We start from the raw sequence: 72,089 nt of genomic DNA, 5'->3' as shown, positions 1-72,089 counted from the left end.
CATCCAACTTTCAAAATTTACATTTTTGGCCCAGATTTCAAAATTTATCACAAAGTTCGTCTAAAATTTACACTTTTGGCCCAGATTTTAAATTTTTTTACAAATTTGGTCCAAAATTTACCCTTTTTGCCCAAATTTTAGAATTTTATTATGAATTCATCATAACTTTAGTTTTTTTACAACTTTTTTTTCTCAAAAATTAGTTTCTAATATGTTTTTTTCTTTATAAACTCATATTTATACAAAAAAAACATATTTTCACATAAAAATCTTATTTTTTCTATATAAAAACTTTTTTTAAAAGGTTTTTTTGTATATAAAATATCTAGTTATAAAAATAGGTTTGGACTATTTGTGTGATATCTCTTAAAAAATCAATTAAGAAACTAAAAGTAACCCTAAATTATAAAAACATGTTTGGATTATTTGTTCTTTAATCACATTTATATGAAAGTTTAAACTAGTTCCATTATATATGAAAGTTTAAAATATATATATATATATATATATATATATATATATATATATATATATATATATATATATAATATTATATTTTATTCGTAAGAATTTTTTTATGAAAAAAGTTAAAATCATATCTTTGATATATTTTTTTATATCTTTGATATATTTTTTTATAACTTTTTAATAAATATATTATCTAAAAAACATATCCATTCATGGCACGTGTCCGATCTAGGTTGTGATTTTTTATAGCCAATCAACCTTTTCTTACTTGGATTATTTATAATCTTGTATTTCCTTTATTTTTTAATGTCTGTTATATGGAATACCTGTTGCAATTTATTATCGATAAACATGTTTTTAGGGGAGTGAGAAATGAACAAAAATACCATAGCAACATAAATATATTAAATATTATAACTATCAATAACACAATAGAATACTTTAGCTAAAGTTCTAAAGAATTTACATATGAGTTTGGTTAAAAAAAATTACTCAAAGACCTGAAAAATGCTTGAGTTGAGCTTCACAAGGAATTTTTTTAACCAAACTCATGTGTAAATTCTTTTGAACTTTAGTTAAAGTATTCTATTGTGTTATTGATAGTTATAATATTTTATATATTTATGTTGCTATTGTATTTTTGGTCATTTCTTACTCCCCTAAAAACATGTTTATCGATAATAAATTGCAACCGATATTTCATATAACAGACATTAAATAATAAAGGAAATACAAGTTTATAAATAATCCAAATAAGAATAGGTTGATTGGCAATAAAAAATCACAACCTAGATCGGACACATGCCATGAATGAATATGTTTTATTTAGATAATATATTTATTAAAAAGTTATAAAAAAATATATCAAAGATATGATTTTAACTTTTTTCTTAAAAAAATTCTTACGAATAAAATATAATATTATTATATTATATATATATTTTAAACTTTCATATATAATGTAACTAGTTTAAACTTTCATATAAATGTGATTAAAGAACAAATAATCCAAACCTGTTTTTATAATTTAGGGTTACTTTTAGTTTCTTAATTGATTTTTTAAGAGATATCACACAAATAGTCCAAACCTATTTTTATAACTAGATATTTTATATACAAAAAACCTTTTAAAAAAAGTTTTTATATAGAAAAAATAAGATTTTTATGTGAAAATATGTTTTTTTTTTGGATAAATATGAGTTTATAAAGAAAAAACTTATTAGAAACAAATTTTTGAGAAAAAAAGTTGTAAAAAAAAAACTAAAGTTAGGATGAATTCATAATAAAATTTTAAAATTTGGGCAAAAAGGGTAAATTTTGGACCAAATTTATAAAAAAATTTAAAATCTGGGCCAAAAGCGTAAATTTTGGACCAAATTCTTAATAGATTTTGAAATTTGGGCCAAAAATGTAAATTTTGAAAGTTGGATGACCTGTTGACCGGGTCAAATGGTTAAATTGAATACGATTACCGGTATTTGAGACTTAATTGAATAAAAAAAATATATAAGGACTAAATTGATTATAAGACCAATATGTAGGGACTTTATTGCAGTTTTTCCAAAGAAAAAGTAAAAATTGTTTAAATTAGTTTTTGTGGTGACAAAAAGTTATATAATTGAAAAATGACTAAAACAACATGGAAATGGAAAAAAGAATAAAAAGTGAGTGATGAAGTTCATTAAGAAAAGTATTGTAATTTTAAGTTAAAAAATAAACACTTCAAAAAGCAAGATGTTTTAATTTTTTGAAACATCCATTTTAAAACATGTAAAAAAGTCACTTTGAAAAACGATTATGCAATACTCAAACATTTTTTTTTAGACTTAAGTCACTTTTGAAAAGAATCCCAAACACCCTTTTTAAAAGGGTATGCAAGTTAGAAATAAACAAATATACATAAATGGTACATATGGTTTTCTAGAATATCAAGTTAATTTGGTCTTTAATTTTTTCCGGTTTCATTGAAGTGACCAATTGGTTTCAATATCTGTCGTGGTTGGTCTTTTATCCATATAAAAATACTTTTATACCATTTTAATTTATATTATTTATTTCTTGAAATAAAATTATTTAAAAAATGAAATAAATAACACCCTCATCCCACTTCAAGCACATCCGTGGCTAGCAAAATCACCACCGGAAACCACCCAATCTCATCCCCTCCAATAGTAGAGTCGGGTTGCAATTGTCACCGACGGCTCTCGCGGTATCGACAAAGTCATATCCCTCTACCTATCATCCCTTAGCGTAAAGCTCGTCGTCAATTACAGCTCAAATTCCTCTAAAGCAGATTTAGTTGTTACGAAAATTAATTCTAAATTTTAATCTGAATCAGAATCACCACAGATTGTTTCCAATCAATCTGACGTATCAATTCCGATTCAAGTAAAAACCCTCTTTGATGCAGTTGAATCCTCCTTTGATTCCCCATTATATGTTATCGTTAACGTTTATGGAGTCCTTGACTCCTACAATTTGATCCCTAACTCCTCTATTGATGAAAGGCGCTTATGTAACACCTCAAATTTATTTTATTTTCACGCTATGGTTTAAACAACATAAGTTCTCAAAGCAGATCACAAATATCAGATTAAACATAAAACATGGGTTTTCAAAACAAAACCATTGGGTGTTACCAAAACCGAATCAAACAACCATAACTTAATAAATTATGAGTACTATATCGATTCAAAAGTAACTGTTAGGATCTCTACTGACCCAATCATGCTCAACATAGATTAACAACGAGGTTTCATTTTCTAAAACCAATCGGTGATAGAAGGGATTATCCATTTCCTTGTATGCTAGCATATACTTTCTCTTTTTACCGATGTAGGATTGGGTTTGCATCTGTGACATCCCCAAAATCACGGCCAGAAAAGACCGATTTCGTTTATGCTTTATAAAATCAGAGTACTTCTTTTTATAAAAATGTTGCGGAATTTGTTCCCAGAAAAATACGATAAATACGTTATCAAAACATTTTCGAAGAAACGTATTTTATTCATTTTAAAACTTTTGGGATGTCATTGTCAATACAGGAACATAAGCATAAACGAAACTTACATTTATTTACACTAGTGATCTACATCTCTTTAATCTCTCAATGTAATGTGACTTCGTATCAACACCTGTGATATAAATAAACTGAGTGGGTCAGGTTGGGAAACCTGGTGAGTACATAGGGTTTTCAACCCACAATAATATAATTATTATGTTTATACAATCAAACAATCAGCCCAATTACCCATTCCCCATTATCTTCTTTACTCTTAAGGATTTAACCTAAGAGTCATTTATCCTGCATTCATTTATTCCAAAGTCCCTTACTTCTAGGGTCATAGGACTGACACTAAATCCATAGCTGCCAATGTTCGTTCGTAAAGCACTAATTCCATAGCTGCTATAGTCTACTCATCGGGTACTAAATCCATAGCTACCAGTGTTCATCTAATAGGTACTAAGTCCATAGCTACCAATTCCTAACAGGTACTAAATCCATAGCTACCAATTCCTAACAGGTACTAAATCCATAGCTACCGGTGTTTGTCCAATAGGCACTAAGTCTATAGCTGCCAATAATTATAACTTCTATTGCCTCTAAATTGACTAGCCCGGATCTACGGGCGTTACAATTATCTCCCCCTTAGGATGATTACGTCCCGAAGTCATCAACGAAACAGGGTCGTATAATGACTCCATACGTCATCTCTTCATCCTAGGTAATAATTATAACTTCTACATTCCTTCAAGTCTATCTCTTAAACTCATTGGCTGTAAGAGTACTCGATCGTGCACCTGCTCTCTACCTCAGGCTAGACTCCCGATTATGACCTTCAAGTCACAATCTCAATCCTTACTGGATACGAACTTGAGATGATTTCTTTTATTACTACTATGGATCGATGTGTCATATTCTAATGACCTATCATCGTATGTTGCAACACTTAGACTTAGGTCTCTTAGAGTTAACTTCTAAAACAGACTATGCCTTCCTTCATGTTCTAATGTGATATAATCACACTTTAACGTTTGGCATTTCTAGCTACCAACTTCTTTAACAACGAGCACGATATTTCTATTGATCGCTTTGATTTCAATCGTTTGGTTTAAGTCGGACGCTACATCGAACTTGGTTCTCTGAACCACGCAACATACTTATCGTAGTCGGAATCGATTCGATATGACCACTAGGGTCGGAATAACAACAAATTTCTTAGTCATTACCGAAACAATGGTAACGACATACTTGAATAAAACGAAATCAATTACTAGCTTCTTGGTAACCTTGTGACTTTCCTTGATCCAAGCGTGAGTCCTGTGCTTCTGGTCGTATATGCATCTACTACCTTTCACACCTACTCATACTTGTCCCAAGTATTGTCTCGCAGTTTTCCAAGTCACCATACAAGAAAATCACATAACAGTTTAACACATCAGATAACAAAATGAAGGCTTTATTATTTCTTGAAACTATTACATAGATGTTCAAGTTCACCCTAGACCGTGCCTCTATTAGGCTACCCCTACCATACTATGTTTACATTCATAGCTTGATCTCCGGATATCAATCCTCACTTTTGATTACCTTGTCAGCTGCTTCATGTCTCTTCGGGCAGTCCCTACGTAAATGTCCTTCTTTGTTACATCCATAGCACACCTTACTCTTAGACGTGCACTTGCTGGCGTAATGCCCTATCCTTCCACATTTGTAGCAAGTCACCTTCTCATCATATCCCTCATAGTGCTTTAGCAGTACATTTGGCGTTGTTGCTCTTATTGGACAATCTTGCTTGAAGTGTCCCACTCCACTACACTTAAGGCAAACTTCCTCCTTGGTTGAGCATTTATGGGCATTATGACCAATCTTCCCGCATTTGAAGCATGTCACTTCCTTAGGGCATCTCCTGTTACACCATTTTGCTTCACCTCTTCCTCCTCTAGACTGTGAAAATAAGCTTTTCCTGTTGGACCTTAAAGATCTCTCAAATTTCCTCTTCTTGCCAATCTTAACCCTGATGGCTGCCTCAAGAGTAGGTGCCTGGCGTACTGGCACAGTAAGTTCATCCTTACTTTGTTGAATTAAGCACCTTGTTTCTTTCATCTATTGATCCAACATCATCTGCACCATTGCCTGTACTCCTTCCATCGTGATTGGCTCGGGTGCAACTTCTACTTTTCGTGTACGCTCAATCGCTTGAGGCTTAGGCTGCGGGTTACTATCTCCGAATCCGCTTTGAGTGTTCATCATGTCGATCTATACATCGAATTTAGATGTCCGGTGTAGAGTGACGAGAATTTAGATAGAGAAGATTTTATTTACGATCGACGTATAATTCTCCTTATCTCTCCGAAAAATTATATGCCAGTTCTAATATCGTAATTAAACGTTTAGAAATCTGAACACATAAAATTTCCAGATCCGGTCGGCAACAGACCATAGATCCGTTGATATATTTCATATCATAAAATATTTAGCACATAAAAGCATGTTAGGCATTTTCCCTAAATAAGCTAGTGCTCACACCTCACAATCATCGCTTAGCATTCTAAGTTTAAGTCTAGAAATAAATCCATATTCCTAGTTCGCTTAAACTAATGCTCTGATACCAACTGTGACATCCCCAAAATCACGGCCAGAAAAGACCGATTTCGTTTATGTTTTATAAAATCAGAGTACTTCTTTTTATAAAAATGTTGCGGAATTTGTTCCCAGAAAAATACAATAAATACGTTATCAAAACATTTTCGAAGAAACGTATTTTATTCATTTTAAAACTTTTGGGATGTCATTGTCAATACAGGAACATAAGCATCAACGGAACTTACATTTATTTACACTAGTGATCTACATCTCTTTAATCTCTCAGTGTAATGTGACTTCGTATCAACACCTGTGATATAAATAAACTGAGTGGGTCAGGTTGGGAAACCTGGTGAGTACATAGGGTTTTCAACCCACAATAATACAATTATTATGTTTATACAATCAAACAATCAGCCCAATTACCCATTCTCCATTATCTTCTTTACTCTTAAGGATTTAACCTAAGAGTCATCTATCCTGCATTCATTTATTCCAAAGTCCCTTACTTCTAGGGTCATAGGACTGACACTAAATCCATAGCTGCCAATGTTCGTTCGTAAAGCACTAATTCCATAGCTGCTATAGTCTACTCATCGGGTACTAAATCCATAGCTACCAGTGTTCATCTAATAAGTACTAAGTCCATAGCTACCAATTCCTAACAGGTACTAAATCCATAGCTACCAATTCCTAACAGGTACTAAATCCATAACTACCGGTGTTTGTCCAATAGGCACTAAGTCTATAGCTGCCAATGTATACTCTCATCATCTTATATCTCTCATCATTCATCTACCCATTTCATAGCCAACATATTTGTATATATAAAATACGTATACAGTTTAAATCATTTAAAACATGTATAAAACGTTCAACCAGCATAGACAACAAGTATTCAGATAATATGCACACATAGCACGTAGTTTATATAAAATACTTCATATCTATGTGTAAGATGAAAGGGACTATGCACTCACCTGAAAGGTGATGACTCAGCACTCGGACAACGCTTCGATACTCTCAAAACGATTTTCCTTCGATAAAACCTAGTACCAATACCACTAGGGTTTAGTCTAATGATAACCGCAACAAATTAATTAGTCTGACTATTATTAAGCGTTATTAACACTCAATATAAATCATAATAATAGCCCAAATAATTATTTTAAGGACCTAATAACATTCCTATAATTATTTGAACGCTATATTAAAAATTGCGTAAGGGCAGCACACTTACAGCGAATTTTATCGAAAACCGGAACTTATTTGGAGCAGCGTTTCGAAACCGAAAGACACTTTTTCTCGGGACTCCGGGAGCCTCAGGGCTTCCCTCGGGTGCTAGGGAGGTTCCCTAGGGTTTAGGAGTGTTTAGAACACTTAGAGAGAGAAAGAAGTTAGAGAGAGAGTGAAGAAAGGTGTGGAAAATGCGGAACCCTCGTCCTCCTTTTATACCCAGCAAGGCCTCGGATTACGTTGGGCGTAGTCTGGGATAGGATTGCCAGCTTCGCACAGCTGGCTCGCACCTTCTTCGGATGGATAAGACACGAGGGTACGCAGGGCGTACTCACCTCGGACGCGGGGCGTAAAGCGAGGGTGACGCGTCGGTCATCGGATGCGAGACCGTGGGGAGCAAGGGAAGGCTAGGATCGTGCCACGTCATCACCAGCTTCGCAAATTGCACTCTCAACTTCTAAAAATCATAACTTTCACATACGAGCTCCGTTTTCGACGTTCTTTATATCCACGCGAAGGTGGGAACGTACTCTACAACTTTCGTTTAGACTTCGTCGACAAATTTTGAATCGATTTTAAATTTTATATTTTTACAGGCCGGGACATGATTGGTCCATTAAATCCTCATAACTTCTTCATCCGACGTCCGTTTTTGCCCATATTTTTCTCGTTACTCTACTCTTAACGAGATTTTCAATTCTCGTTCAGGTCGTGTCGGCTAAAAACTGCTCGATCTAATATTCGAATTTCGGGCTGTACACTGCTAGTCCGAAACTTCGAAAAATCATAACTTCTTCATACGAAGTCAGATTTGGGCGTTCTTTTTATCGATGTTCTTAGTTTAACATATTCTACGACTTTTGTTTATAACTCTAAGGCTAAATCTCGCTCTATCGTAAATTCACTATTTACGCTTCCCGGTGCCGTGCCGGTTCTGTCGCGAAACTTCGTCGGGTCATAACTTCTTCGTTATAACTCGGATTTCGGCATTCTTTATATGTATGGAAACCTTGTGACATATACTACAACTTGGTTCAAATTATTTGTTCTAAATAATCTTTTGTCGAAAAGTCATTTTTGACCCCTATTGCCTCTAAATTGACTAGCCCGGATCTACGGGTGTTACAGCATCCCAACAATCCTCCCGTCGAACCCAATTCCACTATTGGCCTCCCCTTCAATGATTGTTCATCAAATCCATTCTTTTTTCATACCACCGATACTCTCGGGACATGCTCGCCTAACCTCAGGAAGACTTTTGATACAAGGCTTCAGGATTAACTTCGTTGGACCGGGAATTACACCACTTATGCCGACCACATCATCTGATCTACGACTGTAGATCTAATACCATTTTTTAGGATCGCTAGTATCCCAACTATAACGTCCCAAAAATTATGAAGTGAAAATTTCATTTTTAATTCAAACAAACATTAATTAACTTTAAGTCAAACATGCATTATCCTTTCTCTAAATATTCAAAGGTACTTTATGAGAAAATAGTTATGAGAGTATAATCCCAAAATTATCATAATGTGAAAACCTGGGTGGATGCGCTGCGATCACGCCGTGCCCTTCCCTTTTGAATTAGAAGTAACTGAAACCATAACCATAAACACAAAGCTTAGAAAGTTCCCCAAGATACCACATACCACCTAGCCCTCACGTTGGGCCTAGCTTGCATATTGGGCCAAAACCACCATAATGGGCCTAGCCCTGCCAAATCAATGGGCCTAGCCTGATCGTACAAATACAAAAGTTATGAAGACAGTTAGCAATTACATAACATACAATAGGCCTATCCCTTCCTAATCCATATGTCTAGCCCAACATACAAATAGGCCTAGCCCAACATACTAATGAGCCCAACCCAACATACTAATGGGCCTATCCCAACAAACCATGCAAAAGTAACATATACAACTAGCATAACATATCCTAGTTGGCCGACATTGGTGCCTTCCACCCACAAGTACAGTGAGGAGACTCACCTCTACTGATGATAACTGAAACAACACTCGATCCGCGACGAATACTGCTACTCACGCTAAACCAAAACCAAAACAAACCCAATTAATAAATAAGGTTTAACCCAAACCCATGGTCTAGTCCATTCGTTATTAAGATAAGGGCAAAAGACCATTTTTCCCTTTTTATACAAGCCCAACTAGACTAAGCCCAAGACCCCTAATAGCCCAAGGCCCAAAATTGACCTATTGGGTTCTGTACAGAATGCCTGGCGTGCCTCCTTACGACACCTGGCGTCCAAACGATGTGTGTTCACATGATTGCCTGGCGTTTGCTCACTGTTCACCAACTTCCAAACCAATGACTTAATGGCTTAAGATATCAAGTTCAAACTTCAGATCCATAGCTAATAGAACGTCTAAAGCTATAATGTTGCAAACTTTATGGCCATGCATGGTTACAATGAGCCTAAAAGCTAAAACTCCAACTCCTTAACCCATAAGACACCTCAAAAATTGCATGGAGTGAAAAGAAGGTCCAAGATCACACTTTTATCACTTAATCTATGATAAAACGTCCAAAAAGACAACTCCTTTCATCTAATGTAGCTCCTACCCAAAAGACCAAGAAAATGGGGCTAATAAGCACAAACTTCTAACATAAACAAGATCTAGAGATACGATGATCAAGTTTAGAACTTTATACCACAAAATGATGCTCCAAGATGTCAAGAGTCCAGATCCACAAGCTAGAGAGCAACCACAATACTCCAAAGACCTTCCTTCTCTTATCAAGAACACTAAATGATACCAAAAAGATGAACCAATGCTTCAAACTCTCTTACACACTTAGGGTTATCGAAATGAGGATGGTGGCTGGAGTGGTGAAGGGTTTTAAGGCCATAATGTTCTTTAAATAGGGTGGAAACCCTAAAAAGTTAGGGTTTGGTCTATGCATTTGAACGCCTAGCATTCTATGCCAAACGGCTGGCGTTTGGACCAAAGATCCAAAAATTAACACAACAAAGGTCTAAACTGAAAAGTACTTTGAATCGGGTGTTACAACTCTCACCCACTTAAATTAGATTTCGTCCTCGAAATATTCCTTACCATCCCAGGTACGCCAGACAGCTTGAACAAACCAACCACAACCCCGATGTGGACCGAGTAAGCAACCTCGGGCATACAACAATCTTCCAAAAATGCAACCGACCCAGCCTTAGCAGAGCTCCCAAATCCTGATGATGAACGGATCCTTACTCAACTTAAATTAACTCCTGAAGAATAACCATTTCTACTATGCCTGATATCTGAAATCTTAAAACTTGTCTGACTCCCCGATAGATAGCCCAAACTGAACCACTACTAATTCAACTCCATTTTGTATTCCAAGTTGATCATCCAACTTCTGATTACCTTGTTGTTTCCACTGGTAAACAGAATCACCGACCATTTGCTATTGTTGGAAACTTTTCGCTTGATAAACAGGATTAGATAATCCTTTGAGTAAAAGAATCATCCTGAAGTTAACGATTCCATGAGCATAATGAGCAATAAGAATCAATCTGGGAGTTAAACCTTCTAGCGCTAAACAAGTTACTAATTCCTTAACTGCTGAACCAATACGCTACTGCTATATTTCTGAAACCCCATAAGTTTACATGCCTACACACAGGTATAACCATTCCAAAGCATAATCAAAAAGGGCCTTTTCTACCATTAGAACCGAAAACATCCTTTTTTACCCTGAACCCTTTAGCTGATACCCTTGACATACAGATTCCTTAATTCATATCTTGTTGAAATAAAGATCTTACACATATACACTAAGGATTCCCAACGCGAGTCTCAACTAAAAGCCAACTCGGTACATAACTCATAACCTGAGATCCAAGGACTGCGCTTGCATTTCCCCCTAAATCTTCTGATTCACGACAACCATTCACTAAACTAGGATATAAAAATCACCAAACCACTGCTGAGACTTCTAGTCTCGCACATGGTCCAACCACCAGGTTCCTGAGAGTCCAACTGATAAGGCTACCCTAGCCTATGCATCACTCTATGCCACTCATTGACCACATAATCATCCCACTAAAACCATGATCCAATACTTTGAGCCAAACCGATCTCTACCAGGTCTCACCTGCATCGCCATAATCATACACGCCTCGCCCACGAGTCTTACCCAGTCTATACCAACAAACGAGCCATGCCCACGGGTCTCACCCCATCGAGAGATACACAGGCCTAATCTCGCCTCGGACCCCAATGGTCCTCCTCCTATTACAAAGAGACGCTCTCCGACAATACTGCCTGCCTTGCCCAAGGCACGAACTGAACCTCCTTTATACCAACGACCACCTCAATGATGGTCTATCTCAATCTGGCGAATAATACGATCCCATCGCAGACTTACAACAATTCCCACAACTGCCTGATATCTTGGTGAATGATATGGCCACCCCGCAGTCTTATAACACTTCCATACTATCTACCAACCTAGTGGATGCTACAACCGCCCCGCGGTCTTATGACAAGTCTATTCTGCCATGGTCACCACCCATGGTCTTACCACACCTCTACCATACCGGCCAAAATCAACCTGAGTCGAACCGCATCCAACTATATCCCAACCAGGTGTTCGGGTCATGCTTTGAACCCCCAAAGCCTTCATCAAACAAGAATATGCAGCGAGGCTCTAACATAACCCTCAACCTGGATCCATCCACATGCCTGCTATACATCACAAAGACGACAACAACCAGCTGTTGGAAGTTCCCTGAACTCCCAACTTACAAAACTTCAATCCATACGGCCAATTGAGTCTTCTTCCATCCCGAATGGGTGTGTGACTCACCCTAGTTTCACAATTGATTCAACTCCCGAAATTCTGAACGATTCTCCCTTGCTTGGATTCGTCGAAGCTCTCCCAACCCATAAAATTTGATGAATTCCCAATCCATCTTACCTTTTTATAACTCAAACCGTCGACGACATGAGCTTACCAATAGTAGCCAATATCTATGATCACATAACTCTTAAAATCTAGATAAATACTCTGTGAAATCTCAGCAAGTCTAATAACCCCAATCAATTCCCATGATACATCACAAAATCCGTAAGTCCTTTATGTTGGTGACAAAGACTATGACCCTTGCTCTGAGCTGGCGAATCTTCACTTCAATTTCCCATCGTCAGAAGAATCTCCAAATTCTAACCATATTCAACCCTTGCGCTTATAAAATTCCCCTGGCACTTCCATTGACCAACAAACTCATGCGACTGCCATCACCATCTTCTTGCTATCGCTCCTTCACTAGCAATAGTAGTGGTTGGACCCAAAGGTCCTCCTATAGATGACTGCTGATCCTAACCGAACAAAATCTATCACGACTAAACTCTGACTTCATTTGAGAACTAACCAGCTAATCTGACCATATACCTTCCAAATGATTCCCTTGAATTGACCCCATCAAAGATCCAAAACAAACCGAATCCCGCTCAGCGAGATACGATCAACTAATGACTCTTGGCATGCAAAATGACATATAACAATTCTTGATGATATAACTCAAGCAATAATAGAGAACTAAACCAAAGATAATACTTATCCATACCAAAACAAAATTCCAAGGCAATATAAATACTGATAATAATAAAAAAAGCAAAAGATAACATACCCGCCATAGCATCTGATGAAACCCTAGCCTTTCCTGACTGACACTGCAATGCTCGGCTCCTCGCTGCCGAGGCTCCTGCCTTACCCTCACAACCGTCAGTGATCCTCAAAGTAACTGGATCAGGTGCACTCACTGCTCCAACCCTTAACATCGGACAATCGACCTTCTTGTAGCCCACCTGGTTGCAGTGAAAACACATCGGAGACAATCCACGAGGGCAATCCCTACTAAAATGACCCATCTTACCACAACTGAAACATCCTCGACTTGTCTCCCGATATCCTCCCTCATGGGTCCTCCCACACTTGGCACAACGGTCCCGAATCTGATGGTCTCCCAAACGTGAATCCTGAGTCCCGGGTCTCTTCACCTGGCCCAATGAAATCTGAATTTGTTCTCGCTTCCTCTTCCCGAGGTGCTCTAAATCAATCTCACGCTCTCCGGCTCTAGCAATCATATCATTCAGAGTATCACACCATGACAAATGCACAAACTCCCTGATGTCATCCCTCAACATGTCATGATACCTTACCTTCTTCATCTCCTCGTCCGTAACATACTACAGAATTAACAAAGCTCTCTCCTAGAACTTGGCAGTGATCACTTCCATAGTCTCAGTCGTCTGGCGAAGGTCCTGAAACTCCCTCGCCAACCGTTGCACCTCAATAGCTGGTGCAAACTCGACTCTAAATCGGGTCACAAACTCATCCTAATTCATCGTCTCCAGGGCTTTGCCTCCCAAAGCGAAGTCTACCTCCTCCCACCAGTCTCGGGCTCCGTCCTTCAGAAGACAAGAGGCAAATTTGACCTTCAACCCCTCGAGGCAGAAACTCGTCTTGAAAGTGTTAGCCATATCTGCTAACCATCTCCTACTGGCAATGATGTGCTTCCCCCTAAAGAACTTAGGAGCTCTACATGCATATAACTCACAAACATAAAAAGTGCGAGCTCCAACAATAGCCATAAACTCAGTACGGAATTCGCCCAAACACTCATCCAAATCTCCAAAATCCCGTTGTTGACCGTACCAAAGATCACAAGAGTCTGCTCCAAAATACCGTGGGTAATCTCCAACGAGATGAAATCCAACATCTTCTCATCAATCGGCACAGTACTTGCACCTGAGCCTGAACCCGAACCCGAACCCGAACCCAAACCTCCTTCCCGAGTGCTCATCACCATACTAAAAAACAATATGCAAATGATCAAAACATACCCAAGACTCTTCATCCCACATGCTTCCTAGATTCTCCGAAGCTCTCCCCGATTCGAGTATGGATCCTGTGCTTTCAGTAGTACGAGTTGAATACTACCTTCCTCGCCTATCCATACTCTCCTCAAGAATGATCCCGAATCCTCTAAGTTACCTTCTTAAATTGATACACAAAGTACTCACTAATCAGCGTAACTAAACCCACTGAAGCACTTCCCAGGTTTTCCTAGGTTTCTGGCCTCACCCTTCATGAATACAATCACATGCAACAAAGCTTAGATAATCCTTTGATTAATAGGCTCATCCCTACAACGGTTAGACTCAAACAAGATGTGCACAATAGGGTCAAATCCATCACTCTGAGATTATTCAACCTTTGTCACATGTGACTTAATATATTCACTTAATAGCTAACTCACATCACTTAAGAGTTCCACAAAGCACAAAACAAGCAACATTTGTGTAGTAGCACTCCAATCCATAGAATAACCGAAGAACATTCAAACTCACATACTACAACTCATGCTAGGAACTTCCACTCTCACTGTCGGTTGCCTTATGCATGCAAATTATACAAAATACAGGATCAAGTATTGTAACGTCCCAATTTCACAACAAAATTTTTCATTTTAATTAAGGTAAAATTCCCAATTTATCAATCCATTATTTATGAAAACCATTTATTTAATATTACATTTATTAACGTCAGAGTATTATAAGAAATGCAAAATCTTCAAAGTTTTTGATGAGTGTGTACAGTCCCGCCTTTGCCTTCCCGCAATCACTAATGATACCTAAAATAATAAACAATTGGGTAAACATAAAGCTTAGTGAGTTCACCCAAAATACCACCACATAAACATAATAATAAATGACATGTATATAGAGCCTTCAGCCTGACTTGAACGTCGCACCGGTCTACAGACTATTTGGATCGCTCATAGAATCTTGAGCATGACTGGAACGCCTCACGGGGCCTTCAACCTTTCTGGACCGTTCTTTGGTCCTTCGGCCTGACTGGTACGCCTCTTAGGCCTGCAGTCTATCCGGGACGCCCTGGGTCTTTTGGAATTCAGTCTACACTTGTCTACCTCAACTCGAACCGCTCCTCTCGAGTCTCCGTGCTTATGGCTTACAGCCAGTCTGCACCGGGTATCTTGGCCTACCGCACAAAGCATGACCACCTCAACCCAAACCAAACACAATATGTCGACATATAAACAATCAGGATCAAGTAGACACATAATATAGGTAACAACAATCATACAACTCACTACCGCCTACTGGTCCTCTCACAACATACAACCTTGATACCAGCTAACTTCCCTAGAATGCGTAACCATAAGTAACCAGAGGTGAGATAGCCACCCGAACAGATGATCCTACTCTAGAGCCACAACCAAACAATGAACATACAGGAGAGCCTAAACCAAGAGTTCTCAGGCTATCCTACATGACCACAAACAGTCCCTAAGGGCATTCCATAGATGATAACCAACAAGAACATATACATACAGTCCTATAGATTATTACAGCAAGGCAACATACTTAATATAACCATCCAATAACCAGATAGATAGATCTAACATATCACTACAACATAGCAGCATAGTCGATACCATAACACAGATCTAACATATCACTACAACATAGCATCATACTTGATACCAGAACACATATCTAATAGATCACTAAGGCATCCCTCTACTACCAGATAATCAAAACTAGTGGGCCGACATTGGTGCCTTCGACCCATGGGTACAACGAGGCGAAACTCACCTCGATATGCATGCAGATAACCATTGTAGCAACAAAGAACTCTACCAGCTTCAACTCACTTCCAATCACCTACAGGAAGATACTTGGGTCAATACCTGATCACATGTCATAGTGACTTGCAACAGTGACCACCTCACATGAAATGACGATTAGGGTTAAGTAAGAGCACATAACCATTAAGGACTTAATCACTTAAGGATATGATTGATTACAGTTTGAAATAGTCATTCTCGTGTGAAATAATAATCCACTCAACAACCCAAATACGTGCCCAATCATTGTCCAAAGAGTGCTCCCCGATTATAGGGTTTTTCACATACATTTATAACTAGGGTTAGTGTTCCACACTTAACCCCTTAAGGACTTAATCCATAAATCCCACTATTGCATTAAGTTAATTGTAGGGGAATTATTAAGTATTATTTAAGTTTAATTAATAGTTTTAATGCGGGTACCAACCAACTCCAAAATTAGGGTTTCATGACATTAGGGTTTTCTAAACCCTAATTAGGATTTCCAACCCAAGTACTAGCCAACTAGGTTCCAGGTTAGGCTTTTAGATTAATAAGTGTTTAATAAGCTAGACACCACCCACTACCACCTGGACGGTGGTGGTCAACGGTGGCTCACGATGGTAGTGGTTATGATTTTGGACCAAACCTATCAAAAGTATCCTAAATATCCTTTCAATCACACACATATGCACATAGCTGCCCAAGGTGGCAGCCACCACCTCACGGTGGTAGTGGGTTATCTTCCATTTTCGACCAAGCAATGCCCATACAACATCATACTCATAAAATATACTCACACACACTACATTATACACACACGGCCACCTCACACGGTGGCTGGTAGTGGCAGAAGGTCATGAACAGGCAGCAACCACCATGGTTGGCTGCCATGGTGGTCCTATATGATTTCCGGCCAACCCAAAAAGCACACACGGCACACAAACTTGCAGTACACACACACTCACACGAGCACGAGCACGACAAGCTTCTTCGTGGTGGCAAAAACCGAACCGAAAAAGCCACAACAAACCTCAACCGAGAAACCAAAACCGATAAAAAAACCGAGAGTGTAGATTTTATTTTAACAAAAATCGAAGCTATTGTTGTGTTGCTGTTTTTATTTGGAAACATGTCCATCAAAACCGAACCGCATCGCTATGTATAAACAATACATATTATTTATAAGACTAATAAGTATTAATATATATTTATATTATTTTTTGAATTTGACATACTTTAGGTTTAACCATCAAGGGATTTCAAAACTTTCAAAAGATGTCACCCAACTCCAGCGACGACGACGAACTTAGGTAGTCAAACTGACGACAATTAGCAGGGATGTTTGTGGCTTTTTGCATTACGTTTGTCATCATGGAATCACCAAGTAGGAATTTTCTATTTAAGCTCGCCGCCGTAAGAAACAAATACAAATAGCCGAATACAATTCTCAAGACCAAACAATCTTATTTAAACATTGTCGTATTTTTAAGTTATGCAAAATAACTTGGATTCTTATTATATATTTTTTATGAGCTTTTTTTTATTATTATTATTACTAGGTGTGAGACCCATGTATTACATGAGTTTATTAAAAAAAAATTAAATATAAAATTTTAACAATTTGAAAACTTTAAATTTATAAGAAAAATAAGAAATTTTTTGAATTATTAAAATTAATGAGACTTTAATGCATTAGATACATTACATATATAAACCATTTTCTAATAAATACCTTACATATATATTACCTTATATATTAAATGTGGATTTTAATTTAATAAAATAAAAAAACAATAAAATGACAAGTGGAAAATAGAAAAATTTAAAATTTCTAGAAAATGCCATGTGTCCAAATGAATGAGAAGAGGACATGTGGCAAAGTCATTTTCATTTATTAGGGTAGATTTTTTTTAATCTTTTGTAAGTTTGTCACTTTTGTGTTTGTGTCTTTATGTAACGACTACGTGTGTTGGCTCCACCTTGCAAGCCGGTAAGTGGAACTTGAATAATAAAATGAGTTTGAGATTTTAGATAGCAAATACGTAAGCAAACACAAAATCATGGTTTCTAAAAGTGAGTAAACAACACCACACAATCATACATCATCACATGATCATCACAGTTAAACATAAATCTGTACTAGTAAACAAAAAAAAAACCGCAATATATTTTTGATTCGGTTTAAAACCTACACCAAACCAACACCAACCAAAACCAAAACCAGATTCAAAAATCGCAAAACCGAGCCATTGAAAAACTGCACTCAACGGTTTCTAAAATGAAAAAACCGCACCTTGTTGTTTGCGGTTTGGTTTGGCCCTAAAGCCGCACCAAACCGCACTATGCTCACCCCTACCATTATCAGATCCAAGCATTCATCGTATCATTGTAGGAAGTTTGGTTTACATGACTGTCACTAGACCGGATATTGCTCTTACATTTCATGTTGTTAGCCAGTTTGTCACTGCTCTTACTACTGTTCATTGGGGAGTTGTTCTTTGTATTTTGAGATATCTACGTGGTATTCAGTTCCACACTCTTGTGTTTCCATCTACATCCTCTCTTGAAATGTGTGCCAATAGTGATGCAAATTGGGATAGTGATATGATCATAAGTCCACTACTGAGTACTGTGTTTTTCTTGGAGATTCATTGATATCATGGAAAAACAAGAAAACAAGATGTTGTCTCTCTATCTTCTACAGAATCTGAGTATCGAGCCATGGTTATCGCTACTTGTGAGATTGTTTGGTTGAGATGGATTCTTGTAGTTATGGGAGTTCACATCTCTCAGCCTACCCCTTTGTATTGTGACAACGAGAGTGTGATAATGATTGCCATGAATTTAGTGTTTCATGAGCGCACAAAGCACATTGAGATTGATTGTCATTTCACATGACATCATCTCCAGAAGGGCACTATCTATCTTCCTTATGTTTCTTCCACTTTGCAAATTGCTTATATTCTTACGAAGCCATTAACTGCTCCTTAATTTCATTTTTTGTCTGACAAACTCTCAATGCTTATTGTTGTTGCATTGTGAGTTTGAGGGAGGATGTTAGCCTGAGATTTATTTTGTATTGGGTCTTATGTTGCCCCATTAGCTAGAAAACCCTAATTAGCTAGTCTATATATGTTGTCTTTTCCTTTCTTGTGTATTGTACTTCTTATTTGATAATAATATAAAACCTTATCCGTTTTATGTCTTGATAGTCTACATTCATTGCCACATGGTGTGGAAAATAGGAAAACTACTCACTACTTAAGTATAAGACAAAGTCAAAGACAGAAAAACACTAAAGCATAACATAAGTGGTCACGTGGACGGGCTAACCATGTGCATAAGTGACTACATGAAAGCTGGTGTTGAATGTCAATAAAGGACCCATTGATCCATGAACTTATATGAAACAAACTCTTAAACATATGTAAAATTAGGAGTAGTTTAGGAGTAGATTAGATTTGTCATTTCAATATATATATATATATATATATATATATATATATATATATATATATATATATATATATATATATATATATATATATATATATATATATATGAAACAAGCTCTTGGTCCGGTAACTTGTGAGTTAATGTGGATTTTAAAATTGTTCTTTGATTTAGGTGTAAGAAAGTTTAATGAACAAGTAAACTTAATGGGATGATCATATATCATTAACGTTCATATTGCTTTTAAAGGAATCGTGTAATTTTACTTGTAGTTTTTAATATATAGTTCACATATTGACATGTTCGCTTTAATATGAATAATGATGTGTTCCATTTGATCATTATTTTCGACCTGAACACTAATTAAATTTGAGATTAAAGCTTTTATTTTTCAGCTCCAATCTTGATAATTAATTGAATAAATAAGCCTGAATTTGATAGCGTTTTGTGGAATTTAGATAGTAACTTTTTAATATCTTAACCGAAATGAAAGTACATTGCTATAATTGGTAGTTTTTTCAAACTAAAATGCCTTAATAAGAAGACATTCAAAAGTACATGGCTGTAACACAAAGATGCCAAACAAAACAATGAAAGCAGGTGGCATCATTGGCGTCACTTAAAATAGTGATATTTTTGTTGCTTGCAATTAGTGCATTTCCAATCTGTAAGCCATGCTATGAGTACGAAATGAGAGATGGAAATTAAACATGCCTTTAAGGCTATATGGAGGTGTAGCATGGGCTAAAGCATTGCCACATCATATTTTTATGGACACTTAAGCATAGTATGATGATATAGAGAGGTGATGTGTTTAGAAGGTAAACAACTTTTTTTTCTTAAATCAAATAAATGTTTATTTAACTATTTTAATAAAATAAACTTTAAAAGGGTACAAGTTTCTAAGTTGGAGTTAGAAGCATTTGAAGCTTAAATAGTCAAATGGTCAAATGGGGACCACCTGTGTTACTCTTCCGCTTCTCTTTCATCTCGTCAAGCAGTTAGCGAGCATAAAAGAAGCGATGGGCTTAGCGCCTGGGTAAGGAACGGTGTCGAGGACATAGCGAGGGAGTTGGCAAGCCACTCCCTGCAACCTAATACAAGACTCTATACAAAAGACACAAATGTTAGCTTTTGATAGAATAACGTTAAATATATGTTTTTGTTTTGTTTTTGTGATAATCACCGAATGTTTTAAGGAGCCCTGAGTCAGCAGTAGCAGATGTAGGCCTTGAGGAGTGGGGCACATGCCCCCAATGTCTAAAATATTTTACATATAAATATTTAAATTATTTCAAATGTTACTTGTAAAACCCTTTATGATTTTGAAAAAAAATCAAAAGTGCCCCCAACAAAAAAAATGCTAGAATTGCCACTATGAGTAAATACCATGGGTTAGGGTTAGTCTGAGTGTTCAAAACAACCTGTTTATTTGTTAACTTTACCCACATTAATATCACATGTTTCATTTCTTTACATTGAAAAAGTACCTAGTTATAGCGTTGCACTTTTAATTTTTGAGGCATCCGTGTTATGATCGTGTACTATAATTGGGTATTCGAAGGATTTGATTGAATGCTATGTGTTGCAGAACAAGATTTTTCTATTTTTCAATGTCAAACAACAAAATATTCGTCATGGATCTTTAAAAATTGTGATCTATATTTGTAATTCTTTAACTTGGTTTTGGCTTATAGAAATCAAGACAAATCCCAAAAGAACGATATGCATGGAAAGCTTGAACATTTTTTTTACTTGAGCACCTAATCATTTTAACATTCATAATTTTTTTAAATGAAACAACATTATACTAAGATAATGAACCTAAACAAACTATATATCAGTGAACAAGAAAGAAAATGTAACGCCCCATTTTCTGGTATGTAATTTAAATAAGTATTTTCATTTCTTAAGGGGTACTCGACGAGTCTGTAGCCCGACTCGTCGAGTAGAGACGGGATGATCACGCAAATTGGGTTGGCTACTCGACGAGTCCATATGTTGGGACTCGGCGAGTCCGCCTGGATGAAACCCTAATTTTAAGGGTTTGCACCCTATTTAAACACATTTATGCGCCCCAACCTCGCCTCCATCACCTTCAGAGCATTTCTTATCAAACCCTATCCTCCTTAAAGAGTGTGTGAGTGATTGTTGCCTTATGAAGGAACTTTTGGTGCATTTTGGAGCAAGTAGAAGAAGGAGAAGGTTGAAGAGTTCAAGGAAGAAGAAGTAGATCCGAAACACACTCCTTTGTGGTCATCTTTTTCTGGTAATAAAGTCTCCATCTTGATTATTGTCCTTATAGATCTAGTTTGTCCCCAAATGGTTGATATTAAGCTCAAAAACCCCAAATCCTTGGTGATAAAGCCTTATGACCGAGTTATACTTCAGATCTAGACCCTTAGTGCATTCTAGAAGTGTAAAGTTTTAGTTGTGGTCGTGATTGAGGTCCCTCTTGAGCTTGGAACCCCATTAAGATCTTAGATTTGGCATTTGAAGCCTTTAAAGCCATGCATGCACGTAAAGGTTGCAACTTTACGTGATAAGCATGCCCTAGAAGCTTGGATCTGTGATTTGGAACCGTTGCATGGCTCAAATCAGGTCTGTATGGAAAAAGGACTGAATGGACTCGGCGAGTCTCAAGGTTGACTCGACAAGTCATATGAAGATAGCCATGGACTCGACGAGTTGGATGAGAAACTCGGCGATTCCGATGAAGATTGCCTTAGACTCGACAGGCTGTTCATACAACTCGGCGAGTCAGATGAGTTTTCCCGATTAAAGTAGAGTTTGAGGGAAATAGCTTCATTCCTTCTTAGTTACGCGTGAAGTTAGAAACTTTACGTGTTCAGATGGTCCCAGGAGCTTAGATCTGCGAGTTAGATGCTCTGGATTATATTAGAATCGATTGTATGGAATCTGCACGTTAGGACTCAACGAGTTGTTCTTCGGACTCGACAAGTCGAGTCGCGAGTCGCCCGTGTTTCTTCGATTTGTGAGTTTAGGGTGAATCAGTGAGTGGGAAAGGGACTCGGTGAGTTAAAGTCATAGTTAGTAATGGAGGGACTCGGCGAGTTCGGTCAACTGGAAGTTGACTTTGACCAGGGGTAGAATAGTCATTTTACCCTGAGGGCATTTATAAGTACCTGATCTAGTGTTTTTGGGATTTGTAACCGGACAGTTCCGAGAGGTCAACCACTTTCGGAGTTAGCATCTCAGTAGCCAGCAGTACGAGGTGAGTTTCCTTCAAGTAGGAACGGGTCTACGGCCACAATGTCGGCCCGTTTAGTTAGCAGTAGTACCGGACTTTGGTCTGATGCAGTAGTTCAGTATGCTTGATGTCTTTGTGATTCAAGCATGTCTTTGTGCTATGTGTTCCGGACTTCGGTCCGATGCAGTATGCAGTATATGTGCTTATGCTAGTCGATATGTTTATGCTATGTTATGCTCAGTCAGTTTCCGGACTTCAGTTCGATGCAGGGGACACGGTCCCGGTCAGTTTCGGATTTCGGTCCGATGCAGTTAGTTCCGGACTTTGGTCGGATGCAGGGGACACGGTCCCAATTAGTTCCGGACTTCGGTCTGATGCAGAGGGCAAGGCCCTGGTTAGTTTCGGACTTCGGTCCGATGCAGTGGGCAAGGCCCAATAGTTGCTTATGTGTTGTTGTATGGTATGTGGTAGTTTTTTTTTTTTTTTTGGGGGGGGGGGTCACTAAGCTTCGTGCTTACAATTTTCTGTTTTGGTTTCAGGTACTTCCGCTAACAAAGGGAAGAGCTCGGGATGACGACATCGCACACACCACAGCTTCAGTTTTTATCCTGGGAGTTTCTTTCAGATGCTATGATATGTTGATACAATTCTTTTGTCATGACACATCTATTATAACTTTTTTGAGATTTGTGACGTACGGTTTCATTATATATTATGGATGATTGTTAGCTTTTAGTACTATTTAAACAAAAAAATTTGGGTCGTATTTTGGGTCGTTTTAGAAAAGAAGATGGACAATTAAACCAAGACCTCACCATTTTAAATGAAGTGTTTAAATCAAGTGGGACCCTAGGGGACATCTGAATTTTGGGACAAATCTATAATTTTGATGTTGTTATTTTTGTAAAATACATTTTTATGTGTTATCATTAAACAAAATGAGTCATCTATTATTTATGTACACAATGTAACATTTGGTTGCAATCTTGAAATCATTTTAATTATGAAAAAAATCAAAGAAAATCAATAAATCAAACTCTAATCATAAATTCTAAAATTTATCAAAAATTTAACGAAAGTATTTATATCCGAAGAAAAATAAAAATTTGCTTCTAATATAAATTCTAACAAAAGTTTTTATTTTTATAAACCCACTGAAAAATAAAGAACAAACCAAACCCTAACAAACCAAATAACGGTGTCGGTGGATCCCCCATGTTGCTCATCTCTCTTGCCGAAAATTATCGTTTTACTATCTTGAATCTTGATATCTCGATGAGTCATTGGCCATCGCTTCATCCTCCTCGAGTTGACTCATTAACTGACTACTGACTATTGGTTAAGGTTAATATCTCTTATCTCTTTTAATTTCCCAAACGTGCTTGATTGCTTTGGTTAAGGTTAGTATCTCTTATCTCTTTTAATTTCGCAACCGTGCTTGATTGCTTTCTCTGGGAAAACCTAAGTGTATTTAAAGGTAACTTTTGGATATTAATCCTTGGGAATTTTACAGCCCTTGTGTTTCATATTCTCTTATCTTAACATTGATAGGCAAATTCTTGTGAAAAAGAACCGAAGTTCTTTTGGAGTTGTTTAACCTATTTATATATTATTTGTGATATGTTTCAAGAGAGATTAAACGTTTTGGTTTGATTTCGATTGAGAACAAGTATCATGAGAATATTGATTATGAAATTACAATAGATGAATTCGCTACTAAAAATGCTAGAATGTCGATGTTTATAAAATAGTAATGTGCAGACTTTTATTTTTTATTTTTTATTTTTTGAAAAGTTGTTTGTAACGGTTTGAGTTTATTACTGATGAGTGAAAACATGATATTCATATATTTGTGAGCAATTTTAAGTTTTGAATTTAGAGGTAGCAAATTTACTTAATAATATTAATTCATAAGATTTTTTTTTTTATGTGGCATCACTTTGATTTTCGGGCCTGTTTAAATCTCAAATGTTAATGGTAAAAAGTTTGAGTTATCTAAATAGAACAAATTAAGTTGTCCAGCCGATGAAACCTCCCACAAATTTAAACAAAGCAAGTCTCCATCTGTTGTTAAGCGCCAGAATTCCCAAAATTCCCAAAAACCCAGTCGCACAACCGCTTGTAGCACCATAAACCCACATCTCCTCATCGTGGTCTTCATCTTCCTGAGCGTTTCCTGCATTTTCTAGTTGGACTTGATTACTGTTGCAGTTGATCAGCAGTGGCTTACCACAGAGCTCGTTATTGCCTGCATATATGGATGGATCATTGAATGTCTGGAGCTGACTTCCTGTTGGAATTCGCCCTGATAACTTGTTGTGTGACAAATTCAGATGACTAAGAAACGTCAATAATGACATACTCTGTGGGATCATCCCTGAAAGTTGGTTTCCAGAAAGATCAAGAGACATTAACGAATGCATATCACCTATTCTATCTGGAATGTGACCTGTGAGGTGGTTGTTGGACAGGTTAAGTCCCAGCAATCCCGCAAGAAGTACAAAGTTTCCGGGTATTTCCCCAACTAGTTTATTGCTGGAAAGGTCCATGTTGATGACGTATGTCATTGTTGTTGTATACTCGAGGGGAACTCCTTTCATTCCCTGGATCAAACTCTGCTCGAACTCTCTGTAAAAATAAATACTGTAACCACCTGATTTGATCATTCCACTAAAGTTCTGGAAGCAGCCAGGTATCTTTCCTGTTAAGTTATTATGTCCAAGATCCAGAATTTGGAGTGTTGTGCATTTACACAACTCTACAGGAATTTGACCCGAGAAATTGTTCTTATGTAGTCTGAGAATTGACAGAGACGTGATCTTTTCACCAATCCATTTCGGTATGCTTCCAGAGAACCGGTTTTCACCCAAATCCAACACATTTAAACTTGTGCAATTTGCTAGAGTTTCCGGAAGTTCACCATGGAAGCTATTATTGTTTAGATGTAGCCAATACAGAGAAGAACCAAGATTGCTTAGAGAGCTCGGAATGACACCAGATAGCCGGTTGGAACTTAATATTATGACCATCAGTTGCGAAAGGTTTCCCAAGCAATCTGGAATGGACCCGGAAAGTGTATTTCTCGAAAGATCGAGAATAAATAAATCCGTAGCGTTACACACCGAATCCGGAATCGATCCGTTGAAGAGGTTGTTCTTAAGAAGCAACACTCCTAATTGTTCACCTTCATAATTTGCGAACCTTAAATCGAACGGAGCAGGACTTGAGGACTCAGTTGTTTGGTTGAATGGAAGATTTGTCAATGGACCATGGAGAAAGTTGTGGGAGAGATCGAGTATGAGAAAGATCGGGAGCTCGTGAAGCCAATCCGGAAGAGGTCCGAAAATGCTAGTTTTGGAAAGGATGAGAATTCGAATACTCCTTTGAGATTGAATCCACGGTGGAAACTCTGATTCGATTTTGCAAGATCCGAGCATAAGGTTTCTTATTTGGAAAGGAGGCTTCCAATTGGGAGGAATCTTGAAGGTCAACCCGTGGTTTGAGGTTGCAGCGAAATGTTTTAACATCGATGTGTTTGTGAAATGGGCTTCTGTGACAACACCAGATAAAGAATTGTTTGATATATCCAGAAACACGAGTTTAGAAAGTTGTCCGAAGGTATCCGGAAGAGGTCCTTGTAATAAGTTTGAGGATAAATCAAGAGACCGTAGTTCTGAGAGGTTTCCAATCCATGATGGAATCGATAACATCGAATTGGAGTTAAGATACAAATTTTCTAGTCTCGATAACTGTCTCATGGAAAATGGAATCAAACCTGTTAAGTTGTTGGAGGAAAGATCCAACTCCTGCAAACTCTTTAAGTCTCCTAGAGATTTTGGGATCCTTCCTGTCAACTGGTTGTGATCAAGATACAAGCTTGTCAAGGCCGTAAGCCTTTCTAGTGATGTCGGGATTTCACCACTACACTTGTTCCTGCTTAGATATAGTTTTTCCAGAGCAAATTGGGAGCATTCGGTTGATGGCCCTATAAGTTCCCCTTCCATATAATTGTCTGAGAGATCCAACACTTTTACCCTGCAGAGTCTCCACATCCCAGTATCTTGTATACGTGGAAATCTATTGCCCCCAAGATAGAGTTCGAGAATGCCATTCATGACAGGAATTGAAGCATTGAGGAGGTTGTATGAAAGATCAAGGACCCGTAAAGAGGTCAAGTTTTGTAAAAACAGAGGGAACTCGCCTTCGAACAAATTTGCACTAAGATCAAGTGTTTGAATGGTGGAGAGCGTGATATTTGAATTGAGATGGGTGTGACTGAAATGGGAATTAGAGAGTTGGCATCCCGACAAGCGTAAAGATTGTAAAGAAAGAACCATATGCAGCAGTACCTTGTCTAAATTTGGAGCTTCATCAATGCTCAATCTGCTGAGATCAAGATGCTCGAGTGCCAAAAGACTCCAAAACCATGTGAAATCATCAATGACCAAGCCCCTTTCACTGAGACCAAGTTCGCGCAAATTCCACAGATTTCCGATCCAATGAGGAACGATGCCAGAAAAGCCCGTGTCAGAAAGATTCAGATATCTGAGTTGTGTCATGGATCCGATGAACTCAGGAATCGGGCTGCTACGAAATTTGATCCCACTCAAGTCCAAATAACTCAAATGAGTCAACTCAGCCAAAGACGAATCCAACTCGTTTCCCTCATCTTGCCACTGGTTGCTGCGAAAATCGATTCGGAGATCAACCCTGGTGATATGCCCGGTTGCATTGTCGCAGCCCACGTGTTCCCAGTGGCAACAATTGTTTCCATCCCATGATGATACTCGACCAGAATCCAAAGGGTCCAATGCAAGGCTGTGTTTGAATCGGAGAAGAGCTCGCCTTTCGTTTTCCAAGCAACTATTGGCTCCGGAAAAGAGGGTTGTGGTAGCACAAACGAAAAAGAGAGAAATCCCACCAACCCATAGCTTCCCCATGATTATGCTCATTCTGATTCTAATCTATTCAAGAAGACTCCATCGATGATAACCTCAAGAATTACATGGAATCCATGAAAGTCAAAATCTTCTTAGTTAGAAGCTTAGAATCATCTTAGGAAAACCCTCTTTAAGTGTGTCACTCACATAGGTCCAAAATTCCAAATAACATAACGACTACAACGTGATTGAAAAAGTGCTTCGTAATTTGAAATGCAAGTTTTTCTAAATTTTTTATTTTGATTATTTTACCAACCCCAAATATTTTAAGTTATCACCTTTCGTTTTATATTTTTATTATAGAGAGCACTTTTTGTAACTTTGTCTTATATTTTTGTTTTACATATGGATTATTTTTGTGATTTTATTTGATTATATTTGAATATTTTTATACGCTGTCAATTTCTGTATTTTTTTTTTCAAACATAAACAACACTAGATAATTTTACAAATATTATTTTATAATTTTGAAAAGATCATTTCTATAATTTTCTCCTAGGAAGTAATAACCATTAGACAATTTTAGTAGGTAAAAGTGAAAACCACACGTTTTTATTAGATAAAATTTCATACCAATAGGGCTATTTCTGTAGAAAAATTTAATATAAGGATTATTTTATATTTCTTATAAAGAAATTGAGAATATAAATTTAATATACCAATAAATATAAAGATAAATAGACTTATCTTAAAGGAAACATTTACCCTAGAGGCTCACATGCGTAGAAATAACATAGATATATCCATATACTAGGCGAATGCCCGCGCGTTGCGCAGAAACACCTATATAGTTGAAGTCTTTACAAATATATGATTTTTTAAATATAACAATAACGTTGTTATTAAATTTGATATAATAATTTGTATATACTAAATTGATATAATATATTGATTATTTTGAATTATTTGATAATATATACATTTATTATAACTTCATAATCTTAATCGTTTGAATGACTTCTACTCGTGAGTTACACATGAATAAAATTAAATATAATATATGATTTGATGTTATTTATAGTTGTTTTTATTGTTAATTAATTTTTTAAAACTTATTTGCTTAATGTTTTAATTTCTATCATTATAATTATTTAAAACATCAAACATTGTTTTTTATTTTTTATTTTAAAGCTAACAATATAATCATTTATATAGAGTTGTTTTTAACTATTGTTATTGTAAGTTATTTTAAGCTACTTATTTGGAAAATTTTAACGATTATAAAAATATATTTAAAAAATATTTTAATTAAATTGAAATTACAATTTAGTTTTTGCTTTTATGACTACAATTTATCACTTTTAACTATTTACAAAATATTCTTTAGTTTTTTTAAATGGAACTGAAATTTATATTTGAGTTGACATTGTAATGCGCAGAAACACCTATATAGTTGAAGTCTTTACAAATATATATATTTTAAAATATAACACTAACGTTGTTGTTAAATTTGATATAATAATTCGTATATTAATTTGATATAATATATTGATTATTTTGAATTATATGATAATATATAAATCTGTTATAACGTCATAATCTCAATCGTTTGAATGACTTCTACTCGCGAGTTACACATCAATAGAATTATGTAACATCCAAAATTTCAAAACAATTAAAATTTTTCAAAATCACCCATTTTATTAACATTGTTACAAAAAGGTTTTCAATACATTATTAAACAGAGTAATTTCCCAGGTTCATATCATAAAACACCAACGCGAGGAATGGTACGATCACGCCTTTGCCTTGCCACAGACTCTTGAGAACCTGAAACATAAACCACAACTGTAAGCCCGAAAGCTTAGTGAGATACCCCCATAATACCAACCACATATACGCCTTCCGGCCCATAACATATTGCCTTCCGGCCCATAAGCATAAAATGCATATATAACATAACAAATAATCGTATAGCAGTTCATAGACAACAATCGATCAACAGATCACATATCATAGCATTACTCTAACAAGATACCGGTCTAGCCGGTCACTATCATAACATTACCCTATGAACCAGTCAACATACTAAATGCATACATACGCCTTTCCAGGCCATGACCTTCCGGTCCACATAGCAACGCCTTCCGGCCCATAACATGCAATGACAACTACCCGGATTTCCATCCGATAAAAGGGTCGGCCTTGGTGCCATAAACCCTAGCGATATAGTGAGGATAACTCACCTCGAAACTGTCGACTGAACAGATAGCTCAAGCTGCTCCAATCACTGATACGATCTCCTCTCTAGACAGTCACCAATGCACTGAATAACACACTCTCTGTGTCCCCAAACCTTAGAACTCGAATCCCTTGCAGTTCCTTTAGCCAAGACTCTTCTCCTCCTTGCACCACAATTTCTTCAAGTCACCAATGGCCTTCAATCTTGCCCTAGATGCCCACAGCCACTTAGGGTTCCTCTCAATCGACTAAAAGACGAACAATGACGGCATATAATGCGTTATATACGACCCAAACCTGAACAGTTAGGGTTTTCGCTAAACAGCGTAGACTCGCCGAGTCCATATCGGACTCGTCGAGTCCAGTCGCGAACCCGCGACCAGGTCTGCGCTCCTACTCGGCGAGTCTAGGCTCCAACTCGCCGAGTCCCCTCTTAAATCACCCCCAAAAACATAATTATATCAATATTTGAAATTCCGGGCTGTTACAACTCTCCCCCACTAGAACTAGACTTCGCCCTCGAAGTCTCACTCTGAAAATAGCCCCGGATGCTGCTCCCACATATCATGTTCCAGATCACAGTTCATTTCCGATCCCCTCCGGTGCCGCCCCTGAACTAACCCAGAGGTATCTCCTTATTCCTCAGAACCTCGGTCTTCCGTTCTCTGATGACCACTGGCTTCTCGGCATAATTCAGGCTCGCATCCACCTGAATGTCTTCTAATGGAACCACTGCCGACTCATCGGCTATATACTTCCTCAACTGCGACACATGAAAAAAATTAGCGTGGATTTGTCTCAAATCCGTGGGCAACTCCGAACGATAGGCCACCCGGCCTACCCCCGCAATCACATGAAAAGGTCCAATATACTGGGCGGTCAATAACCTCTGTCTAATCTGCTGAATCTGCTCTGTCGACTGAAGCACGATCTCTGTACTGCACATCACTCTCTGTAACCGAAAATTACCCAAGATGCAACTCTGCTCTAAATCTCGACGATCACTCGACCCATAAGGGTTAGGAAACCATGAACCACCGGATCCCCGATCCAAAGCCCACTTTGTCCATTCCGAACCGACTGAGAGGTCCATTCTCACTCTCAGAGCAACCCTCACAAGTTCTCCTCTTGCCATCACATACACATACTGAACTAGTCCCAACACTCGCAGGTTGAAAGACCCGATACCCTGATGATATCCTCGAACATCTCCTAATATGAACCACTACATCCACCCTACACTCTGATCAGAATCACACTGAGAATTTAAGATTCTCTCTCTCTCTGCATCCCTTCTGAGCCTCAACAGACATCCCAAACCGGATGGGTTCCTACTTCGCTGCCGCGAACACGATGCTCAAAACCATACTCGAAATACTCTAACCATAACTCTGCTCTGCAGCTTTCACTTTCGTGAACTTGCACCCCCTTCGGAGTTACACACCTTCCTCTTTTCCTTTTCCAAGGAACCCTCTTGGCCATAATGCCACTCCAACCGGTGCTACGGTGCTTGCCCCAAGCGACACCACCCCTTTTGCGTAACCGCTATTCACATACTCTGGTTCTCATTGCAGGGGCTCTCAATCCCATGCACTCTCTCCACCCGTCAAAATCACTGCCTCAGCTAACAAGATCACTAACCCGGGGCCAGACCTTCCAATGCAATCACACTGCAACATACACGATCCGCAATCTCAAACTGATCCAGCAATACCAACAGAGTCTCCAGCATGACTGGACCGACTCTCCTAACACATACTAGCCACTCGAGGCTATATCTCTGTGGGTCCGTACACCCAAACTCTGCGAACCCTCAGGTTCTAACTCTGGGAACCTTCCGGTTCCAGCTCTAGAAACATGCACAACATAATCCCGTGGAATTAATGCAGTACAACCCATCACGTACCTCAAACATACAAATACTCTGATCGTATAACCCCAGTTACTTACTCAAACTTGATCCCGACCTGCCCCCAGGCCTCCACAATCAAATACCCTAGGTCTGTATCCCGCCCTGCATACCCGACACTCGCTCTTGTCGGCCTATACTTTGCGCTGACAAACACTGCTGAATCCCAACAACTAAGCACCCTCACATACTCATCGATCTCCCGGAGAATTCTCCAATTCTCCCCCACTAAAGCACTGACTAACTGCCACCGATCGTCATTAACGACCTTTCAGAACAACCTTGCACAAAGAGAACATTTACGCACTGACTGCTTCCCACAAGCATAAGCAACCCTCAGCAAAACACATCTCCTCCCTGATCAATCCGCTCAAAAGAATCCGGTCTTTCAATTATCCACTCCACGACTGCAGATGCTACCCGACATTCAACCCAGTGCCGCATTACCACTATCAAACCTCACGAACGATAACCAACGGAATTCTCAAACAATAACCCATAACCAAAACCCACAACCCACAAGGGATGAATACCGCATCGAAAACCGCACAAGGCTACCGGCACCAAAACACCAAACTATAACCATACCAAACCATCAGGGAAACAACTAATGCCAAAGCGAAAACCTGAAGCACCAATCCATAACCATTCCAAACCCGCGAAACAACGAATACCGCATCGAAATCCACACAAGATACCAGCACAACAATACGCCACAATCAACGCAAGACAATCAAGACATCAAGGAAGTATCATACCCGCAGCTGCCTCCGACACTGCTCCGTCTCCCTCTGCCGCAAGCCGATAAGCACGACCCTGAGCCCCTGGGGCTCCACTCCATCCTGTCTTCCTCCTGAACTCCTCAAGGTGGCCGGTGCTAGAGCCTACACCGGTCCTGCAGAAGGTTGTGGACAGTTGACCCTCAAATGTCCAGCCTGCCGACACTGATAACAAATCCTCAAATCCCGTGCACAGTGCCCCTCCTTTCTGCACTTGCGGCATGCACCACCGGACCAGCAAGCTCCGGTGTAACCCCTCCCACACTTCCCACAAGTGTGGCCGCTCCGATCCCCCATTCTAACATCTACGGTCCTGGACCGTTTCGGCGCCGACTGCGACTGCATCGGGGCCTGCCTCAGCTCACGCAACTGCAACTCAACCTCTAACTCACGCCACATGGCGGCCTCCTGCAACACCAACAAGGTCTCGCACCTCTGCGCAGACACGAACTGTCTGATATCCCCCTTGAGCACACTCAGACAGCGGGACATCTGAGCCTGCTCCGAAGCGAACTCAGGGCAAAACATCGCCCTCTCAATAAACATCCTGGTGATATCAGTCACCGACTCCAAATCCTGCTTCAGCTCAAGGAACTCCCGAGCCAATCTCTCCTTTTCATCCCGCGGAACATAACGAGTACTGAACGTCTCTCTGAATTGATCCCATGAAACCGCAGTCCTCTGCGCATCGGAAAATGACCTCGTAGTCAATCTCCACCAATCCTTCGCTCCTAGCCTCAACAGGTTCGGAGCACATCTCACCCTCTGATCAGCAGGGCATAAACTCGTGGAGAAATACCCGTCCACGTCTGATAACCATCTCATAGCAACAATCGGGTCCTGAACTCCATCGAATGTGGGAGGCTTCGTATAATAGAAGTCCCGATACTGGAAACCCCGACTAGCTCCTCCCCTTGCCGCTGCTACAGCCGCTGTAGCCACCGCGGCATCCGTCTCTGTGAGAGCCGCATATCGCTCATCGAAATACTCAATCATGGCGGTCTTGATCGACCCAAACAACTCCGGCAACTCAGCCCGGAACAATACAGCAACCCCATCACGCAGGATCTCACGAATCCTCGCATCCTGCTCACTCGTGCTCATCCGACCGATAACCTTCGACGGCACCGATCCACCCGGAACTCGCTCTCCAGCTCCCGATCCCGATCCGGATCCACTATCATCATGCTTCGAGATCTCCATACCGAAGACACCATACCAATCTCAGACACTTCCCACAATCCTATGATCCAACTCTCGCAACCCTACCCTAGAGACCATGGTTTCCATGATACGCGTATGGGTCCTGTGCTTTTAGTAGTACGGACCCATACTACCTTCCACACCTACCCATATTTGTATGAAGTACTACCACAATACCCTAGGGAACATGCATAACAACTATCAACCCTCACCACTAGAGGAACACTGAGAACATCCCATAGGGGACCCTAGGCTACAGGCATCACATATCAGGCAACATTATCATGAATTCCTGAAGATCCCTAGCCTAACTCTAGCATGCTGTTATATCAAGCTCAAATAAACAAATATCATGTATGGTATCTTGGGGTTACTTACTGGCTCTGGCTGATCGTACCTCCGCGTCCTCCTTTTACTTAATTTGAAAACCATTTTAATTTCTCATTTTAATTTCTCTTTTTAAAATCCTCCTCGATTTGAGACTGGAGTCACACGAATGTTTCCCCAATTCACTCAAACCAAGGCTCTGATACCAACTTGTAACATCCAAAATTTCAAAACAATTAAAAATTTTCAAAATCACCCATTTTATTAACATTGTTACAAAAAGGTTTTCAATACATTATTAAACAGAGTAATTTCCCAGGTTCATATCATAAAACACCAACGCGAGGAATGGTACGATCACGCCTTTGCCTTGCCACAGACTCTTGAGAACCTGAAACATAAACCATAACTGTAAGCCCGAAAGCTTAGTGAGATACCCCCAGAATACCAACCACATATACGCCTTCCGGCCCATAACATATTGCCTTCCGGCCCATAACATATTGCCTTCCGGCCCATAAGCATAAAATGCATATATAACATAACAAATAATCGTATAGCAGTTCATAGACAACAATCGATCAACAGATCACATATCATAGCATTACTCTAACAAGATACCGGTCTAGCCGGTCACTATCATAACATTACCCTATGAACCAGTCAACATACTAAATGCATAGATACGCCTTTCCAGGCCATGACCTTCCGGTCCACATAGCAACGCCTTCCGGCCCATAACATGCAATGACAACTACCCGGATTTCCATCCGATAAAAGGGTCGGCCTTGGTGCCATTAACCCTAGCGATATAGTGAGGATAACTCACCTCGAAACTGCCGACTGAACAGATAGCTCAAGCTGCTCCGATCACTGATACGATCTCCTCTCTGGACAGTCACCAATGCACTGAATAACACACTCTCTGTGTCCCCAAACCTTAGAACTCGAATCCCTTGCAGTTCCTTTAGCCAAGACTCTTCTCCTCCTTGCACCACAATTTCTTCAAGTCACCAATGGCCTTCAATCTTGCCCTAGATGCCCACAGCCGCTTAGGCTTCCTCTCAATCGACTAAAAGACGAACAATGACGGCATATATATGCGTTATATACGACCCAAACCTGAACAGTTAGGGTTTTCGCTAAACAGCGTAGACTCGCCGAGTCCATATCGGACTCGTCGAGTCCAGTCGCGAACCCGCGACCAGGTCTGCGCTCCTACTCGGCGAGTCTAGGCTCCAACTCGCCGAGTCCCCTCTTAAATCACCCCCAAAAACATAATTATATCAATATTTGAAATTCCGGGCTGTTACAAATTAAATATTATATATGGTTTAATATTATTTATAGTTCTTATTTTTAACTAATTTTTTAAAATTTATTTGGTTAATGTTTTAATTTCTATTATTATAATTATTTAAAACATCAAACATTATTTTTTGATTTTAAAGGTAACAATATAATCATTTATATAGAGTTATTTTTAACTATTGTTATTATAAGTTATTTTAAGCTACTTATTTGAAAATTTTTAACAATTATATAAATATATTTAGGAAATATTTTAGATAAACTAATATTACAATTTAGTTTTTGCATTTATCACTATATTTTATCACTTTTAACTATTTACAAAATATTATTTGGTTTTTTTAGTGGAACTGAAATTTATATTTAAATTGACACTGTAATGTTATATTTAAATTAACAATTTAAGTATTTTGTCCAATCTGTTCAAAAATTGTAGCTTTAAACTGATAATGGTTTAAATGCAACAACATTTTAAATCTAATAAATTAAGTATAATATGTTAAAATTTAAAGACATAACTTTATAAATAGAAGTAAAGATATTATTTTAAAATTGAAATTTAGTCTATTTATGATTACACTTTAGGTTTGATATTTATTTAACCTTATTAACCAACTTACAATCATTATTAGAAAGACACTACAATTTATCACTTTTAACTATTTATAAAATAATCTTTGGGTTGTTTAAGTTAAATAAAATTTATATTTAAGTTGAGTCTATAATGTTATATTTTAATTAATAATTTAAGTATTTAATACAAATTGTTCAAAAATTATACATTTAAAATGATAATGGTTTACATCCAACAATATATTAAAACTAATAAATTAAGTATAATATGTTAAAAGTTAAAAAGCATAATTTTATAAGTAGAATTAAAGATATTATTTTAATATTGCAATTTAGTTTATATATGAATACACTTTAGATTTGATATTTATTTAACCTAATTACCAACTTATGATTATTATTGTAAAGAAATTGAAAAGTCATGGGAGTTTCAAATGAATGTGGTGAAAGGAAAAAAGAATGGGGGCTTCAAATGCATGAGATTCAAGAAAAAATGCTACCTTTATAAGTATGTATGATATGTCTACCCATTTTAAGAAAAAAATAATAAATATTATATGGCGTACGTATTCTTTTATGTAACAAGCTTTTTATAAGAATGTAAGTTGTTTTTTTAAACATGTAATTATACTAAACTATTTCAATCGTCATCTTATTTTGTATCATCTTACGTTCATTGTTTTTTCTTTAATATCATTCTACTGTTATCATACTTGTTATCATACTGCATGATAAGTCTAAACAGAAGATAAAATTAAATAATTTATATCCGGATAATAGAAAAAACATTAATTTGTCTACAACATCGATTATTCAAAGTCCATCGACTACAAATGTTACTAACCTAATTTCTAAATATTTGAATAGTCATACATACACGATTTAGATTATGAAATGCATTTTTCATTATAGATTATGATTTAAAAACAACTATGCTTTTAAATTTCTTATTACCGATCAATCATTACCTTATGATTTATTTATAATTTTTTTTCTTTTTCACCCGTGGTGTCCACGGGTTATAACCTAGTATCCGTATATATGTCTACCCATTTTATATATGTAAATTTTAAATTATACCTCTTGTTTTTCTTATATCTTTATTATTTTAATATATGATATAATATATTAGAAAGATATGACAAAAAAAACACATATTATCTTTGACCATTAGTCATTATTATTGTAGTATTATTATACTACTATGCTCTTATACTAATTTAGGTGGTGTTTGTTTTAGAAAAATAAAATATGTTTGGTTTTTCTTTTTAATCTTTTTGGAATACAATATAAGATAAAAGTGTTTTTTACGTCTTTAGTTTTTATGGATTTTTTTTTTGTTTTTTAAAGTTTGGGATAATAACATAAAAACCTGAAGTTTGAAGAAATGTATGAAATTATTATTTTGTAGATTTTAGATTCACTAATGTTGGATACTTGCAAGTTTTTTATTTTACTCTTTTGCAGATTTACTTGGAAAATCGAATATTTCTACCAAATTTAAAGACTGTAATGGACCAGGAATCAAACTTAAGAGCTTTTATGAACTAGAAAAAAAGTAAAACAAACATTTCTGTCAAACGTAAGAACTTTAATAATCTAGAAATACACAAAAAAAGTAAAATCAAAAAAATGTGCAAGTATCCGGTATTAATGAACCTAAAATATCAATAAATAAATAAATTGTTCTAATATAAAGAAGCTCACATGCCAAAGACTCCCATTTTCTGTTCGCCAGTTTATCAATGGACTAATAATCAACTAGTTTATCGTTAAACCGTATGATTTTTTAGTTATATTTCAATCGGTTTTTTAAAATTTTTAATCGGTGGCGTCTGATCGTTTTTAACCGATTGAATTGGTTGGTGCAGTTTTTTTTATGGGATACGACCCCCACAAGTGTTGTTGATTTTTTTATTGGCTTCACTTAATTTGGAAACAATGTTATTTTTTGTTTTAGACTCACCGTTAATTTACGTGACAATTTTCTTCCAACAGGCTCACCTTGTTGTTTTTTACAAAATGGTGTTTTAAAATAGGGATAATGACTTAGAAGGGTAACATATTATTGGTTTTGTACACATTTAGTCCTTGAATTTTTTTTGTCCACATTTTACCCTTGAACTTGTTGTTTTGTTTAAATTAAATCATTATTACCGGTTGCTTCCAGTTAAGCCGGTCATTTTGTGTTTTACTGGTTTACGTGGCAATTACGTGGCACTTACCCTCTTCCACCCTTATTTATCAAGAAACCTCATTTACGAACGAAGATCAATTAGGGTTATATTGTCTTTATTCTCATAATTTGTTCTTGATCGGTTCCACGTTACTCACACTTCTCTTCTCTCAAAACACCATTCTGATTCAATGGAGGGAAATCAATCTTTTCCAAAAGTCGATGTACACTATAATGGTACTTTTGTGCCTAATCCGTTAGTGTATTTTGCTCCACAAGTACTACGTCTTAATGAAGATGCAAACATGTTTGGTTTCTCCGATTTCATCAAATATGTTGAGAAGCTTATCGATTTTCAGTGCAAGCATGTGTATTACTGTATACCTGAAGCGAGATTGAGTGGGGGGCTCCAAACACTACAAAATGAATGTGACTACTCTGAGTTTCTTGAGGTTGCAAATGCTAACAGACATGTGGATGTGTATATTGACCATGATAATGAACCTCTATTTGAGTGGATTCAGAAAGAAGAACCAGACGATGAAGACCTTGTGTATTCAGAAGAAGATGTCGACTTTGTTTTGGCAGATGATGAGAATTGTGAACATGAAGAGGATGAATCTGTTACATCAAGCAAAAGAATCTTCAAAAAAACCTATAATGATAAGTTTTTGAACAAGTTATGTCCAGTAGTTGTTGAAGATGAAAATGAAAAAAGGCAATAAACTTCCAACTGTCTACCCTAGGCATGATGCTACTCAGGAATGGAGGAAGATGAAGCCTGAACTAGGTATGAGATTCTCTTCTCCTGCTGAACTTAAGTCATCTCTCAGTAACTATGCAGTTGCACATGGATATGACTTGTATTATGAGAAGAATGACAAGGATAAGTTGCTTGTAAAGTGTTGTAAAGGAAAAAGACCACAATGCCCTTTTAGACTGTGGGCTTCCTGGATGAAAGATGAACAAACATTTCAAATAAAGTCCCTTAGAGAAGACCATAGTTGTTCAAGGGCATTCAAACTTGGGTCAATTGTTACCTATAAGTGGATAGGGAAACAATTTGTCACTGATATTATGGAGTCCCCTAAAATGAGTTTGAGGAAGATGAAAGCTATGGCATCCAAGTTATTCAACATAAATGTTAGTGTTGGACAATGTAGGAATGCAAAAAGATTTGCATTGTGCGAAACTGAGGGTGATTTGAAGGATCATTATTACAAGCTGTGGGATTATGGAGCTGAAATTAAAAGGGCCAACCCAGGATCTCATGTAGAAGTGTATGTGCAACCCCAAAATAATTTTACTGTGGTGTTTGAAAGGTTTTATGTGAGTTTTAAAGGAGTGGTTGATGGATGGCTAGATGGGTGTAGGAAGGTAATTGGGATAGATGAATGTTTTCTGAAGGGCATCTGCAAAGGGGAGCTCTTCTCAGCAGTAGGCAGGGATGGAAACAATAACATTTACCCAATAGCCTGTGCAGTAGTAAATGTTGAGAACAAGAATACTTGGAAGTGGTTCTTGGAAAATCTAATGGAATACATAGATGAAGGGGGAAATGGTAATGGAATCACATTGATGTTAGATGGACACAAGGTACATATATACACTACTTTTCTTTTACAAAAATTACCTTTTACATAAACTAACATTCCAAATCAATGCAGGGTATAATGGAGGTTGTGAAAGAAAGATGTCCAGAAGTTGAGCATAGGTTGTGTGCTAGGCACATCCTTGCTAACTTCCCTAAAAAGTTTAAGGGTGAGTGCTACATTAAACCTTTTTGGAGGGCTGTAAAGGCAACTACAATTCCAAATTTTGAACTTGCAATGGAAGAAATCAAGAGCTTTGATGTAGGGGCATATGGTTATCTTATTAAAAGGGATCCCAACTGTTGGTCAAGGGCTTTTTTTAAGGTTGGAATGGGATGTGATGCAATGGAAAATGGTGTGTCTGAGAGCTTCAATGCTGCTATTGAAGAAGCTAGAAAGAAGCCATTGATCACTATGTTGGAGGACATAAGGGTATTTGTGATGGAGAGATTGTACATGCAGAAAGGGAAAGGATTGGGCAAGGATTTGGCAATTTGTCCAACTATCAGAAGTAAACTTGGTAAACTAAAGAAGTTGAGAAGGTTAGTTGTTACAAACACTTTTACTTACTTTTTGTACAAGCTAGTGGCTGACTAATTTTTTGAATTGACAAATTTTAGGCATCATATGTTAGTGGATACAAGCAGTTTGAAGTTGTGCAATGTAATGAAAGGTATGGGGTTGACTTGGAGAAGAGAGAATGTGGATGCAGATGTTGGCGATTGACAGGAATTCCTTGTGTACATGCCATATGTGCCATATCTTCCTTGAATCTTGATCCAGAGGAATTTGTTGCAGAGTGGTTTACTAAATCTGCATTTCTTAGGGCCTATGAGTACACCATACATCCCCTGAATGATAGTACCTTGTGGCCCCACATGCTTGATTTTCACCAGATACTACCTCCTATTAGGAGGAGGTTACCTGGTAGGCCATGTATAAAAAGAAAAAGAGACCAAGCAGAAAATGAACTCAGTGGGAACACAAGGCATGCTATAAGCAGGGCAGGTGTCCAGCACAGATGTACAATTTGTAATGAAACTGGACACAACAAAGCTACATGTACAATGAGGGGTCCTTCTGAAGCAGGTCCAAGTAAAGCAAGAAAGAAGAGTAATGCAAGAAGTTGTCCATCACAAGCAGGTCCAAGCACTCCAGCTCCAAGTGCTCCAACACATGTCAATCAAGATCCTTTGACTTAAGACCATGTCCCTGTGAATGAAGATCCTGTGAATCAGGAGAATGTGAATGAAGTTCCTGTCAACCAAGATCATGTGAATGAAGTTCATGTGCATGAAGGTCCTGTTAATGAAGTACCTATTAACCAAGATCCTATGATTCAAGTACCTATTAACCAAGATCCTGTGATTCCAATACCTGTTAACCAAGTGCCTGTGAATCTTGGTGTTAGGGTGCCTAGGAGACTTGGTGTTAGAGCAAGGAAGCCTTCAGAGAGAATCAACAAGATACAAATCAGGAAGCAGGTTTTCCGAAAGAATGGCAAAGGATTGACTGAGGACAACCCAATTACTTTAGATTTAGATTGATTAAGGTTACTTGTTTTCTTTTGCTTTGAAAGTATGTAATAGTACACTATGTATGGTGACTTTCTTTTGTTAATTGGGCCAACTTTTGATGTAATTGACAATACTACCCTTGCTTGTAGCCTAATAACTTTTTATGATCTTTAAGTAAATGGAATCAGATATGGTATCCTATGTCAATTGTGTTTTTTCTTTTTCAATCTTTATTGGTATTAATGCATTAGTTTATTAAGAAGGTCATAATGGGAATCATATGTCAGTTGTGTACTGGGAATCATATTCTCTATTTGTTTCTATCAATGTCCTTTGTTTTTGGTTGTTGAAATTGCAGACAAATTCAATTATCATTGTCCTTGTCTTTTGGCTGTTGAAATTGCAGCCAAATTCAATGTAAATTACAATCAAATGCTCACCATGTAACACTTCATTCAGTATGCAAACTCCATTCAATACATTTAATATAAACTATTCAGTACATTCCATATAAACCATTCAATCCCTACATTCAAAATACGACAATTCAATACATCATACAAAACTCTATGCAAACTGTTTTCATATAATATTACAACCGATTTCAACCCTATAACTATGTGCTTTATTCTTTAGCTCTTGAACTTCTTTCTTCAAACATGCAACATCCTCTTTAACTGCTTCAAGTTCTTGTTTTAAATTCGGATTCCCAGTCACAGGTTCATCAATCCATTCCCAATACTTACACTTCTTACCCGGTTTCTTTGAAATCAAATATAAAAATTGTAAGAACCTCAAAATCTTTATTTATTAGAAGGAAAATCAAAAGTACAGAGGGAAATCAAGATCGACATACCAGAGAATTAGGGCAAACTTTGAACTTTTTGTTAGGGTTGTCTTTAGTCTTGGATGTGCATATTCGAACTGGGAGTTGACAATCACATAGCTGCTCTTTCTTTGCGATGGAACCAGATGAACTGGGAGTCGACATCTTCTTCTTCGATTTTGGGTATGGGTTCGAATGTTTTTTGACTGAAGTTAGGGCTAGGCATCGTATTATAATCAACAGAACTAAGAGATGATCCACGTAGGAGTGTTTTTTTTAATGAGTGTCCACATAGGTAGCCATGTCAGCAAATATGGAAGCAACCGATAATAATGATTTAATTTAAATACAACAACAAGTTCAAGGGTAAAATGTGGAAAAAAAAAAGATTCAGGGGCTATTCCTTTTAAAATACCAAAATAGACGTCATTCTCTTTAGATGAAAATAAAAAATTTTAGTGACCTTTTAGAACAAATGGGTTGGGCACTTGGGCTACATCACATTTACCCATTTGTAAACTCTAACTTAATGCTGCCCAGTTGTCGCCCGCTGTGAGCTGCTACAACCGCTCAGTCGCCCACTCGTTTCTCACTTCGCTTCTCTTTCTTGGCTAACTGCTCGCCGGACTGAAGCCGGCTGCTCTCATTTTTCTGCTGTTGCTTAAATTTTGTTGTTTACGAAAGAGGTATTTTCAATTTTGTTGCTGGCTTGATGCTCACCACTTGTACATTAATCTGTGTTTTATTTTCTATTTTGTTGTTGCCTTCTAGTTTGTGTTTTCTTAATTGATTTAAGTGTTATTTGTTATTTGTTAGGGTTTATAACAATTTGACTTAGTTGTTGCATATCACTTATACATTAATCAGCATTCTTGCTAATTGTTAATAGATTTCATATTTAGGGTTTTGTATATTGTTGCTGCTTTGTATTTTTTAATTTGTTAAAAGATTTTATTATGATTTGTTAGCGTAATCTTTTGCCTTCACCAAATCAAGTAGTCTCTCTTTTCATTCACCCAAATAAACTCAATCAAGATGTGTTTCATTTGAAGATCCATTTAGCCGTTCATACTTGTTATTGTTAGATTAGCTCGTTTAAGCTTGCTAGTTCTAACTACTCATGGTGATATTTTTTTTTTTTTTTTTTTTTTTTTTTTTTTTTTGCATAACAACCTCTAATGCTTTTGGTTAATATCTAGTTTCCACATATTGTAGATAATGGAACACATGAAAGACAAATTCATACACAAGATAAAACGGTCAATGTAAGCCAAAATCAAACTACCAACTCCAGAACAACAAAAAGTTAAGGAGGAGAAAACATCTATACAAAATCATATCATAAACAAAATTTGAAATTTCTGCATTTGCTAAGGTCCCATTGCCCCTTGCGCTTTCCGTTGTTGAAAACATGAAGCAAACTCTGCAAGTTTGATCAATCATTGTCATTTGTTTCTTAGTTTCATAGTTTCTTTCCGATGTAGCCTCCCACAAAATTGAAGAAAGCATGTCTCCATCTATTCTTAAGCACCAAAATTCCCAAAATACCCATAAACCCCGTTGTGAAACCGCTCGTTACACCGTAAATCCACATCATTTCAAAACCATCATCATCTTCATCTTCCTCGGTGTTTCTTCCAACTTCCAGGACTTGATCATGTTTGCAACTGGTAGGTAGCGGACTTCCACAAAGTTGGTTATTGGCTGCGTATATGGATGGATCAATGAGTGTCTGGAGCTGACTTCCTGTTGGAATTTGCCCTGATAACTTGTTGTGTGACAAATTCAGCTGGCTAAGAGATGTCAATGCAGACATACTCTGTGGGATCATCCCTGAAAGACTGTTGACAGAAAGATCAAGAGAGAATAATGATTTCATATCACCAATTCTATCTGGAATGCGACCCGTGAGGTGATTGTTTGAGAGGTTAAGACCAACCAATCCTGCAAGAAGTACCAATTCCTTGGGTATTTCCCCTACCAGTTTATTGCTTGAAAGGTCCATGTTCACGATGTATTTTATCTTCGTTGTATACTCGAGTGCAACTCCTTTCATTACCTGAGTCAAACTCTGCTCGAATCTGCCTAAAAAATCCATGTCAGAGTAGCCTCCGGTCATTCCACTCAACTTCTGGAAACAGAAAGGGATCGTTCCTGTTAAGTTGTTGTCTCCAAGATCCATGATTTGAAGTTCACTGCTTTCACACAGCTCTAAAGGAATTGGACCTGTGAAGTTGTTTTTATGTAGCCTGAGAACTCTCATAAACATGACCTTTTCACCCAACCATTTTGGAATGCTTCCAGAGAATTGGTTTTCACCCAAATCCAACAGATCCAAATCTGTGCAGTTTGCTAGAGTTTCTGGAAGTTCGCCATGGAAGCTATTGTTGTTTAGTTGTAACCAATTTAGTGAAGAACCAAGATTGCCTAAAGAGCTTGGAATGACACCCGATAGCCGGTTGGAGCTTAATACAATACAATTCAGTTCAAGGAGATCTCCGATACAATCAGGAAGGGTCCCGGATAGCATATTTTTAGAAAGATCTAGAACATAGATCTTTGTAGCATAACACAATGAATCTGGAATCGATCCGTTGAAGAGGTTGTTCCTAAGAACCAACAATGCGGATCCTCTCCCATAACCTACTAAGCGTTCGGTAAAGGGAAAAGTTGTAAAGGACTCGGTTGTTCGGTTGGATGGAAGGTTTGTCAACGGACCATTGAGAAAGTTGTGGGAGAGATCAAGGATCATGATGATAGGGAGGTCGCGAAGCCAAACTGGAAGAGCTCCAAAAATGCTAGTATTAGAAAGGTTTAGAATCACAAGACTCCGTTGCATTCGAATCCATGATGGAAATTCTGATTCGATTTTGCAAGATTCGAGTAGAATGTTTCTAATTTGGAAAGGAGGGTTCCAATCAGATGAAATCGTGAAGCTCAACATATGGTTCCACCTTGCATCCAAGTGTTTTAACATTGATGTGTTGGCAAAATGGGCTTCGGTGATTACACCCGATAAAGAAGTGTTGGATATATCGAGAAATTCAAGTTTAGAAAGCTGTCCGATGGTATCCGGAAGAGGGATTTGTAATAGGTTTTTTGATAAATCGAGAAACTGGAGTTGTGAGAGGTTTCCTATCGACAACGGAATCTCAGACAATGAATTGGAGTTGAGATACAAGATTTCTAGATTCGATAGTCGTCCAAGGGAGAATGGAATCGGACCGTTTAACAGGTTCAGAGATAAATCTAGTTTCCGAAGCATCACCAGGTTTCCAAAAGATGTTGGAATCGAACCTGTCAATTGGTTTCCAGAAAGATCTAATTCCCGCAAACTCGACAGATTTCCAATTCCATGAGGAATGATGCCAGAAAATCCTGCGAAATAAAGATACAGATATCTGAGTTGTGTCATCGACCCGATGAAGTCCGGAATCGGGATGCTGCGAAAAAGGACCCCACTCAAGTCCATGTAACTCAAATGAGTCAACTCGACCAAATTCGAATTCAACTCGTTTCCCTCTAATTGCATGTAAGAACTGGAAATATTGCTTCCGAGATCAAGCATGGTAACATGTCCGGTTGCATTATCGCATCCGATGCCTTGCCACTCACAACACTTGTTTCCTTTCCATGATGATAGTCTACCAGAAGGTTTGGGTGCAAGGCTATGTTTGAATTGGAGAAGAGCTTGCCTCTCTTCTTCCAAACAACCAAAACACAAGTTTGTGGTTGCAAAAATTAAGAAGAGAAATAATAACCATAGCTTCCCCATGACTATGACTGTAGTTTCTTCAAGAACAGCTACCTCAATGACGAGGTCAAGAATTATATATATAAATACTCTTTTTTTTTCAATACACCGAATATATAATATTTAAAATTTACTTTTGTCTAAAGTATCCACTATCCACCAAACATTACCGCGTAAAAAAAACATCTTTTTAAGAAATAAATATATATATATATATATATATATATATATATATATATATATATATATATATATATATATATATACTTTACATGCCTATAAGGCATGCACAACATGTTTGTTTTTTTTAAATATGTACTTATATTAAATTTCGGTTTATGCTACGTCATTTTAACACCAATATTTTTATACTAATTAATTAGATTTACCTATTAATTAAATTCAACTAAACAGTATTATTTTACTAGATTTAAAGACATTATGCTTTGTACCTTCTAGAAAGTTTATATTTGGGAGACGAATTATGCTTTATACCTTCTAGAAAGTTAATATTTGGGTTTTAGTTAAGGTGGTTGTTATTAGCCGAAATATACCTGCCATATATTTCAGATTTCTATATTGTATTCTATGTAATTATTGTCCATGGTCTGTACCATATTTAGCTCTAGTTTGTTAGGTTTCCCCCTTTCTCTCTATAATTCTCAGAATATATTAAGTGGAATATCAATGAGATGGGCATTCGAATCTCAAACAATTACATGGTATTAGAGCCAAGGGCTCATTACCGATTTTATTCTCCTTCCACAGCCATGGCCATGCCATTTTCTTGTCCATTTCTTTTTTAGTCTTGTCCGCCATCTCCTAATATTCCAAGATGTCCGAATAACCCAACCCCATCAAATCAATCCACCCAGCTTACACTGTAACAAACATACAGAACAAGGTACGGATTCTAGATGGCACTAAGGTCACGTACTCTTCATGGGTAAGACTGTTCACACTTCACACTAAAGGTTACAAAGTCCTCTCCCACATCGATGGTACAAATCCTCCAGCTAAGACATATCCAGCCTGATCAGAAATCGATGCTATCATCCTTCAGTGGATCTATGGGACAATTTCTGATGACCTTCTTGCTCGAATGCTTGAACCAGACTCCACTGCATACGAAACTTGGTCCAAAGTTTAAAACATCTTCCTCAACAATAAGGGCTCTCGGGCTGCAACCCTAGAGCACGAGTTCAACAACATGACACTCTGAGCCATGACATCCCTTGAAGCATATTGCCAACGCCTCAAAGACCTATCTAGTCAGCTTAACGATGTGGAATGCCTAGTCAACGAGAATCGTCTCGTTGTACAACTGGGTCGTGGTCTAACCTTCGAATTCGACACCGTGGCTGCCTACATCAACCAACCTTACTTACATGGGATACCGCCTGCTTCATGCTACAACTTGAGAACCAGCGCCAAAGTGCCCAGGACAACCACTCGCCTATGGAGGTTGCTGCCATCGTTATCATGAACCACCGTCCAACTCTATGCCATGACGTGATTCTGTTAACAAGAGTCGCCAATCTCATCCACGTAACACTAGTCGACGATTTTCTCCATCTGGTTCTCAAAAGAGGCAGAAATCAACCCACTCATCGCGGTCCTTCGTCTGGTCAAAAATCGACAGCTCCCTCGTATTTGAACAATCGGTGCACTCATCTGGTCAAAATTGACCCCCATGGTCCAATTTCCCATCACCCTTTTCGGCTGCTCCTTGGTGGGCTTCCCCACCACCTTGCCCATATCCTACTTAACGAGGATGGGCCACACCTTGGGCAACTTTCTGCCGTGAATCTTGACCCCAACGACAACCAGTGGTACATGGACTATATGGACTGAGGAGCTACCACTCACCTTATCGCGGACGCAAGTAAAATTTCTACTCCCTGTATGTCTTCTATTAAGTCTGTGTTTATTGGAAATGGTAATCAAGTATCAGGTCACACCCTATTACCTCACCCATCCAAACCTATACACCTAAAAGACAATACTCCACACTCCAAATGTTCTCAAAAACCTTGTATCTGTATGTAAGTTTTGTCGAGATAATATTGTATCCGTTGAATTTGATCTATATGGTTTTTCTGTAAAGGATTACAAGATTGGGAAGCATTTGACGAGGCATAATAGCTCCAGTGACCTCTACCACTTCACTAATCAAAGAAAGTAAGAAAAAAAAAACATAATTTTCGAAAAAAAAAAGAAACAGATTTTCCAGCAATATAAACAAATTCCAGCAAAAAATTTTTCTTTCTGAAGAAAAAAACTGGTTTCTCTTTAAAACACAAATTTTCTGTAAAAAACTGATTTATTTGTAAAACATAGAAAACATGTAAAAAAAAGACTTACATGTTGAAAAACACTTTAATTTCTTTCACAACTTATAGCACTACAAGTGAGACTAAGAACCTTTATAGCAAAATTTTTTAGATTAGGAGTTGATGATCCATATGCTCCCACCAATCAACTATAAAAAAAACATAAAGTCAAAGACTATAAATTAGAATTTAGAAGAAAAAAAATTAAGTAGGAATTTACATGGTCATTTTGTTTCCCGATGTCTATCAGCCATAGGATTACCAAATAGTCTTTGTGCATTCTGATATTTATCCAATTCCTTTGAAATCTTGTCTTGATCTCGTTGCTGGGGAACAAGCCTCATAATGCAATCATACAAACGTTTTTCTACTTCTTCACAAGCTACCCCACTTACATCTTTATAAAAAGTTGTCTTGTAGTCATCCGGTTTCGAAAAGCTATCATGAATGGCCTCCTTAGCCATATCCATGGCCTCATAAATGCAGCCCATGGCCGGATATTTTTCTTCATCAACAATCCTAAGAACCTTAATTAGTGGACTCGTCAACTTAACAGCATAATGTACATTTCTCCAAAATGTTTATTGCATAAAGTAGCCTTTAACTTTTATCCCCTTCCCGTCTGAAGACCACCTAGATGTTTCCTACTCTTTAGAAATCACCATATTACTCAAATTGGTTCTCTGTTTGTGGATTAGTGCAAGAGTGATGAATGATGTTGCAAATCTTGTGATAGCCGACCTATGTAAGTTTCTTTGGTTTGTGAACTTCTTTAATGCACTTTTCACTCTTGGAACTTGTTTGCCAATATCTGCCAACATCAAATCTAGGCAATGTGTAGCACATGGTGTCCAATAAAGATTTGGTCTTTCAGCTTCCATCAACTTCCCTACAAAGTTTATAGATAAAAAGTAGATGCCATTAGACAAGATATTAACATTCATAAAAGATAAAAGACTAAGGTTAAAAGTTAAAAATCTTACTCGCCTTCTCATAAGCTGATGCATTCATTATCGGTCACCACTTGTACCACATTTTTTTCACCAACTTCCTCTACCATTTTATCAAGAATACGGAACAACAAATCTACATCTTTTGAAACATCGAAAAATCAAGTGACCTCTTGAATACCGAACCCTTTTGGGAGCTCACATGAAGTTGATGATGTCTTTTTGCACCATGGATCCATCCGATAACATTGAACATCTTTTACTTCGTTATTTAGTATAGGCACTCTACTTTATCTCTAAGGTCCTCTCGACAAACTTCGTTGATGATTTGTTTCCTATCCTTCTTACCTTTCATTGCGTCTTGCAGGTTAGGAGGATAATACATGTTTTTTATCTTGGTTTTTTGGGAGGGGGCATGTTGCTACTATCGCCTACCTCAATATCTTCCTCTTTATTTTCAACGCCCTTGTATCCATAAGCTTGTTGCATCTGAAAACTTGCTTCCATTTGTTGTTGTGCCTTTAATGATTGCTTCTTTTCTATGAATGCCCTACATTCTTCTCGTACATGCTCGGGACAATTTGGGCATTTCTTTTCGTCTTTATGACCACCAACCAAGTGTTGTTTGAGGAGATATACTCCTCCTTTCAGAACTTGTCAACAAAAAGAGCAAGAAAAGTTGTTTTTATTACTTGGATCTTGTTTACCATATCTCATACCTGGTCATCTGAAGTTGAACCCATTTTATAAACAGTAACAAAACCGATGTTAATTAACAATTTGACACTTTAACAACATTACAACATAAGTTCATAATAGTTAGAGATAAAGTATAACATAACTGTTCAACAACACAAATTACAACATAACATAACTACAATACTCCGTAAGTGTAACAACATGAATCAATGAACAACTGAACATTCAAACAAGTGATTAAGTGAATAATAGTAAAAAAAAAGAGTATAGTAGATTGATAGTATACTAGTAAATAGTAATCTAGTATTAAATATTAATATATTACAGGGGAAATTACAGAATACAGATTACAATACACAGAGTACATATATGAATATATGATATTATGAATTTATGATTTAACTATAAGAATATAAGTTATAAATTATAACAAAGTTTAAACTTTAAACATCATATCAATATAAGATTAGTCCAAGATTTAATTGGAAATCTACATTAAAAAGTGAGTTATATACCTATATTGACTTCCATACGTGATCACATGAATGCATGATGAAACTTGAGTTGAGAGTAGAATTGGGGTAGAATGGAAGTAGGAAACATAGTGGAAGACTGGAACTCTTGATGTTTAGTGGAAGATTGGAACTCTGGAAGCACCGTTGAGTTGAAGAAGGTAGAAAGCAATTTGGAATTCTTGGAGAAACGGTTGGAGAAGATGATGAAAAAAATGTTTTTTTATTATGTTTTGCCGCATCTGAATCTTTGTCATGCGATGTGCGACTCTTGGTTTCCAAGAGTTTTTTTTATTAATTTATTTAAACCTAACGGCCCACCATCTAATTAAAAGCACGTAACTCATCAAGGCACGCTTAAGCGCCGCTTACCGTGTCACTGAAAAACGCCAAAAGCGGTCCGAGTCGAGTGAGTTAAGGAACACATCACATTATAGGGTCTCAAGCTCTTAGGCTAATCGCATTGGCCCCTAACACTTAAAGCACGCTTTTCTAAACCAAGTGTGGGATACACAAATTTGATTTTTTTTTGAGAAAAATGAACGGCTTGTGTGTCGGGTCCTGATTCTCTCAGGCAAAAAAAAGGCCATGTGTTTTGATGTACCACCGTGCCATTTGGTCTTGCGATTATTAAACACGATATCGACACTCACATAACCCTCGTGATGATTCCTAAACCCTAATAATAAACTTTCGATTTTCTTTCAATCTCTTCAATCAATCCGAGATTAAAGCACCATGGTATGCAATTTTTTCATCCTAACCTCACCTCCTTCATCATCTAGGTCGAATTCTTCCCATGAAGGTGTAAAAATTGGATCTTGCATAAAACCCTAGTTTTTGATTTGTAAATTTTTATTTGATTTTTGTATTATATTTCAAAATTCTTATGTAGGGAGCAAGCCTGGGGAGGTGTTTTGGAAGAAAGATTGAAAGCTTTCATCTGTAATTGTGCATTCCACCATTGATGAGTTCAAACTCTTCTTGAGGTTGAAGATGAAGTGAAAAAGTCAAGAACACATCACCAATTCAAGCATTTGACTGGTACATTCCTTCCATATCTCAAGTTTAATGCATGAATTTTAAGATAGTTTGATTAGAATTGTTGAAAATTCGTTCGCGTGCTTCATATAGTTATACATTCCTATCTCAATAGTTATGCTTTTGCTTTTGGTCATACTTTGCCTAGTTGTGCTTTAGCTTTTGATCATACTTTGTCTGTCATATACATTTGGCTTGTTAGCACCATGACAAAACACAAGAATCCAAAGCCAAAGGAGGAATGGGAATCCAAGTATGGTGTCACCACCATTGTGCACCGTTCTCTGGAGGAGCGTGACCGTTACTGTCACCTAAAGGGTCGTGAATACTCTCAACAACGGTTTGTACACATTCCCACTCTCCAAGAAATAGGAGTTTATGATGGGGTCTTTCGGCTATTTAGCAATATCGGGTGGGAGAGTATTAACTTTAACACCTATGGATTCGTTCAAAAACACAACTCTTGAATTCTTACAATCTTTGCATTTCAATGATGATTCCAAAAGACTCTCATTCCGCCTCATGCAATTGCAATTTTTTCCAAGGCTAGACGATCTTAGTGGGTTTGTAGGGATCTCTACGGACAATACTTATGGTCCTCATTTAGGATTTAAGCGAGAAAAAAATACCCTCTTCAAAGCTAAGGACTTTTGGATGGAAATCATAGGGTTGGATTCTTACGAGGCTCGATCCGCCAAAGCTTCTCAAATCATTCATCCGGTCTTAAGGGTGGCCCTCCAAATTATCTCTAATGTTGTCTTCCCCCAAGAAGATACAAGCAAAACTAGTAAAATGGAGCTAGAACTTCTTTAGTGCATGGTCACTGGCCTTAAAAGACCACATTTTGGCGCCTTTCTTGCCTCCAAACTTGTCAAGATTTCCACTAGTGATTCCGACCCCATTCATTGTGGCGGGATAGTCACTTATCTTGCCACTCGCCTTGCTTGTGCCGAACTTTTTGAGGAGAAACGCCCTGATCTCGAGAAAATCACACAAGGCTCCAATGCCCTCACGTCTAATGTCCTTGAAACCTCATCTTTCTTCCGCAAAGAGAGTGAAGGTAGTCTTACATGGTGGGTGCAGAAAAAACCTCATTTCTGAGTTCCTGCTGGGGATTTCAGTTCCCTCCAACTCCAACAGGACATCACTCAGACACGGTGGTTATTGCTAAATAACATTTCTGCTAAGCCCATCCCGCGATCTCCTAAGTGGATAATCGTCGACCACGAAGACGAAACCAGTGCTACTCCTTTTGTCCCCCTCGCTCACTTTACTCCTCCCACTGCAGGAGGATCAACTTCTGTTGTCCCGGTAGAGACCACCCATTACATCTACACCAACCGGGCGACTCAGTACCACGACACATACATGAGGCGTTTTGATCTCCTTGATCAAGTTGTTGCAGACATTCAAGCTAATTTATCTGCAACCAATGCATCCATTCATCAATTGGCACAAACAGTACAAAATATTCATTCTGAGTTTATGCGGTGTTGGACCCCTCGCGGTCAACCTCCGCCTCATCCTCCCACCACTCGGTAGGCCTCTCTGAGCATCGATGACAATGCTTAATCTTAAGCTTTGGGAAGGTCTTTGTATATTAGGTTCTAGTTTCCTCATGCATTTCATCAAAAACATTTCAATAACCCAAAAAGATTTTGCTTTTCTTATTTTCATTTTTTAAGTGTATTCATTTCAAAGCATACAAACAAAATTACAAAAATATTTTCATTTTTTATTTTATTTTATTTCTTTGCATTTTGCATTTTTAATCACCAAAAATTACAAAAAAAATTTAATTTCAACTTATTCTTAGTTTGCATTTCAAATATATATATATATATATATATATATATATATATATATATATATATATATATATATATATACACATCAAATCATAAAGGGTGCGAGTAGTTGACCACCTTGAAGTCCAAAGAAAAAATAGAAATTAAATAACTCCTCACTTTGAATGTGTCGCACAAACAAAGAATGCTAGACCTGACGGTGTCATCTTTGTCGTGGGTTTGGTAACTCAAAAATAGAGGGTAGATGATTTTCTGTGTTGAGTTATGGAGTAAAGGAGGGTAAAACAGCTTTTGAAAATACCGCGCTCTTTAAAACTCGATATTTCACGCCAACTCTTGTTTGAAATGACCGGACAACCATCTTTAGAATCACTTTTGAGTAGACCTCTTGAAGGGAGATTTTGTTGCATCCACCTGTTCACACATCGTCTGAAGTATTGAAGACTTGGTTGGCCATTACACCTAATCGGGCTAAAATCTATACAAGCAAATGATTCAAGAACCAATAAAGCTACAATAGAAGAAAGAATCCACAAGCCAAGTCTTACACCAAAGAGATTCAGAAGCAAAGCAAGTCAAATAAAAAGAAATCAACCTCAAATAATTAAAAAGCAACTTGAAGAAGCGAAAGACAAAGTTTATCAAAGCAAGTCAAAGAAGTCAAGTTGAAGGTTAAAGACACGAACAACACAAGATCTCGGAAGGATGCAATGATTGATACCTTTGGCAGGAAGCCTGAGATGAACAGTGAGCATTGGGATGGATTGAAATGTTGAGTCAACCGGGAGTACATTGAGAGAGTTTTAGAGGAGCGGTCCCTTTTTAGATATATGGTACCTTCCCAAATAAAGTAATTTGGCACCAGGGTTGTCTACATTTTCAAAACTACTGAATCGGTGACTTTCGTGTAAAGTCTCACGACCCTCTGACTTTGAACTCCGAACCCATGTTGTCATTTAAAAGATGACGTCCAAGGTTTGACTATGTTGACACTTACTTAAAGTGAGAACAATAAATGGATAACATTTTGTGTTTGGATAATTGGTAATTGACTTTCGTACCCCTGGTGATCGAACAAGTAGAATTATGAAATTCGAAAAAAAAATCCTTTTATTTTTTTGAAACTTTCTTAAGCTTATTTTCTTAGTTTCTTTTGTAAATATGTTATTTTCATTGTTTTTGTTCATGCATTCATTCTTAGCTCATTTAGGGTCTTTTTGTCCCTTTTGCTTTATGTTTCTTTTTGCCATCTAGAAATTTTGTTTTGCCCGATTCTCGTTCTTTCTTGAGGACAAGAAAGGTTAAGCTTGAAGAGGTTTGTTAGGTGCATTTTGTGCACCTATTTTAGACGTCTATTCCTATCTTTTCATTGTGTTTTACTTCCTAATTCTTGTATTTAATTAACTATTTGGGCACTTACATATTTTATTTAGAATGTTTGGTACTTTACTATCTTTTGATTTATTTTGCAGGCTTATAGAGCGCAGAGCATTGGAGTTACGGAGGCTAGAATGGAGCTTAGATGATGGAGCTTGGAGCATGAAGAGAAGATGGATTGGTTGTGTTACGAAAGAGAACTTGAAGACATAACCCGAGTCGTTGCATTTTATCATGGCAAAAGACCACTTTTGATGCATGATCCATGTCACACTGACACGAGTCATGTTTGTCATTTTTATCTTAGCAACATGACTCGGGGTGAAGTTAGATCGAAGATAGATTTGAAGACTTATTTGAGTTTTAGCAAAAAACACGTCCATGCTGAAAACACATGGCCATACTGAAAACATATTGTCATGCTAAAAAAGCATTGTCTTATGGCAAGCACGCGAACAGTTATTTGTGGGGCTAAATAGTACGAAATCGTCATTTTGATAGGAGGAAACGGTTTTGAGAACAACTGGAGGCAATTTTTGGAGAATTTTGGAGCTTTTGAAGATACCAAATCATTGCAAACATTTTTTTATTTCCATTTGTAAGCATTAAACAATTCCAATTTCATCTTTTTTGTTGGTTGATTTGTTCTTAACCATGTGTGGCTAAGAAACATTAATTTATAGTTCTTGTTCAAAACATGTTGATTGCTTGACTTGAAGCATATGACTTAATATTTGATTTATGATTATATTCTAGTGATTATGTTCTTGTTTTAACTAAAATCATTGAATTTGATTTATGTTTGATTGACCACTCATATGAATTGAATTCTTGTGTAGTTAATTAACTTTTAGGACACCTAATCGTTATATTAAGTTAATGATTGGTAACAAACAATAGGTTTTCTTATTGTAGAACATATATAACATGTTTTCACACTTACGAGTGTACGAGAAGAAATGAACATTGTTAGGAAGCTTGTATAAAATTTAATGCTATTTTTCAATATAATCTTAGAGCATGTTTAGGTTGAATTTGTAAAGCTAGGTCTAGTCAAAGCGTGTTTTGGTTAGATAATTTGGCAAACGAGAGGTATCAGAGCGTATTAATATCTTACAGTACCAACTTATTATAAAAATCATGAATTACATCAAGTTATAATTAAGTTAAATGACGACATTGATAACTAGAACTAGAACAATAGGTTTTCTTATTGTAGAACATATATCACATGTTTTCACAATTACGAGTGTATGAGAAGAAATGAACATTGTTAGGAAGCTTGTATAAAATTTAATGTTATTTTTCAATATAATCTAAGAGTATGTTTAGGTTGAATTTGTAAAGCTAGGTCTAGTCAAAGCGTGTTTTGGTTAGATAATTTGGCAAACGAGAGGTATCAAAACGTATTAATATCTTACAGTACCAACTTATAATAAAAATCATGAATTACATCAAGTCATAATCAAGTTAAATGACAACATTAGTAACTAGAACTAGAACAATAGGTTTTCTTATTGTAGAACATATGTCACATGTTTTCACACTTACGAGCGTATGAGAAGAAATGAACATTGTTAGGAAGCTTGTACAAAATTTAATGCTATTTTTCAATACAAATTTAATGCTATTTTTCAATATAATCTAAGAGTGTGTTTAGGTTGAATTTGTAAAGCTAGGTCTAGTCAAAGCGTGTTTTGGCTAGATAATTTGGCAAACGAGAGGTATCAAAGCGTATTAATATCTTATAGTACCAACTTATAATAAAAATTATGAATTACATCAAGTCATAATCAAGTTAAATAACAACATTAATAACTAGAACTAGAACCATTTCAACTTGTTTACAAATTTATAGACTTTCGTCCCGTATCTTTAAGGATCTACCTTGCTTGTCTTGTACTATATTTTTGTGCATTGACTTAGTATAAATGGAGTCTATAGTACCTATATTATTTGTGGGGTTTGACACCCTAACAAAAAACTACATTTAAAATATACAAAAATTAAAAGAAACGATACATGCTTACCAAAGCGTTGGCTATCCGTACAAACATATTTTTTTTTTTCGCAAACGAAACATTCTTTTGAAATCACTTGGCTGGTAGACACAATTTTCTGCAAATAAATCGTGAGCTAAACGCTCGTGTCCTTCACGATTTTTGTTTAACATTGCACGTCTTGTTAGTAGAGAAGTTGGATTTGGTTGTATTAACACGTCCATACAATACTCGTACATCGTACTGACGAAGATATCATCATCATCATCATTGGACATTGGACAGGTCGAACATATCCTTTTTTTTTTTGTAGAAGTATTGAAATTTTATAAAATATAGAGAAAGAAAAGGATGGTGTGAATGAATTTTATATAAATGGTATGTATTTATAGGTAAATACAATTAATTATTTTTTTAATTAAAATGGCCGTTAATTGGTCAAACCCGTTCAAAAGCGTTCAAATTCAATGTGTTGCATGGCGTTACCATGGCAACGTTGGACACCATATCGTCACCCTGGGCGGTGTTCCGAGCATTACCACGCCGTTGAAGGCCCTCCACGTAGACAATAACGGCGCAAAACGGCCCATACCCCATACTCTAAAAGTAAAGTAAGTTGCTGAAATTGTGAGTATGAGACCTAAATGATCTTTGCCATTTACGAATCATTGTGATATGATGTATATAGTATTACCATGATATTAAACTATGTATAAGGCAACTAGTTAAAGCTCAATGTGAAAAATTAAGTAAGTTGGCTGGATAGTATTATGTTATTATAAAAGGGTTATGGAAATGATATAAAATTAATACAAAACCATTTAATAATCACAAATGTAATTGTCGATTGTTAACAGGAATGCTGCAACATTGGATTACAAGGAAAGTGGATTAGAGACATGATGCTAACTAATCTCCCCATGTGAGCACATATGAATTTTTCCTATATTATGGAACATTACAATGACACATGATATTATAGCATAAAAGACTTTGTGAAAATAATACTTTTTTTGATTTCCAAGCGTGCTTAAAGTATTTGATTAAAGATTACTCGTTTGACTTTCAAGCATGCTAAGTGTTTTGGGAAGTGGTTGCTTGTTGCTAGTCAATTTGTAGGTGAGTTTCGATTGCCACAAGAAGCAAAGAAATCGAGGATCGAGGCACGTTCTGGCCAATTTTTGACATGATACCATATAGCAGTATAGAAAATAATTGAATGAGAGAATTATATTGATGATTTACAAGTATACAAAGGTTTCATTTTTTCTATAAATACAAAATAATCTCTAGCAAACTAATAAATCAATTAGAATGAATTGATGGAATCAGTCAACATGTATCACTTGATATGTAAAGTGAAACTGATTTGTTGTAGCACGTGTACCTAACAATCTGATATACAAAACTGAAACATAATTCATAAAGTTCAAGACATGAAGCAAATTTTGCAAGATTGACCATTCGAAGTACTAAGTTTCACAGTTTCATGCCGATGCAACCTCCAAGAAAATTAAATAAAGCAACTCTCCACCTGTCCTTAAGCGCCAGAATCCCCAAAATTCCCAGAAACCCTGTCGTGAAACCGCTAGTTGCAGAGTAAATCCATATCTTCTCAGAATCATCACCGCCTTCATCTTCCTGAGCATTTCCACCATTTTCTGGGACTTGATCACGATTGCAGTTGACCAATAGTGGACTGCCACAAAGCTCGCTATTGCCAGCATAAATGGATGGATCAATGAGCGTCTGGAGCTGACTTCCTGTTGGAATTCTCCCTGATAAGATGTTGTGTGACAAATTCAGATGACTAAGAAACGTCAATGATGATATACTTTGTGGGATTGTACCCGAAAGATTGTTTCCAGAAAGATCGAGAGAGAATATCGAATTCATATCACCGATTCTATCAGGAATCCGACCCGTGAGATGATTGTTTGACAAGTTAAGACCCAACAATCCAGAAAGAAGTACCAAGTTTTCAGGTATTTCCCCAACCAGATTATTGCTCGAAAGGTCCATGTTGATAACGTATACCATTATGGTTGTGTAATCGACTTGGACCCCTCTCATTACCTGAACCAAACTCTGCTCGAACCCACCTGCAAAATAAAGATTGGAGTTGCCTCCCATCATTCCTTTCAAGTTCTGAAAGCATTGAGGGATGGTTCCGGTTAACTTATTATCTCCAACGTCCATGATTTGGAGGTCGGTGCATTCACACAACTCTACAGGAATTTGACCCGAGAAGTTGTTCTTATGTAGCCTGAGAACCACCAGATTCTTGAGCTTTTCACCAATCCATTTGGGTATGCTTCCAGAGAATCGGTTTTCGCCCAAATCCAACACATCCAAACTTGTGAAATTTGCTAGAGTTTCCGGAAGTTCGCCATGGAAGCTATTGTTGTTTAGATGTAGCCATCGTAGTGAAGAACCAAGATTGCCTAGAGAGCTTGGAATGACACCCGATAGCCGGTTGGAACTTAATATCATATTACTCAGTTCTTGGAGGTTTCCGAAGCAATCCGGAATGGTCCCCGATAATATATTTCTAGAAAGATCGAGGATAATTAAATCCGTAACATTGCACACTGAATCCGGAATCGATCCGTTGAATAGATTGTTCTTAAGAAGCAAAAATCTTCCCAGTGTTTTGTAATCAGCGAACCGTTCGATAAATGGAAAGGAACTCGAGGAATCCGTTGTAAGGTTGGATGGAAGATTTGCCAATGGACCTTCAAGAAAATTGTGGGAAAGATCGAGGATCGAGATGATCGGGAGCTCGCATAGCCACTCTGGAAGATGTCCTGACATGCTAGTATTTGAAAGGTCCAGAATCACGAGACTCCTTTGAGTTTGAATCCATTGTGGAAATCCCGATTCAATTTTGCACGATCTAAGGAAAACGTTTCGTATTTGGAATGGAGGGTTCCAATCGGGTGAAATCTTGAAACTCAAATGGTGGTTTGAGGTTGCTGCCAAGTGTTTTAACATGGATGTGTTTGTGAAATGGGCTTCGGTGACTACACCGGAGAAAGAGTTGTTAGATATATCAAGAAACTCAAGTTTAGAAAGCTGTCCAATGGTATCCGGAAGTGAGCCTTGCAATAAGTTTGCTGATAAATCAAGAAACCGGAGTTGCGATAGGTTTAGGTTTCCTGGTGATAACTGAATTGAAGACAAAGAATTAGAGTTGAGATACAAGATTTCTAAATTTGATAATCGTCCCAGGGAGAATGGAATTGTCCCGTTTAACAGATTCCAAGATAAGTCTAGTCTACCTAACCCCATCAGGTTACCTAAAGACGTAGGAATGGAACCTGTTAATTGGTTCCCGGAAAGAACTAATTCCTGCAAACTCGTTAACTTTCCTAGAGATTCTGGGATACTCCCCGTCAACTCGTTATAATCCAGATACAATCCTCTCAAAGCTGTAAGCCTTTCTAGTGAACTCGGGATTTCACCACTAAACTTGTTGTCGTTTAGAATCAGTGTCTCCAGAGCAAACTGGGCGCATGCCGATACATTACTTGATGGCCCAACGAGTCTCCCTCGGATAGAACTAAAGGCAAGATCCAACCTTTTTAATCGGCAAAGTCTCCAGACCCCGGTTACTTGAATACCCGGAAATCTATTTCCGGCAAGGTTCAGTTCTGTAATTCCGTTCATGACAGGAATCGAAGAATTAAGACTGTTGTATGAGATATCAAGAACTCGTAAAGAGGTCAGGTTTTGTACAAACAGAGGGAAGTTTCCTTGGAATGAATTTCTACTAAGATCAAGTGTTTGAATGGTGGAAAGCGTAATATTGGAATCGAGATGTGTGCGATTGAAATGGGAATTGGAAAGGTCACATCCTGACAAACGTAAAGATCGTAAAGAAGGAACCATATACAACAGTACCTTGTCAAAATTTCCAACTTCACCAACACTCAATCCGCTGAGATCAAGATGTTCGAGTGCCAAAAGACTCGACAACCATGTGACATCATCAACGACTAAATCCATGTCGCTGAGATCAAGCACGCGCAAACTCGACAGATTTCCGATTTCGTGAGGAATGTCGCCAGAAAAGCCCGCGGAAGAAAGATTCAGAAACCGGAGTTGGGTCATCGACCCGACGAACTTGGGAATCGGGCTGCTACGGAAATAGAGCCCACTCAAGTCCAAGTAAGTCAAGCGAGTCAACTCGGCTAAAGACGAGTTCAACTCGTTTCCCTCTAGAGAACCTAAAAGATCACTTCCGAGATCAATCCTGGTGACATATCTGGTTGCATTATCGCAGCTCACGCCTTTCCACTGGCAACACTTGTTTCCGGTCCAAGATGGTAGTCGTCGAGCAGTAGAGTCTGATGATGCAAGGCTGCTTTTGAATTGAAGAAGAGCTCGCCGGTCGTGTTCTAAGCAACCGGAACAGAGGTTTGTGGTTGCAAAAATGAAGAAGAGAAAGATCCCACCAACCCATAGCTTCCCCATTATCGATCATGGATTCAAGCTCAATCTGACTTTAATTTATTCAAGACACCGTTGATGAAGTCAAAGAATTATAGTTATCAACTCTTCCATTTCCATAAACGGAATACATTAAAAGTCCAATTTTGGTGTCCGCTAAATTTTACTTTGTAAAAGACGCGTGTTTTCTAAATATATTGAGGCTGGCCTAGACTAAGTCACTTGACTATATCTGTATGTCATATGTCTAGACTGAACATTTTCTTATTAATTAGTTATATTTTGTTCTTCAATACTAGAAGAATTATATTGTTGTGACGTGTCATTTTGTAATCCATTTTCTAAACCTTTTCCAATAAGAATTATCATTTTTACCGTTACTCCTTTAAACTCCCAACGAAATCCGAATTGTTTGATACTCATGATCTTGTTCCTGATTTTTGCCATCATGCTTCAACGAATCTTCAATCTAATAGGCAATCGCAATAAATCAGGACGAAATCTTATTCAAAATTGAATTGCATGACATATTCAAAATTGCATCGAACAATTTATATTTACAACATTGAACCTTAAAACAAAACCCACCCTCTTCATTTTCTCTATACTGCTCCCCCACTATGCTTCTCTACTACATTCATGTCCGATGACAATCGATAGTCTCACCTATCCAATGGTTCTCCGCTTCTCAAATGATATCTATCAATTTACTATGGGTCAAGTATTACCGTTACATTTATGTTATTATTTCTGTTATTTCTCCTAATCATAGTTGTTAATCTGTTAGGTGTATGTTAGCTAGATGCGCGTATAATAAGCTGTAATATAAAAAGTTTTTGAATATGTAAGAAAGTCAACAGAATGAATACAAAAAGATTCTTTCTTCATTTCTTTCTCTGTTAATATGGTATTAGAGAATTTTTTTTGCTTCCGCATCCCTGATTTCAATCTTTATTCTTGATTGTTCCTTTTTCATGATCTTTGATTGATTCCTTCCCTTTGATGGTTTTTTGTTTGATTGATTCAATCAATCCGTTCTTTTTGTGTTCTTCATTAAGATCGTTCTTTTGATTTTCTCGATCTTTTGTTTCTGTCAAAATGTCTGGAGAAAGTTCTCAAAACTCAAATGTTTCTTCAGATGATCCGTATTTTTTACATCACTCGGATAATCCCGACACTCTTCTTGTCAATCAACAGCTTACTGGAGAAAATTATGCGTCCTGGTCTCGGTCTATGACAATTGCCCTTTCAGTCAAGAACAAACTTGATTTTGTTACTAGAGATCTTCCTTAACCTCCGGCCACTGATGTAATCCGTTTCAAGGCCTGGAATCGCAACAACAATATTGTAATTTCCTGGATCCTAAATTCTATATCTAAAGAAATTTCTTCTTCAGTGATTTACCTAAAAACTGCTTCTGCAATTTGGAATGAACTTAAAGAAAGGTTTCAACAAAGCAATGGACCTCGTATATTTCAACTTAAGCGTGATTTGATGAATACAGTTCAAGGACAAGATTCTGTGAGTACGTATTTTACTAGGCTCAAAGTTCTTTGGGAGGAATTATCCAATTTTGATACTCATTGTACATGTGGTTTATGTACATGTGGAGGGGCAAAAGAAATTGAACACACTATGATGTTTCTTATGGGTCTAAATGATTCATATGCCCAAATTCGAGGGCAAATACTTCTCATGGATCCTAGACCTGCAGTTAATCGCATTTTTTCCTTGGTTATTCAAGAAGAAAGACAACGTGAAATTGGAAATAATCAATCTATGAAAACTCCAATGGCTTGTAATGTTCAGAGTTTCAATAACAATTTGAACAATTCAAGAAATCGAGTTTCTAACAATAATTTCAACAAAGGTTCTAACAAGAACTCATCAATGTGTTCTCATTGCAAGCGTTCAGGACACACTGTTGATAAGTGTTACAAACTGCATGGATTTCCACCGGGATATCGTTTCAATCAGAACTCAAATTCAAATAATTCACGTGTGAATGCTGTTTCTGCTGCTGCTACAGAGGGTCAGTCTTCCTGTAATGATACAAGTTCTCCTGTTACAAATCTTACCAATGAACAATGCCAACAGCTTATTGCTATACTTACTGGTCAATTGGCTTCAGTGAATTCTGTTTCACATGATCATATTACCGCTTCAGGTAATCACTATGTTCTGACTCTCTCTTCTAGCCATTACAATTCCAATATATGTATACTAGATACTGGAGCAACTAGGCATATTTGCAATGATAAAAATATGTTTCATGATCTGGTAGATATCTCACATACTCGTGTTCGTTTACCAAACCAAATGGTTATTCAAGTTGAATGCATGGGAAAAGTTAACATAAATGAACATATCATTCTCACTGATGTTCTTTATGTGCCACAGATTGAGTTAAATTTAGTATCAATTTCTCAATTGGCTAAATTCAAAACTGTTAAGGAAAAATTTTATCATGATTTTGCTATTTTGAAGCAGATACACACCAAGAGAATGATTGGCAATGCTAGAGTACATGCCAGACTTTATGTGCTTGAAGATATGCGTATAAGAGCACAAGCACAAGTGAATGTGAATGCAGTTTCAGCTGATTGTTGGCATCAACGGTTTGGACATCCTTCAAATGAGAAGTTGCAATCTATTAGTAGTATCAATGTTTCAAATAAAGATTTGAATAAAAGTGTATGCTCTATTTGTCCTTTAGCCAAACAGAAACATTTACCTTTTCAGTCTTTCAACAATATTGCAAATGAACCTTTTGAGTTGATACAATGTGATGTATGGGGGCCTTATCATGTAAAGGATTATAAGGGATATCAATATTTTGCAACTATTGTTGATGATTGCACTAGATTTACATGGGTATACATGATGAAGCACAAATCTGATGTTTAAAGTATCATTCCACGTTTCTTTGCTATGATTGAAACACAATTTAACACCAAAATTAAGGGTTTTCGGTCTGATAATGCAAAGGAATTGGCTTTTACTGAGTTTTTCAATCAAAAAGGAGTATTGCATCAATTCTCTTGTGTTCAACGTCCAGAACAAAATTCAGTGGTTAAACGAAAGCACCAACATCTATTAAATGTTGCTAGGGCATTATTTTTTCAATCAAATATTCCCACAACATATTGGTCTGAATGTATTTTATGTGCTACATTCCTTATCAATCGTACTCCTTCACATGCTCTTGATAATTTGTCCCCTTTTCAGAAACTTTATGAGTATCCACCAGATTATTCACGACTTCGGAGTTTTGGATGTTTAGCTTTTGCTTCAACACTTCTCAGTCACAGGGACAGAATTACTGCACGTGCCAGATGTTGTATTTTTATTGGTTATCCAATTGGAATGAAGGCATATAAAATGATGGATGTTGAGACAAAAGAAATATTCATATCTCGTGATGTTGTGTTTCATGAACATATTTTTCCTTTTAAACATTCCATATATAACCATCAGCCAGACCCTTTTCATTCAATGGTCATACCTTGCTCACAAGATGATACTTTTATTTCTGACCCTTTACCTGATTCATCTGTTACAGTTGCTAATACAGATCCCATTCCCATTGTCAATGAAGATCATTCAGTTGGAAATCAAAGACCTCAAAGAAATAGAACCCGTCCAACTTATTTACAAGATTATCATTGTGGTCTAGTAAACAATGTGACCATTAATACTAATGCAAAATACCCTTTATCTTCTGTACTTTCTTATTCCAACCTTTCACCTAAATACCAAGCATTCACTCTTGCTATTTCAGCTTAGTTTGAACCACAATCCTATTCTGAAGCATCTAAATCTAAAGAGTGGCAATTAGCTATGCAGGAAGAATTGAAGGCTCTCGAAGCAAATAACACTTGGACGATAATACCCTTACCTCCTGATAGAAAGGCTTTGGGTTCTAAATGGGTGTATAAAATCAAAAGACGTTATGATGGTACTGTTGAGAGATACAAGGAACGCCTTGTTGCCAAGGGTTTCAATCAACAAGAAGGTATCGATTTTCTGGATACTTTTTCCCCTGTCGCTAAACTTGTTACTGTCAAATTACTGCTTGCTTTAGCTGCTCAATGTTCTTGGCCTCTTATTCAATTGGACGTGAATAATGCTTTCTTGAATGGGTCTTTGGATGAAGAGGTTTACATGAAATTACCCCAAGGATATAGTTGTCATTCTGTCTCTTTAAATGGTAAACCATTTGTCTACAAACTGGAGAAATCTTTATATGGCTTGAGGCAGGCACCTCGTCAATGGTATGCCACCTTTTCTTCATTTTTACTTTCTCAAGGATTCATACAATCAAAAGCTGATTACTCATTGTTTTATAAGGGAAAAGGATCGTCATATGTAGCTCTGTTAGTATACGTGGATGATATTGTGTTAACATGTGCTTCTCTTCATGAAATTGATTCTATTAAACAATCTTTAAGCAACAAGTTTAAGCTTAAGGATTTAGGAAAGTTACAACATTTCTTGGGTCTTGAAATTGCCAGATCAACAGATGGCATTTATATTTCTCAACGACAATATGTTCTCAATCTCCTAGAAGAAACTGGCATGTTAGCTGCCAAACCAGTCCATTGTCCAATGGATCTTGCATGTAAAGCATCAAATTTCAATGGGGCACCCTTATTGGATCCTTCTCAATATAGACGTTTAATTGGACGGTTAATGTATTTAACCATAACACGACCAGACATTACCTATGCAGTAAATAGGTTAAGTCAATTTGTTACAGATCCAAGATTACCTCATCTTCAAGCTGCTAATCATTTGCTCAATTTCCTCAAACTCAATCCTGGTCAAGGATTGTTTTTGTCTTCCAAACCTTCTTTAAAGATTATAGCTTTTCTGATTCTGATTGGGCAGGATGTCCGGATACCAAAAGATCTATTTCTGGTTTTTGTGTTTTTCTAGGAGACTCCATGATTTCTTGGAAATCAAAGAAACAATCCATTGTTTCTAGATCATCCACCGAAGCTGAGTACCGAGCCATTGCTGTTGCTACAACTGAGATTATTTGGCTTCATCATTTGCTGAGCAATTTTGACATTCACACTCATGAGCCTACTTTGATTTTTTGTGATAATGAATCAGCAATCAAGCTTGCATCCAATCCAACCTTTCATGAACGCACGAAGCATATCGAAATCGATTGTCACTTCATTCAAGATAAGATTTTAGATAATACAATCAAGCTCATGCACATACGCATAACACACCAATTAGATGACATTTTTACTAAATCATTACCCCGACATAAGATGATTCCTATAATGGCCAAGATGGCTTTGAAAAACATTTTCCAAAGTCCATCTTGAGGGGGGTATTACCGTTACATTTCTGTTATTATTTCTGTTATTTCTCCTAATCATAGTTGTTAATTTGTTAGGTGTATGTTAGCTAGATGTGTGTATAATAAGCTGTAATATAAAAAGTTTTTGAATATGTAAGAAAGTCAACAGAATGAATACAAAAAGATTCTTTCTTCATTTCTTTCTCTATTAATATCAAGTGTTGATTATTAATTTAATCTGTCATTCACGTACACATCGACCTCCATTATATCAAATTATTTTGCTTTTATTTTTTCTATTGATTTATGTTCTGAGAACCCCTAATTTTAAATGTGACATTCGAAAAGGTTAGCCACATACATGTGTGGTTTTGCTTGGTATCCAATAACGACATCGACAACCCCTGCTTTTCTGTACGCAATGCAAATTTTTCGAATTTTTTGTTTTTTCTACTATTGTGCAACCCATGACCTGCCAACCGACAACACCTACTACGAAAACTTGTATCCACCTCTAACAACATAGTTATAGGAGTTGTACTCATGGCAGACCCAGTGCATTATAGGGGTATGCAATTGCATACCCTTAATTTTTTCGTACATACATAACTTTTTGTTTATAAAAATATTAGGAATGCATACCCTTGAACCAAATCTTGTATGCCTCGACCCACACCGATGTAAACGTCCTTACATGTGTACCTTTAATTGCATAAATTTATAAATTTTAGAAATATTTTAAAAACCCTCCAAGTCAAATACAAATACAAGTTTAATATATATCAAAAAAACGAAACCCTTTTTTAAAGGGATACCACATTGCGTCCTTCGGCTTCTCAAATTCACTTCCATGAATCATGTATCCGCTCTCCCATAGCTGACTCATTGACGACTTTAAGTGCTCTAGGCTATGTTCCTCCTCCAATTAGCTAATAGGTCCAGCATAGTGATCGTTAGTTATGTCTTGATGGTCGTAGGTTACCTCAACGGATCTACCTCTTGCCATTCGATCAATAAATCAGTAAAGTGGCTCTGCCTCCTCTCACCGTGTGCATAGTTGGTAATGAAAGAAAGATAAATAATTGCTCATTGGAACAAGAAGGAGTGATTAATGCTTTCCATTTTTTAGTACTTTTCTAATAATATCATGATTCTTAAAAAATGTTGATAATTTATGTATTAATTAGTTTTATATGTTGTTTTTTGAATAAACATATTTTTTGGTTTATGTTTACTACAACGAAAAATCAATTTCTTTGTTTTTATTTGTTAATATAGATTGATATAGTCTCTTTTTCGATCGCTAGTCCGCCGTAGGTGCTAATTTTTATAATGTAACGCTCGTTTTCTAGGTGGTTCGATTTAGGGTTTTAAGGAGTTAAAAGGTCGAATTTTGGAAGAAATGGATCCTCACGATGTGAGATGGGTTATTAAGGAGATTTTGTTTGGGAATGGCCTCATGACGTGAGACATAGAGGCTCACGACATGAGAACTGATGCAACTCAATCCCAAGATCATTTAGGGTTTCATTCGTATCTAAGTCCCTCTAAACCCATTTTAGGGTTCATTATCAGCCTCCAAACCCTAGCCTTCACCCATTGCTTGATTCTTGTCCATTTTGGGAGCATTTCTTGGTTTTAAGAAGAGAAGAAGAAGAAGAAGAAGAAGAAGAAGCAGGTGAACTTTTGAAGAGGCTTGCAAGGAATCATCATCACATCACCTCACATTGTTTTTGGACCCTTGTAAGTGTCAAGCTTCCACCTTTATTGTTGTTTGTGTCTAGATCCAAGTTTTATCCCACTTTTCTCCTTGGATGAGCAAGTTTTAATGAATATAAACCATAAATTTGGCAACTTTATGGGTCATAAGGGTCTTTAGAGTGTCATGAAGTTCAAATCTAGTGAATGATTGAGTTTTGAACCTTTGCATGAAAGTTGGATTATCTTTTCTTCAATTTTGGTCCCAAATGAGATCTAGACATGTATTTGAGATACATGCCCATAAAGCATCAGCTTTTAAGTGTATTATGGAGTAATAAGACCTTCTGGAATGTTAGAGTAAAAGGCTTAATGCATTAAATGGTTGGATTTTGACTTCAGACTATGCTCACAACATGAGAGAGGGTCTCACAACGTGAGGGTTGAATGACCATGTTTTCTATTGAGCTCCTTGGAGCTCATGACGTGAGAGAAGGTTGCTCACGTCGTGAGGACAGCTCAGGTGATTTTCTTTAACTAAGTTGGCTAGGTTGGGTCGAGATGAGTTGGAATCGGACCGAGTAGACTCTCACAAAGTGACCAAGGTCTGGTCACGACAATAGGTTGGATAATTGAAATTAAGAGTTGTTAACTTTTGACTTTGACCAGGATTAGACCATGTTTGATCTAAGGGTATTTTGGGTGGTAATTGAGTTTGGTCCCTGTTTGATGTATAGGTGACTGGTAGAGATGATATTCGGAGCAGTATCCTATTCAACTATCTATTCAGACTGAGAGGTGAGTCTTCCTCACTGTATTTGTGGGTCAAAGGTGTAACATCCATCAAATTTGTAAAAATTTAAACTTTTCAAACATTCCAAAACCATCCTTTGTTTACAATTTTTTTTTCAAAATAGTTTAACATCAGAGAAATCCCAGAAATCATAACATAAAATATGAGGAAGAGCATGATCAAGCCTTCGTGTTCCCGCGTCATCCGAAAACAAAATCTACAACTGTAATCCCAATGCTTAGTGAGTCTTCACGAAAATACCACCACATAAACATAACTGATAACAAGATGCATAATGAGCCTTCAGCCTGAATGGATCGCCTTGCAGGGCCTTTAGTCTATCAAGACCACCCCCGAGCCTTCGGCATGACTCGACCGCCTCATGGGGCCTACAGCCTATCCGGACCGCTCGCCGGGCCTTTGGCTTGACTGGACCGCCTCACAGGGCCTATAGTCTATCCGAACTGCCCAGGGTATCTTGGCCTTCACCACAAAGCATGACCGCCTCAACCCCATCACACACAAACCATATCGACATTGTAATGCCTATTTACTGGTATGCATTTAATTATAACTTATTTACTTTTGTAGAGCTACTCAATGAGATGGGAGCCCCAGACTCGTCGAGTAGAAACAAGATTGGACGCATGGTTTTAAGCAATCTACTCGACGAGTTGAGAGCCCTCAACTCGGCGAGTAGATCTCCTTAGTTCCATTTTATAAGGCTTTTGGTTCAAGAATCTTGATATTTGGGACCTAGACGTCCCAAGTGGCTTACCTTTCAGATCTAGGATCTAGAAGGGGTTTCATGGCATAAAGGTGTAAACTTTATGACCATGGAAGCCCCATTCAAGCTTATAGATGTATTATGGCCTTTTAAGCCCCAAAAGGCCATGCATGGAAGTAAAGTCTTGACTTTACGTGTTCATTTGGTGTCTAGGACTTAGATCTCGGTTTTCATGCTTTGGGGTTGGAGTAATAAGGCTTTTGGACAAAGATCTATGTCCTAAGTGTAACGACCCAAAATTCAAGCCCGAAAATTTCATTTTTGAATTAATATGTTTAATAACATTTTACCAAAACATTGTCGATAAAAACAACACCTTAAAAAAATGATAATGTTGTGTCTCAAACCATGACATCAAAGTAATGGAAATCAGAGTACAATCCCAGAAACTTAATGCGGAAACCATGTGTGTGTGATGCGCTGCTACATCGCCGACTCCTTCCCCTTCGACGAAGAGGTACTTGAAACCAAAACTAAAACTGTAAGCACAAAGCTTAGTGAGTTCCCCCAATCATACCACATACCATACAATATTGTCGGTATCTTTCAACCGGTAACCTTCGTCGGTATCTTTCAACCGGTAACCTTCATCGGTATATTTCAACCGGTAACCGTCATCGGTATCTTTCAACTGGTAACTGGGGACTATTTCACCCCTACCACTAGCATACAACAACAAATATAATCATACTGTTAAATCTCATGACCAAAACACATAACCAGACCAAGATAATTATCACAAAGACAATCATCTTCTAACCCCTTTTAGGTGGGCCGACATTGTGGCCTTAGACCCACCCATACTGGAAGGTAACTCACCTCGTACGAGTAGCTGTTGATAATCTGCACGGGAAACCTCTGTCTGCTGCTTCTCCGGAAATCCTCTGGCTATAATCCCCACAAAAAAACTCAGTCAGAATCTGATATCTACTCTTAGGGTAAAATGACTATTTTACCCCCAACCAAGTCCAAGTCAAAGTCAACTTGCAGTTGAACCGACTCGCCGAGTCGGGCCGTCAACTCGTCGAGTCCCTACCCCTTTACCCGTCTTTATCCATGACTCGACTCGTCGAGTTTGGCAACAACTCGACGAGTTCCCCGCCTTTACGAAAATCAATGAACCTTCATCCGACTCGCCGAGTCGTATGAACAACTCGTTGAGTTCACCTTCATCTGATGAACAAGTCCTGACCTTGACTCGCCGAGTCGTAAGAACAGCTCGTCGAGTTCATCTTCAAACATAAGAAGATTGCCTTGGACTCGCCGAGTCTGTTCTAGCACTCGTCGAGTCCCATGAACTCCAGGTCCAAAACTAAGTCCAATGCATTGGGTCACTCTTTCTGTCCTGCTACAACCCTTCTAACACCCAACTGAGTTCTTTTGACCCTCACATATATGGGACTCAAAGCCTTGGACTCGTCGAGGCCCAAGAACGGACTCGCCGAGTTGGTCACGTCCACACCCTAAATCCTCAACTTCTGATGTACAACTCATGACCAAAGGATAGATCTAGGCTCCTACAATCGTTCTAGCATGTAACGTTACAAACTTTACATGCATGCATGGGACTTTGAGTCCAAAAGGTCCTAAAACAAGCTCTTGGGTTGCATGGAGTCTTCCTTGGGTGGAAAAGCACCCACTTTCTGCCTTGTGACCCCTCAAAGGACCTAGATTCGAAGCCTTGTCCCCAACCATGCTTGCATTCATGGTTGGCTACCTAAAATGGCTTATAAAATCCCTAAATCTCCACAAAATGGGATCTAGCAATTGAACAAGCAAGTTAGCAACTTTATACCTTCTGAGGACTGAAAATGAAGCACAAACTCGAACCCCTCTGGTCTCCTCTTGTTTCCTCAAGCTCTTCTCCTTCCTTCTTAAGACCACCAATACCAAAATCCACCAAAATGACTTAGATTGCTTCAACAACGGCTAGGGCTTTCTATAGAGGGTTTCTGGGTGCATAAGGGATGATGGAGGCTGTATAAGGTTGCTTAAATAGGGTGCAAACCCTCAGATTAGGGTTTTTGTCCAGCCAGGGCTTACTCGTCGAGTCCGGGACCCGAATCGTCGAGTCCATCATTTAAGTCCTGCATTTCGTCCCGCTTCTACTCGGTGAGTTGGTCCTTCAACTCGCTGAGTCCAAGGCCAAAAATGCAAAACACTTCGATATAAAAAAATAAAAGGAATACGTACCAAGAACCAGGTGCTACACTAAGGAACTAGGGTTTTAGCTAAACCTACTAAGAAGGATTATTAGCATTTAAAGTTGGAAACTTTACTCTTAAGAGGGCATTTCTAGTATGTAGATGAAGTGTTGACTTTGGATCTGGAGAGTAGATGCTTAATCTGTGAAGATGGACCAAACAGACAGAGGAACTCATCGAGTCCATAATGGAACTCGACGAGTTGAGTCGTGTTATCCCGTTTTAGCTTAAGGTAGAACTCGATGCATCTGTGAAGGAACTCGACGACTTGATTTGCCAAATCATGACTATGAGTAGCCATGGAAATCAGCGAGTTAGGGGGTGACTCGACGAGTTAGATCGTGATTTTAGGGTTCTAGGACTCGACAAGTTGATGGAGAAACTCGGTGAGTTGGGTCAACCCAGAATGTTGACTTTGA

The 72,089-nt window shown here is 37.5% G+C and overlaps 4 protein-coding genes and 1 long non-coding RNA gene across 5 annotated transcripts; 2 read left to right on the top strand and 3 right to left on the bottom strand.

Moving 5' to 3' along the window:
- Positions 1–24,620: 24,620 nt before the first annotated feature.
- LOC111896288 (receptor-like protein EIX1) lies at positions 24,621–27,551 on the bottom strand. Its single transcript, XM_023892291.1, has one exon. The coding sequence runs from the start codon at positions 27,549–27,551 to the stop codon at positions 24,621–24,623; it is 2,931 nt and encodes a 976-aa protein (XP_023748059.1).
- Positions 27,552–38,784: 11,233 nt separating this feature from the next.
- Positions 38,785–41,149, top strand: LOC111896287 (uncharacterized). The gene is made up of 4 exons (XM_023892290.2): positions 38,785–39,606; positions 39,678–40,144; positions 40,237–40,745; positions 40,827–41,149. Exons 1-4 carry the CDS (start codon positions 38,785–38,787, stop codon positions 41,147–41,149), a joined length of 2,121 nt encoding a protein of 706 aa, XP_023748058.2.
- A 2,258-nt stretch (positions 41,150–43,407) lies between these two features.
- LOC122196657 (receptor-like protein EIX2) lies at positions 43,408–45,720 on the bottom strand. Its single transcript, XM_042899810.1, has one exon. The coding sequence runs from the start codon at positions 45,718–45,720 to the stop codon at positions 43,408–43,410; it is 2,313 nt and encodes a 770-aa protein (XP_042755744.1).
- A 278-nt stretch (positions 45,721–45,998) lies between these two features.
- On the top strand, positions 45,999–55,186 carry LOC128132257 (uncharacterized). The gene is made up of 2 exons (XR_008230490.1): positions 45,999–47,584; positions 51,089–55,186. It is a non-coding gene; the product is annotated as an uncharacterized LOC128132257 (long non-coding RNA).
- A 2,712-nt stretch (positions 55,187–57,898) lies between these two features.
- LOC111896286 (receptor-like protein EIX2) lies at positions 57,899–60,895 on the bottom strand. The gene has a single exon (XM_023892289.1). It carries the CDS (start codon positions 60,893–60,895, stop codon positions 57,899–57,901), a length of 2,997 nt encoding a protein of 998 aa, XP_023748057.1.
- Positions 60,896–72,089: the final 11,194 nt, after the last annotated feature.

This window comes from Lactuca sativa, chromosome 2, assembly GCF_002870075.4.
Source record: "Lactuca sativa cultivar Salinas chromosome 2, Lsat_Salinas_v11, whole genome shotgun sequence".
Taxonomy (NCBI): Eukaryota; Viridiplantae; Streptophyta; class Magnoliopsida; order Asterales; family Asteraceae; genus Lactuca; species Lactuca sativa.
Note: the sequence above shows the minus strand (reverse complement) of the source record. Positions and strands in the feature narration are given on the sequence as shown.

Bases quoted from the DNA above. Each gene is read 5' to 3' on its own strand.
- LOC111896288 (XM_023892291.1), bottom strand. From the start codon at position 27,551: ATGGGGAAGCTATGGGTTGGTGGGATTTCTCTCTTTTTCGTTTGTGCT.
- LOC111896287 (XM_023892290.2), top strand. From the start codon at position 38,785: ATGAAGCCTGAACTAGGTATGAGATTCTCTTCTCCTGCTGAACTTAAG. The intron at 40,145-40,236 runs GTTAGTTGTTAC...ATCATATGTTAG, and splicing joins AAACTAAAGAAGTTGAGAAG to TGGATACAAGCAGTTTGAAG. The intron at 40,746-40,826 runs GTCCAAGCACTC...CTGTGAATGAAG, and splicing joins AAGTTGTCCATCACAAGCAG to ATCCTGTGAATCAGGAGAAT.
- LOC122196657 (XM_042899810.1), bottom strand. From the start codon at position 45,720: ATGGGGAAGCTATGGTTATTATTTCTCTTCTTAATTTTTGCAACCACA.
- LOC111896286 (XM_023892289.1), bottom strand. From the start codon at position 60,895: ATGGGGAAGCTATGGGTTGGTGGGATCTTTCTCTTCTTCATTTTTGCA.